A 72,089-nucleotide genomic window follows, 5' to 3' on the forward strand; every position below is an offset into this window, starting at 1 on the left:
AAAAGCAGCACGTTAGTTTAGACTCAAGTCACCCAACAGCTTACAAGAAATGACAGACCCATGACTCATCGTGTTTTCTGGTGGTCCGGTGGCTTCTGGTGGGTCTCCAGCACGAGTTAGTTACTGGGCTCAAATGTCGCTGCTCCCATGAGCTGCTGCTGCCCATGGGAACCCAGCGAAATGCAATGTTTCTGCCTACCTCGCTTAGAGTTGAGGCTGATAGAGCCTGGTTTTGCGACACAAGTATTTTAAATTGTGTATGCATATAAATTACATGCTGCTGCTACGTGAAGCTCACATTTACATCCATGTATCAGGCAAAAAGTAACATACACAATTATCCGCCGCGCGTGTGCAGATGTGGGCTATGCACAGACCTGCTAACAACCCTGTATTGGTAGTGCGATGACTTGCCCAATGTGCGTGAACAAGACTAACATCTAGATGCCGTCAGCCCCAAATTCAGGATGTCCACATTCAGAATACAGCAGTTAAATTATCTCCATCAAGGCAAAAAGGCTCCCCTTTGAGCATGGAGATGTTTGTTAGTTCAAGGCAGAAACCCATTTCTTGTAGGGCACATTTGAAGCACCTTTTTTTTTTTTGTTGGGTTTGTAATCAATTCTCAAGCTTCTGCCTAGGATGGGACTGAAATCCCAGCAGTTTCGACACCTCTGTTAACCTGCAGGGCAGCTGCGTGGGCGGTACTAGCACTGGCCATCCCAACCAGCTCCTGACACGTCCCCCGCTCTGCCTGGCGTCACATGCAACGCGACAGATGGATTTCAACTCGGCTGATGATTTTGTCTTGGGCCTCTCTCAGCAGTGTCCACGAGCAGTCAAACATCAACGACAGGTTTTGTGAGGTGACCCCTGCTCTGCACCCGTGGGCCTGTACTCCTCATCATCGCACTTACGCTACTACATAGCTACCCAAAAGTGAATGCCCAAACTCCTCCTTGAGGTGACCCTTTCCGCTTGACATCCATAGCGTTCCCCAAGCACGGAAGGATCACAATGACATTTAATCACTTCTGACTGGGGCCAAATTCAAACCAGTAATCTCATCATTGGCTGCATGTCCCAATAACAGGTTTTAAACAAATAGTCCCAGTGGGTTTTATTTAAAATACCACTGCTGAACATTGGGTGGGGCTTTTGTGGGGCTTTTTTTTTTTTGCTTTTTACATACAATCACATATCGCCTTACCATATGAAAACACATTTTTTTCTTCTTTTTTTTTTAAGGGAAATGTCATCCTTTTTTTCACAGGCGAGTCCAGGTTACAAATTCCTGAGTTTATACTGCACTTAACACAGTCTCCCTTCTTGAATGTTGAGCTGTTTACAGCATGCCGGCAATATGCACCATTTCCCTTACCATCTGTAATGCCAGATGTAGTAAAACTTCACTTCAGTACAGTGAATTAGGGCCTCTATTGCATTGGTTTGGAATAGATGCAAAGACTTAGACCTGGAGGACTTGAAGTAATAGCTTTCCTCCTGTGACTGGTCATTCATGCACCATCTTTTCTATTTGCCATGTTAATTAAGGGAAAACATCTTTACCATAATTTTTCTTTTACCAAGAGCTCACTGGGAAACATCTGAAATGAGGAAATCCTAGTCTAAACACTTAAGTTTAAACTGCAAACTTTCTTAAAGAAACACTCCTTTGAAAGACATTGTTCTTTTAATAAGTCCAATATAATGTACGGTATATACAAAAGTCCCTACTTGAGAGAGAGATATATGTATATGTGTATATATATGTGGAATGCATTCACTTTTCTGTGTTCACAAATATTTTACTGGTGAAATGTTAAAGTCTTTAATCTGTTTCTGGCACCAAAATGTCTTTGTTCCTCATCCACCTTTGTCACTCAAAATTTATCTGTGAAGAGCTAGCAGGGAAAAAAGAAGATTTTTGCTTTTTTGTTGAATGGTTCCCTATTGGGATTCTCAGCCAGCAATATAAAGTTCCTAATGCGTTGGGCACAACTTTAAATCCTCATTATAATCATGTGTTCCTTGGAGTAGGTAAGTCAATAACTATAGGTGGATTAAGTGGCTGGTAATTCACAGTGCACACAGATGCATTCACATAGGTAGTAGTTCCATCAGCCATGACACCATAACCTACAAAGAAAGAAAAACTCTGGTTACTCTCATCATTCATTATTATCTTCTTTTTTTTTGATTATTCACCTTTATCACACAATGGTAAGTGCCACATTTATTACACAGAAGGAATTTAAAAATTCTCTTCATGCAAAACATAAAGGTCTCCTGAATTAATACCATCTTTGTCCTACAGCAGAACTTTTTGTCGTCTTTTAAATTGTGTAAGAAAAGCAAAATGGACCCTCAGTAGCCAGTGGCAGTAATTTCTGGCAGCCAGCTAGCCAAACCTCCTTAGAAAGACAGATATTTTTCTCTGCAAAGCTTTTTTCTTAAAACTTTCTCAGTTTTGGAAAGGATGAGAAAATAGAGCTTAGGCAAGTACAACGTTGAAAAAAACAACCGATCATTTAGGTTTGCAGTCATCAGTGCAGCAAACTTTGGGGAATTTTCATCTTTCCACCTTTTTTTTCTGCCCTGTGTTGTACATCTTTTAAGCAACCAATGAAGAAAAAGCATTGCCTGACTAAGGGGAGCATGTATGCAAATGCACCTGGGTGGGATTTGTGTAGTAGGAACCTCTTCTTCCCATGCCTTTGAACTTGTTGACCAATTTCAACCAAATTTGATGGAAAGACACTAAAATGCCCGCCCAGGCAGAGAAAAAAAAAACGGCTTTATTAATGCATTCTCTGACAGACAATGTGAATTCGCACCCTAAGACACCATAACATTTCCACGGGAGAAAACACGCTTCTGTATGTCTCACCACTGGCGAAAAACCTTTAACTACATCTCATGTCTGACTAGACACCCAAGCCAAACAATTCCAGAGCTAAATCTGCAGAAAATCAAACTTCCAGCTCTAATACCTGTAGAAATACAGTGAAATGCTGTTTCCAAAAGTGAAGAAGCCCTTTAAATGCCCTGGTGTTATGAAAAAAGTAGACACACTCTCCGTTGTCAAAAATCTTTTCATGAATGACTAGGAAAACACATAAGCTTGATTACACTGAAACAAAAAGCTTGATGTTGGAAACTTGCATTGAAATATTAAGATAATACGAAGAAATGCATTCACAATCAGAAATACATGATTTTGGGGAAATCACTTGGTAGAAAGCATTTGTACCAAGATTCAAATCCCAGGTACCTAGGATCCTACAGTTTTTCTGAGTGCAATTTTGTGTCTTATAGAAGCATTGTTATTTGCAGAATTTACAAACAAAGAAACAGTAGCCAAATTCCTTCCTTTTTTGTTCCTTCAAATACCCTGAATAATGCAGGGCCTCCTGGACTCCCCATGGAAAAACCACACTATAATTAGGGACTAGGGAGGGAAGAAAACTCTGTCAGGTTCCTGTCACAGACATTTCTTTAAATCATTTGCTGTTTGCCACAGAACAATTGTTCTGTGTAAAACACAAACTGCACGGAGGACAGTCAGCATTGCTGCTGGGACTTTCTGTTTCCTCGGCTACACGTTTGGAGAGAACAGAATCAGCTTGCTAATATCTTCCTTTTGCTGGAAGATTCCTAATGCTACAGTTTTCACTCCTACCCTACTGCCAGCAGAGTTTCCTCGGCCACGACCTCAGCCAAGTACTGGCTATAATGGGCAAACCAGGATTTTAGCCGGAGTCCCTGCCATGCTGCTTGTCACTTCCATGGGTCCATCACCAGCAAGCCCATGTGCAGAGGTATTTCTTGGCAGAGACAGCAGTGCAGAGGGGGAAACATCTCTTCTAAGCATCTCTTCCTCCCGGATGTTCAGTAAATGACTGCTGCAGATGTAGCTATGCTCAGTCAGGGGAGGAACTCATCTGTTCAAATCATGCATTCTCTCTACAAAGAGCAGCTTCGTTTGCACAGGCTGTCTGCAATGGGAATTCTCCTCTGCAGAGGTTTAGCATCCCACTGCAAAACAGGCTATGCAGTTCCCCATTTGTTTTCTATAAATTATGATAGTTAACAAGAGGAGTACCTTGTTTCTGTGTTCTGATACCTACTGTGCCAACTGTATTAATTCATAAGATTTACCATTCTGTGGAGGTGCCATTCTTTTCCCTTGGGAGCCAAAGTTGGGCTTGGTCTTACCAGATGTGATTTTGTTTACCTGCCTGAAGCTTCGTGGCTTGCTAAGTGTTTGCTTATATCCCCTGCAGCCCTCTTGGCTTACGATTTTTGAAAAGACAATGAGTTTGAACTGTATTCACCAGCTCTCTTGTACGGAATCTCAAAGACTGCTATGATAACACAGGGTTAGGAAAAAATACTGCCTATGTGCTGCTTGTTTACTCTGTGATGTAACAGCACCTTGGACGTGAACTAGGCATTAACAGGTCAATGCAGATGAGACACATGAGGAGAATGGACTTAATCCCTGAGCTGCAAAATAATGATCTGAATGTCTTCTCCATCAATTTTACACCAGCACACCTCTCACCAACATCACTCCTAACCTAGCATGGTGAAAGCACCGCGCAGCAAGTCAGAGTGGGATTCCTTGGGAAGGGTAATAGTTCTTCACAAAAACAGAAGTATCTGAGTGCCAGCTACTGCAGTTTTTCCATTTGTTCATTTCTGCACTGGTGAGACCCACAGGTATCCTTCGAAGGCTGGAGCAGTCCCAGAAGCAGAAAACTGGCAGTTGTGGAGCACCTTCTCCTGCCAGTAAGCTAACATTGCCAAGAACTAAGCAGCTGATAATACACGCTGACGTGCCAATGGTACACTTCTGCACAGCCCAGTGGTTTCTTTTGGCAGGGGCACTGCTTGAAGTCCTGCTGCCATGATATGTGAACAGGACAGACTTCTCTATAGCAGACAGCATCTACCTTTCCCTTTGCCTGGAAATGAACTCCTACTGTCACTGACTTCAGTGGAGTGTATTTGTCACCATTTACTGACTTGTGTGAAGGGAACTAATTTTTTTCCAGTTAGTCAAGAGAACCGCTTTGTTTTGTCTGGGTACAAAATGTTTCCCCTGCCAAAGCAAATAAATACATGAATAAATATCTTGAACTTCTACACAAGTCAGTGGTGACATCCCTCTTGATTTTAACTTCATGTATGCATTGATGGGGAGAGACAACCTTTATTGTACCATCTTGAAGATTAAGCCTTAGAAGCAACCCCAAAGCATTCTTACCCACTTTACAAATACAGAAACTGAGACACAGAGAGCTTACATGAATTATCTTAAGTCACAGAGATTCAGCAGAGGAAAATACAATCCATCAATCCTAATATTTAGTCACTTTCTGTAACTACTGGGCTCGTTTTCTTATTTTAAAATTCACAGTAATCCTCTCTGTGAAGGAGGCATCACCCTGTTTTATAGATGTAGAAACTGAAAGAGAAGCTGAAGAACAAATATTGAAATGTGGGTATCAGCCAATTTCATCTCTATATATGCAGCTAAATAAGTATCTGAATTCCAGAAGTGCTTCAGTTCAGACATTCAAGTTTGAAAATGCTAGTTAAACCAGGTAACTTCTGTGTTTGTGGTTTTTAAATACATACAGAAAGAAATGTGTTCTGACCTTCATGGATATGTCCAAAAACATGAAGCCTTGGCTGTATTCGTCTCTGGACTGTGTTCAGCAGCTCAACACATCCTACCCGTTGCATTTTCTTAGGAACCCAGTCTAGGAAACCTTTGGAAAAGAAAGGAAAGCTTTAAAAGAAGACAGATTATCTGCACAGCTGTACTGCTATACAGTATTTCTGAGATTTCATGTCTCGTGGCTTTTCAAAAGCAGCCATAGGAGAACTGACATGGAAAAAATAGTGTTTGCCTTGGTAAGTAGAAGAGGAAGGAAGGAAAAATACTTGAGGAAAACCATAAAAGCTCATCCAAAGAAAAAGGACTATGATAACTCTTGCCAGTTGTTTTTCAAGGAAAAAAAAAAATCACTGCAATTAAAGCATTTACATTTGCACTGCTGTTAATGGGAAAACACAATGCTTTATCTGTTCTTCTTCCTTTAAGAGAGTGAGGTATAAAGAGCAGTATGTCCAAGTGAGTCTCTAAAGAATCTAAAGCAACATTTAGCTATTTAAATCTAGTCCTGGGATCTCGTTTTTAAAATTGAACACTTTAACTGATGCAATGGAATCCGTGTTGCTAATAATAAAACTATATTGTTACCACATTGAATCTTAGAGTAGTGGAACTCAGGTGAGGAACCCACAGCATGCCTAGAAACAACATCCTCAAGTAAAACTGGTTTAAGCGCTTCATGACACAGTGAGCCCCACTAGCCTAAATCTATGGACCTCAGATAGGAAGAGAAACTCAGCCCTTCTGCAGTAGATGTTTTTAAGCACTACGTTTACTTTCATGAAGCTTGTATAAAAATGTATTTATGAATACAGACAAAAATGTACACCAACTTGCTTATATGTCTAAAAACATACTGCAGGGGATGCTTACTGCCAACTGAAGTCTCAAGTTTCCTTCAAAGTAGTAGTATAAGAAGGATGTTGGTGTATTAGAGGGTTTGCAATAACCAATCTTGTTTTCCTTCTATTATTCTGCCATTTTTATCAGGCTCAAATTTGGAAACCTAAAAGATATAATCATTCTGTTTTTCTTTAGTTGTTCAGGTACCTTCCCTATGTGCCTGTCATAGCTTTGTATCTCTGACTTAGATTGCTGCAATAGCGTGAATATATTGTGCCTTTGAGAAAACGTTTGTCAGCCAGAGAGGTATAGAGTCTGGACCTAGTTTTCACACGTTTACTTTTGAGGTCCGCTCAAGCATGGCTAAATAGCAGCTAACCAACTGGCTTAAAAGACCAGAACTGTGGCATTCAAGCTCTTGGAAAAGCTCTCAGATTTGCTAGAGCTTCAGGGTAGGTTCACACATTGAGAAATACCTCTTTAGATGCCAGTGCTTGAAAACTGGGCTCAGTATACTGTGGGGTTTTATTAAAATGATAAAAATTTGCCCTTGTATCATGGTTACTTAGAGAACTAAGTCCAATTTTCAGAAATGAGTTGGGAATGCGGCATCCCAAGCGTCAAAAAGAGGAAGTTCTGATAATGGCCATAGACTGCTAATTCATTCAGATGCCTCTGAAGACACTGCTTGGCTCCTGTCGGGGGGATGTACAAAAAGAAAGCCCTGCTGAATTACAGACAGAGCAGAGCAATGCTCGGTTCTGGTAACTGATTTTACCAGTCACTGTTGGTATCCAACGCAGGTCAAAATTCACTGTAGGAAATAATAAGTATTTAAGATGTCAAAGTGCAGCCAGCAACTCTTCTGGAATCCAGTCATGCTTTTTTCAGAGCAAACGTGTTATAACCATAGGTTTTGTTACTTCAATGATTTGAAACAGTTAGTTGTCAAAATGTCTGTGGCGAACATAAAACCTAAAGTATTTCCACTTCAAAAACTTCACAAACAAAAATCCATAAAATTAACTTCTCCATTAAATTAAGCATTATTTATGTTGAACATGTTTTTGTTTACATGCATTATCACCCTTCTGAAGCTTTCCCATATGTTTGCAGCTTATTATATACACCTGACTACACAAACTAAGAATAATTGATTACACCTAGCTAACAATTAGAGTTCATCTTAGGGTTTTTTTAATGTTTGGTTACTTGAAACAGGTTTCTGCAGCTGTCAGGAAAGTATAAATCTTTGTCACAGACAATCAAGCAGACAGCTACAAATTAAGACTTAAAGGTGAAATTAAATTAAAAGCAAACAAAGAAAAGAACAGTGAACTTTTTGAAGAGAAATAAAAGAATCATAAAGGCAGATCTTTAGGAATCAGGGAAAAGACTTTAAAAGTTATACTATACATAAAAGTAACAAAAATATGCTGATACAGAAGTGAGCATTAGCACTGATCCCATAATCATGAATACTGTATTTCATAAGGTATGAAAAACCTGGCATATCTTTACTAATAATAAACAGGTTACTGATAAAATGGTCAATAATAGCTGTTTTAACCTTTGTTTTCTCATCTTGTATGAACCTCCTGTGTATCCCTGCCCTGGTTTCATCCCAAAGCACTACTCTAAAACAGAAAAAAAAAATTACTCAGATTTTTGTTACGTGCCTAACTGACTTAGAAACACAAAGTCCATTAACTCTTAATGGTGCTTCTGCATCTAAATCATGCAGGCAATTTTAAATCTATCTAATAATGTAGTATTAATTAGTTTAGGAGGATATGCGCTCTTTTGAAGTGAGAGAATGAGAAAGCAGCACAGAAAATGGATGATGGACAGAATTTAGGCAGCCATGCTGGAGAAAAAAGAGGAATTTGCAAGAGCACTGATTGCTATTTGTGATCATTAGGAACAGCTCTAGTGATGCTGTCCAAGATCAGAACAACAGTAATCAGCTTTCTGGTTACAATAATTGCCTGGGAGGGTCAAGGAGGATCCTGTCTCCCAAAATGTCTGTGGACAGAGCTACACAATAAGGAGGTTCTGTAAGTTAGACAGAGTGCTCATTTCTTTTGAAGCATCATATATTTGTTGCCATGGGTGTCAGGGAGACCAACAGCTGATGCCCTCAGGCAGAGGGTTCTGTGCCTGAGCCATCTATTAATTCATCAATAAGAAAAAGACAAAGAAATGGGAACTTTTACAAAAGAAAATCCTCGGAGGACAGTAGAAGCTTAAGAATTTAAAAAAAAAAAAAGAGAACAAATACTGAGACATGGAGATGAGGGGAATTCACATTACCCCATTACAGTCAGTGGAGATGGCTGGCTCTTCCTCAGAATTACTACAATTATTAAATTACTTTTCAATTATTAAATTTACTATTGAATTTATTATTAAAGCATGTCTGTTGAGTGCCAGCTCTGCAGTGCTCTCTAGGGTTCTCCTCCCTCTGCTGATCCCAGAGGCTGCCTGGAGAAGCCTGGTGGCTGAATTAGCAAGGTGGATGAAGCTGGGTGCTGCGAACTCCTCTCTCCACCTTCCAACACTGGATTTCAAGTGTTGGAAAATATAGGGATATTCTTTGGATCAGCTGAAGGTTGGATTTCTTTACAGCTGATCAACTGGTTTTAAAAATGGCTTTCAAAGTGCTGAAAAAGCTTCTGAAAAAGTTTTAAATGAGACTTATAAGTAAAACTATATCAAAGACCCAGCGTCATGCCTTGGATCCTAACAGTGATTATCCCCAGTACGAACCATTTGGAGCTGATATCTCAAGGTCTAAACAGTTAATTTCTGCCATCCACTTTTACGATACAGGTCCATATTAAAATCAGTCTATGGCATGGCATGAGACTCCACTTAGGTGAAGTATCAAAACACATACCCTTACTGTGAGAAACCGTGCTCACAAAGAAGCCATTTCCCCCAGGATTAGTGAGCAGTGGAATGCAAACACGCCTTTCTAAAGAAAACAACAAAACACAAACCCTTTAGATACTTTCTCCTCCAAGCTCTGACAGAGGAGAAGAAAGAGTGGAAGACAAGAGGGTTTTAGCTTCAGGAAATTGGGGAATCTAAAGGTTTAAAGAAACCAACTGCCTTCATTTCACACAAAGCACTCCTCTGCAGTAAGACTCAGCACAACACTTAAGTACATGCTTCACTTGCATGTCCATTTATTAAATTAGTGAGAGTTAAACACAGAGTTGCATTAAATATAGCTTCCTATGTGTTAAATATGTTGAAAAACATGTTTAAAGCCTTAAGCCTTTACTGAATCTGGACAAGTTTCTGTCATTATATTATTTCCGTAACACAGATAATTTCACTATTATCTAGGAATACAAGAAATCTCTCCTCACTTTTATATCACCTGTATCAATATTTGTAAAACACAAATGCAGAATTATTTCTTCTTGGACTGTTAGTGTTGCCAGGTTGTATTAAAGACAGGCAATTCACCCACACTGTCCAAAGAACAGGCAAACAATGGCAGCATTTGGGTTCGTGAGGCAGAAGATGCACCAAGTGAGCATGATGAGGAAAAATACGGACTCTGGGTACTTGGTGGGGGAATGCTACTGCAAGTGAGGGAGAAAGCGCTAAAAAAAATAAGATCCCAATCCCGCATTTCTTTTCAAGCAGGCTCCATGCTTTAAATCTACTAATTTCACCAGTGGCAGAGTGGACAGATGCATAGGAAAACTAGACCTTGCTTATTTACAAAGCTCATTAAGGCTTTAAGTGTTAAGGCTTTATTTTTTAAGCCATTATTTAATTCCCTACCATTGAGCATAGGTAATCATGAAACATAAACCTGAGCTGAAGTCCTGGTGGTGCTGAAATCAGTACGGATGTTACTTCTGACTTTTGTAAGTCAGAATTGCACTCTTTGTCTAAGGAGAGCCATCAGTTACTGTATAATCATCTGAAATACACAGCTAGAGCACTAGTATTTTCTTACCGAGAGGTGGTCCATGTGTTATAAGAATATCTATTCCATCTGGAATAAGGTTCCATTTCTCTAATAGTGCTTGGCCTCGTGGAAGATTAAAGCCCCAGCCATAAAACCAAGGTTGCCTGCCAAGAGAGGAGGAGAATGTCTTCAGTGCTACTTCCATGTACTGGTTATCTAATTAAAATATGAAGATTGACTCTCTACTAGCATGGAATTTGGAGACACAAATAGCATTCATTTTCTTCTTTGTGTGCACAGTAAAACCCTCTTTCCATACAACCAGTGTTATTTAACTTGTGTGGCAAATCAGTGCAGTCCTTACCACTTTCAGTAGGCAGCATACAGTAAAATATTCACAGTATTCCTGTAACTGGGTGAAAAGTAACTCTTACAAGACCTGGATACCAAGATCTCCATGTGTGGATTAGCACGCTGGACTCCCACAACATCTAGAGGAACGCCTGTCTCAGACACCTAGGTGTGGATATATGTTTCACATTGGCTCCTGTCACGTTTGGCCCTTAGACCATGACCAGCTGGGCAAGGTCAGACCCTGGCACAACAACAAATCCCACTCCGAAGCTGGAGACATCATTTATGCTGTTTTATTTCCCTAACTGGAAGCATCCCATCAGAACAAGAATACTGCTTCTTTTCTTACATATAGTTTTGTTCTGTCCTCTGGTGTGTTGACTTTCCATATTCAGGATTTCTTATCAGACAGGCATTTACATTTTTTAAAACATTTACGGAGCAGCTCATCATGGACCAGTGGGACTGTAACACTGCCAGTCAGAACACCATTTATCTGTATCTTGCTATCCCATTGATTAAAAAACTATATTTCACAGCAATTATATCACAGTGGTAAATTATGTCTTGCTGACTATGCTCTAATTCTAGGTCATAAAATTGAGGGGTTAGTTTTAGGTTGGAATTTTTTAATAAATTTTTGACTGACATGTTCTGGCCATATCCGTATTTGGAGAACAACAAATAGGCTGCTGTGATTTAATAAGGTTTATGATAATTGCAGCCTTAGTGTTTATAAATACATACACATCAACCAGAGTTCCTTTTGAGATGTTACTTTGTTGAGGAAAGCTTTACACTCCCTCACTGCATCAAAAGACAGAAAGAATTCTTTCAAACAAATTCTCTGAACTCCGCTTTACATCATGTATGGCAAAGACAAAAGAAAATGCCCATAATTCATTCATTATTATTCATCCTCTTCCATTACTGATGCTTGACTAACATTTCAAAAATTAGCATGTCTGCAATCTTCATGATGATATATTTCCCACTTTTCCTTTCGGAATGCTGTAAAGCACATGTCTATTGAAAACAGCTTAAAAAATAGAGCTTGCTAAAATATAATGGGATGTGGCTTACCCGAGGGAAGAAAAAAAAATTCTGCTACAAGGAAAGGAAGAAGGGGGCTTTGCAGAATGTTTCCTGCCTTTCTTCCACAGATAAAAAAAGCCTCAACTTTTCTAGACAGATGACTGAAGGGCTTTCTGTGTCCACAGTTAAGAGCTCATCTCCTAGCTCTTCATCACACAGCGCCCTGGATAACCAGGGTCTGGATAAACAGGTGTCCCAAGGGAAAAAAAAACAAACGTGAAACTTTGTACATCTGCCACTGGGACCAGAAATACATCCCAGCCTCCAGAAGCTGTGATGAGAAAGGTGAAGAAGGTGTGTGAAGAAGAGATGCTAATAGCAGTAGCAATGAAGCAGAAACCTTGTTCTGAGTCAGGTTGCCCAGACCAGGGCGGCTGGCTGAGAAAAAGACATATCCCTCTATCAAGTGATAAGAAATCACACTTTTCTGGTTACCTGTTCATCTCCTAGCAGCCTTTCCTCATAGGAAGAACGGCACCTGGCTCACAGGTACATGACTTCTCACTTTCCTGCTGCTGAGGTGGTAACTCATGGTCTAGTTACTGGCTTATTTTGCGGTAAGCTACCAGCGACATTCCTGCATAACGCTGTCACGCAGACCCAAACTACAATCTGTGGAGTCTGATCAGCCTGTCTTTATGTTCAGCGCACCATTGACAGAATGGGAGTATTTTTATGACACGGGAATGCCCTGAAAATAAATAAACTGAAGTCTGCGAGGTCCTCAGATATTACAGAAGTGGGAGGCTTTATAAAAATATACAGAGGTTAGGCTTTTCCTAAACTCTCCATCCGTCCCTGCCTTGGGATTGCATTCCACACCTTACATGCCAAGTATCTTTCTTCACCACGATGAAAATATTCAACTGTTCGGCAAATTGTCTTTAGGCCTAGAGCAAATTTTCCAGGAACAAAATCTCACTGAGAGAAAATATTTGCAAAGGCAAACAGGAGGCAAACAAGGTGTAGGCATAGCAAATCATGCTTTTAAAGCCACTGACAGATTCAGTGAATACAAGCCCCTGCTGCCACCCGTCGCTCGCCCCGCTGCTGTGGGGCACGGCCAGGACCGTCCCCATGTCCCCTGTGGGAAGCGAGGCGAGGCGCCATCCTGCACCCCGCAGGTGGGCCAGACACAGCAGGGTGGGCCACGGCCGCTCCGCGCCCCGAGAAAGAAACCGAGGGGAAAGATCAATATTTGCCCAAGAAGAAAAGGTCAAAAACCTATGCCGTAATTATTTTAAGGATACAATGAAGCATTTATAAAGAGAAATAACCGCGACTGTCACAGGTCTCGCCAGAAGCCAGCTTAATCCTGCTGAAAGCCAAATGACCACGAATGGCACAGGCAGCTGTGAGAGTCTCTGCCTGCCTCTACCCGGGCTAGCCTGTACATGGCCACCTTCTGAAAAGCCCGTTTCCCCTTATGAATAGGCATGATCTGCTTATTAAGACAAGAAGCACTTTCCCCCGTCCCTCCCTCTCTTTGTGGTGACTGCAGCGCGTAGCCGCCTGAGCGCAGGGCTGGTAAGTTATGCATGCTGGAGCTGTTCTTTTGTGAAGGGGAGATGTTACAACTTGTGTGATTTGCCATTATGCTGTCTTTTGTGACAATCCCAAGATTGAAAGAAATGTCTGGAATATTTCTGGCAAAAAAAAAAAATCTGAAGTCCAAGAAAGGATTCAGTGGAGAATGTTGGTGTGCTTTACATTTGAGAGAAGAAAGGCAAATCATACACTTCAGTGCCCCCACCCTCAAAGCAAAACCATCTTTATACACACACAGGGATTTTATAAATCCCTAAGTCCCTTCTTCCAAAAATTTATTGCAAAACAGCCATCAAAGTTTCTGAGTAGGGAAAAAAAATCTTCTCTAATACCCACTAACAAGTCTGTGACCTGGATATCATGCAAAGACAACTTTGTCTAAAATTTCCATTTATGATGGAACCTGAGAGCAAAGCTAAAGTCTTCATATCAAGCACTGAATTCCTGGATCCCCAGTTACTGCTTGCTCAGGAAAAGTGTAAATTTTTAATAAAGTACTTTTCAAGAATATTTTACATTTTACAGCGAAAATACTATCATGTATGTTCTATAGGAGAAAAATCTACTGTTCTCAAAAAAAACCCAAGAAAAATGTATTTGGCAATTAAAGACATACATCATGAATGTATTTCACCTCTAAAATGAAGTGCTCACCTGTCGAAATGTACTTTGATTTAGGTGGTCTTAAAGCGAACAGTTTGAGCCTCTCCACATACTACTGAAATTCAGCGGTATTATTATTATGATACAAATAATGATTGTCTACATGTAAGACTCTAGGGGGAAAATATATTGGAAGTGAATTTGTTTACAGCATGATTAACCTTATGTTAAAAACATATGAACAAGTTTTGCAGGTCAAATAATCTACCATAGAAAAAGGGCTGAATTATCAGAATTTGTGCTAGCAATCGGATGTTGCTTTATGTACTGAATTTCTATCTTTCTGCTCTAAAGTAACCATTGGAATAATTTTCTTACAGAATGATAGTTGCTATGACAACCATAGCAAATTTTCCTTTTCTGAAACAGATGTCTCATTTAGTTGAAAATTAGAATGTGAAAAACCCATGGGAAAAATTAATTCAAACTTTAACAGAACACTGACTACAATGTAATCTCTTATAGGTTAACCCCTTAACATCTTTCTGCACTCTTATAGTAACCTTCTCATAAATTCTAATTAAACCAGTTTAACCTCCCAGGAATGACCTTCTTAGCTATCATTAGCGCTTTAGTTGTCTTTGAAAGGAGCATTTCTGTTACAATAATAACAGAAAAAAGTCATACTAAAAAAAAGTGGTCAAACCTATTACCACCTTAATTATTTATTAGTTTTTCTTCTTTTATTCAGCTACTACTGGAAAGAGCTACCATGTAGTCCAAGAATTCTTTTGTCATTTAAATGGGGCATAACTTAGTTTTACATGTGATTTACTGTAAAGGGCGGTGATGCACTACACAGATTTGACCTGTAATTTGGTTTGAAGGTTTTCAATTTTCAAACCACTGGTACCCATCTCAATCTGCTCAGCAGATGTACAAAAAGGGGACACAAAAAAGGATACTTGACTGGGGAAAACTATCAGTGTGCATGGATTTTTCTATTACAAGCCATGAGAGAGTGAAACTTGATTCTCCATCACCTTGATTCAATTTAAACATTTTAACTTAAGAGAACGGATTCCTTCCTCTCTGTGCACATTACCAGCTCAAGGGGACCCTCCACAGTACTTGGTCATCGGCTACAGTTGAACATGGCAGGCAGCCAGCAGGCAGGCAAAGAAACATTCCCACCACAGCACTGCCCGTAGTGCTTGCGGGGTGTCAGCTACCACAAGAACTTCAGGACTGCAAGATTTACTGCATCAGCTGCATCTGTGTTGTCCAGTTGAATAAGACAAATCCTGCCACCAGCAGGCACGCAATTACTCTCTTTGACTTCAAGGGAAAACTCCTTTACATAGTCCAATACCCAGGGAGAGCTATGGGTGGTAACTGACTGAATACACATTAGCGTATCAAAAGGACTGGTGGGCAGCATCTTGCAAACACCTTAGTAGCAGAAACCACAGAACTAAACCACAATGTGCAGATCACTGCACCTCCTCATTTCTATAAAGTTTCCTACAGAAATCTTTTTTGCAGCTGAAAGGCAAGTCCTCTAGCTAGAATTCCTTTGCTTACAAAATAAATTTCAAAGGTTCGCAAACATATGTAACTTGCTCCAGTCTTTCCTCCACAACAGTTGTCATTTTTCTCCTATTGGAAAACAAACAGATATTGGTTGGTGACTGTAAAGAAGCTCAGTGGGAAAAGAATGGACCAAATCAGTCTTCTCATTCCTGCAGAGCTGCACATATTCAATATTTGGAAGACTGGACTACGCATGCTGAAAGTCATACTGGTAAAAGCGACCGGTCAAGGGCCATGGAGCACCAAAAAGCAGTTAGATTCAGCAGTGGCAATCGCAGGCAAAACTCCAACACATCCTGACTCCCAGCCCAAGAAATCTCACTGTTGGACATATAAGTGTAATTTTTCCTGGTCTTGATTTAATCTTACTATTATAACTAGCTACAGACCTGCAAACATGGGTATACAGTACCATATACACTGTATATCTTCCTTGTCTGCCTGGTGTACCCATCCTTCAGGCGTTCATATTTTTACATTCTCCATCACTGCGTTGTTAGTTGAATTTACCCAATCTCTGTAATTGCCTTTTTAGCCTTTCCTCAGTAAGTAACTACGCCAGTTCACTGAGTATTTCTACTGCTTTTTACTCAATGTTCTCTCCAAGTAAGGTTTCATAAAAGGTCACCTTTTTATTTCGTGGGGTATTGGCTGTTTCTACATCTAAAGTAGCTGTGAAATAACACTCATCTTTCTGTCTTTTCTTCCTCTCATTCAAGAGGACCATATTAGGCCATTAGTGCCAAGAAGGACTGGCAGGGCACTGTTTGTTTATTGGCTTTGAAATACAGTTCAACATCTTGGCATCTGAGCATTTTAAAGGCATAGCTGAGATTTAAAGAAGAACAAACAGGTTTCAGAAGTTTTGAGGAGTATGAGGAGACTAACTTCCATGTGAGAGAAACAAGGGTGGTATTATTTTAGAGAAGAGGAACAAAAGCAGTGTACAAAAAGAACTAAAATTATGCAAAAAAGAAACTTCGATTCACTCATTCATAATATTGGAACCAGGGCTTTTTTAATGACCGCTAAAGCGTTATACTTAAAACTAATAAATGCAAATGATGGCCACGAAGTACAGCTCAGCAGGTGGAAAGGAGAAAGCAGAAGGGAGGGGAATGTAGGTGCTAAGACACTAAATGGCTTGCACAGCGTTACTTCGTGAGGCTGTAGCGAGCAGCAAATTGAACTCAGATCCTCTATCAGTCTGCTGGCCACAACAGACAATGTTTCTTCCATGGGGAAGTTTGCTGTGTTCTAGGTTTTTTGCCTTACTTGCTTTGCATCCAAGGTTGTCATTCTTGAAACTCTGAATCAAATTAAATTACTGTTTTCACAAAAGGAAAGGAGGGTAAAAATCAGAATATGGCCTTTTGTCAGTAATTATTTCTTTTGCAATTTGAGTTACACATGAAATCATTCATCTTTTGTTTAGTAAAGATTTCATACATCTCTTACTGGAAAGAAGAAAGAATGAGCTGTGACTAATAGGAACTGATCATTTCTAAACATTAATCTGTTATAAAACAATGAAAAATAAAATGAAATCTACTTTATCTTCATAGTAAGAAAACAGAAGATAACAGGTAAGGAGAAAAATTAATGAAAGACTGAATTTAAAACACGCCAACACCAAATGCAAATAGTTTATTTCATTCTGCTGGGAGCCAAATGATAATATCCCATCTGATATTTTTTAAAAATAATAAAATAAACCCAACAAACAAACTGAAAAGCTAATTTGGAATAATTAGCCAAGAGATTCAGTGCTGAGGGTACAGATGTAGGACTGTACAGACTTTCAGTAGGTCTTACAGGTTTAATGCAGGGCTAAGGTGTCGAGCTCCTGACGTCTGAAGAGTCTATTCCCTCTGATTCTCAATATGTAAAAATGTACGTACAGCCAGGTTATACTGACAGCTGATAGTCACAGAGAGAAGAAGGGTTAAGAGAGAGGAGGAGTTAACAGCCCCTCTGTCCACAATACAGTCACCACCTCATTTTAAATGTAAAACTTGCCATGAATGGGCCAATCAGTACGGAAAAATAATTTGAGGCCCATCTATGCATGGCATCTTTACAGTTTTTCACTATCAATCAGATGACCAGACAGCTAAAGAAAGAGAATGTTCTTCCACACATCCAGCTAGTTAGTGTTTACTGTAGTCCTCTAAGACTTTGCAGAAGTTTGCTAACGAGGAGATGGAATATCCCTTCAAATGGAGATACTACAGTTGTGGGTTTTTTTATGATGCAGCTCCTGGAGTGACTGTCCTAAATGAGACATGACTAGAATACGCAGGATGTGTAATAGGTGCATCGAGAATCGATGAAAAAGGCCCTCACCAAAGCCACTTCTCAGTTTAGTAACTCACCAGGTTTACACTCTTTTCTCAAAATACCAGGAGTAATTAGGCCATATGGACTAACTGTCTGCCAGTTCTTTTCTTTTTTTCCTTCCTTTTTGTTTTGTTACCTTCTTTTTCTTAGAAAATTCAAAGCCATTTTGAGTTAAACAAGCATGAAAATGCTTCCAAAACTAATAAATTAATACAGCATGTGCATATATGCATAAAGTGTATTATTTTTAACATTTTCAATTTAGCAACAGATGAACTTACTTCTTGTTTAAAAAAGCACATACTGATACTTCATATGCCATGTTTCTACCTGAAGTGAATAACATCCAAGCAACCCTAAATTCCAAATTCATGTTTTCCTGCAGTCCTAAATTCACCCCACAGTACAGTGGTGGAAACCAACTGCTGCAATGTAACTTCCTATATCAAAAAGGTACAGCTTTAACACCTGGATGCTCATTCAGCTAGCTAGGAATTCTGAGATAACCTTAAAAAAAATCATATACTCATCTGATGTAAATTACGTAATTAGAAATTTTTTACACACACAGGTGCAGCCCTCTGTTTTAATATTGGTTCCAATTTATTCTAATTTCGTACTGGGGAAGAAAATCCTTATATTAACTGATATTAAACAATCCTAATTTATTAAATGAAATTAATTTATGAACAACAAATTCAAAGGAAGTGTTCTGATGTTAAACAGCTTCACAACAAGTGGTAAATTACTTTTCTCCTTAAAATCTGGTCGGGGAAAAGACAAAGAACTCGGATAACCGTGTTACAATTAGTTCCTGTGATGGTGGCTCTATTTACAGTTCTTCATGTAGGGTACAATGTATAGTCACCATCTACTTCTTGATGTAGCAATGCATCCACTGTGTAAAAACCTAGGGAAAATGCATACATACAAGCTACTGTGAAGTAGGGAGGCTGATTCTCACCAGGTGTAAATGGCTCAAAAGCCGGTGGAGCTCTGCCAATTTACTCCAGCTGAGAATCAGCTCCATGTAGATCTGCTCCAAACTAGTTAGCTATTTGTGTTTCTCTTGGAATATCGCCAAAGGGCTCATCACAGTACCCAACTGTGTTTACATCTTTGAAACATCCTGAAATTGCCACTGTCTGAAACTACAGCCCAGACTACAGATAGAGCTGGTAGTCCTTTTGTTCAAGAAAAAATGGGGAAAGAAGCACCAAAACAACAAAAAAGGCACTTTAAACTTTAAAATCAGCTCTGTCTCATAAAATTAAAGTTTCAAGCAAATGTGAAAAATAAAGAGAAAACTGCTGTGGGGGATTGCAATTTTACTCTTGTGGTTTATGAACTGCAGGAAAGTGAAGCCAATTCCCTGTAGTGAGATTACAGGTCTCCTCTTCTATAGGTCTTAAATTAAAAACCAGCTGAATCCAAAGTGAGCTAGTTTACTGGATCAGAAGATTCAATTATTTCTGCTGAGTAACTGAATGTGAACTACTTCCTTTTAATAATGTACAACTAATAATTACTGCCCAAGAAAGGACTTTTTTCTACTGAGCTAATTAAACTAAAGCAATATATTTTTCGACTGCTCTCAAATTTAACTAAAGATAGAAACATTTGCAACAAAACAAGCAAATGCAAATCCCCACTCACATACAGAAATAAAAAGCCACGCAATGTGTTCAGACATTACAAGAAACAGGACTTGCCCAAAAATGAGATGTGAAATCAATATAACTTCTGGTCTATATTCAGCATACGTGCACACATAGGCAGTGCAATGTCCTGCAGACTTGTACAGACACAGTGGAGGAACACGACCGCAAAGTGGATGCAAAGAATCTTTGGCTTCAGTAACTGATGAAGCTCACTCTGCAAGAGGTCACTGTGAAAAGTGTGAGAGAATTGATCCATATCCCTAATATGCAAACACGGACAGGTAAGCAGCATACAAAGGTGTTTGACTTACTGGTTTTCCTCTACTGTGACTATTCTAGGATTGAACTGTTCCAGACTCCTCAGCCCTGGGCAATGTTGGGAAGAAATTTTATTTGAGAGAAAACATTTTCTGGAATGTTTGTTAACAAGAAAAGAAAAAAGGGATATTCTAAACTGCTGTGACTTTAAAAAAAACTCATGGGGAAATGGAAAAATAAAATTTCTCAGGAGCGCATAATAACTAGAATTTATCACATTGGTCTGACTTTGATGATATTTAGGGGCTACAATAGGTGTAGTTCAGTTTACATTTTCATTCGCTCACATACCAATTGCAGAGTTTAATTAGTTAATAACAACTACATTCCTTTAACATGCTATAGAAAATTCACTTGGAATCTGGGAAATTTTTATTTTGTGTTCCATACACCTTTTTTTCAGCAATATTAATGATTCTTGCTAATTCATTTCAGTCACTTAATTTGTACTGCAGTGTTCATTAAAAAGATTTCTCCCGAATTCTGTATGATTGCTCACATGAGCAATATAGCACCTGTATACCTAGGGTCTACTGAATGAGACTCGCATTTCCTGTATTTCCAAGTCATGTAAAAAAAACGCTTTCCAAGATGTGTTTATCACATGAAATGCACCAATTTTAGCAAAGTGCAATTAGTAAAAAAAGAGAAAAAATGAGGAGAAAAACAATCCAGTGATCTGCTTCTGATGTTAGAACAGCCAGAATGCACTCTTAAGTCTCACTTTCTGCCGCTGGAAAACCTTTCACACTTCAGGAGTTCAATATCTTACGTTTCTCCCCACCACCTTCCCTGAACAGCTGAATTTAATAGATCAAAATCATTTTGCAGGAAAAGCCATTCTTATGATCTTCCATATGCTGCAAACTAAACTACAGTGTATTGTGGTTTTAAGTGTTTTTAGAAGCAGCACTTTCCAAAATGGAAAATGGTTTCTGATAAGTATGGAAGAGGAAATAAAAATATCACTCCAGCACTCTATTAAAATACAATTAAACCTGTATCTGTGTGCCTCAGACTGTTAATTAATATATTTTAACAGGATGATGAATTTTGCTTTCTCTCTTCTAAACACGTTATTTCTTACACACCTGTCACATCTTACCTACCTTTTACTGAATGCCTGAAATAAAACGCTTTCAGCATTCTAACCATAGTAATGCAGCCACATCAGGCAGGCTTAGATGCCAGCTTTCTCCCCAAAATTTCTGAAACTTGAGATGCCTCAATTCTAAATAATGAGTGGAGTCCATTATTCCCACTCACTATTTTAATTTTCTTCAAGAACCATGTCAGTCCACCTAAATTACTCACTTATATTGCCTGCCTCAAAGCCACTAATTAAAAAAGCTCCCAATAGTTCCCAACTATAAAAATCAGGGAACATCTACCATTTTTAAAACATATTTCTGAGCAACCAAAACCCAGCACTCTGTAGGATGTCCACATCCTGCATTTCCACATCCATCCATACAAAACGGTAGCACTGACAGAGCTAGACATAAAAACAAGCCACCTGCTCAAAAATCTACTTAATCTGAGGTTTGCAAGAAATTTAGAGTGGTATTTTATTGCTTTAGAAAACAATACAGAAGCAATTGCACTTTAGTTATTCATATTTTTATCTTTTGACCAAGTGAGGGTGCAGAAAGAAGAGAACATAGGAGGATCAGCTATTTTACTTAGAAAAACTTCTAGTATGGTTTTGTCCAATAACACAAATTTTTGAGTCTCTACATGTTTTAGTCATGTGCAAGGTGCTGAATAGTTTTTTTGCAGATTTGAAAGGGGGCATAAGAACTAAGAATCAGAGTGGTCACTTTGAGGCAGAAGTTGTTATTTTCTGTGAATTTTACAGGGAATGAAAGCTGCAATATTACATCTTGCACTGCTGCTGCTGCTGCTCTATCTGGAAGCCACACTCCCCACTTGGGAGGTATATTATGTTAAATGAAGTCAATATTTTATTTTAATACAGTTTCATTTTAATTGATGTTCACCTCAATGACTGTAAAGATTTGTACAAGGTCTGGGAAAGTAAACATTAGATGATTCATCACTGGCAAAATGAAAGCGTGTCCCTCTCATGAAATGAATCTATAAATCTTTGCTGCAGTATTTTACTGATGGAAACTGGCTTCAGTGAGGAATGAAAGAGACTATTATAGCCGTTCTTGAAAAGATGGAGGAGGAAGGCACTGAAACAGAGACCTAGGCTATGGGTGGCCTGGAGTCTGTGTGGACGAAAAATAAGTCTGCCTCATTTTGCCCTTTGCATGCTCTTTGAAACTACCCCAATTACACATGGAAGTTATCAGTCTTTCTATCCAAAGTGTACATGTGCATGCATGCGCACACATACACACACACACACAAAGAAGAGAGAGAACATTTGAGAAGGAGTGTAACAAAGTCACCTACTTTGTGATGAAAAAACACATCAGACAAGAAAATAACAAATCAGATGAGAGTTATATACCTATAGCTAAGCACTACTGGTCACACTGGACTATACAGCTTAAGTAAAGGCACTTGGCTGCATACTGGAACAGTACAGATAGCTGCAGTGCACCAAGAAAAGGGCCAACATGTTGGAACAAATTTCCAGCCCTCACACCAAAGTGGGATGATGATTTGGAGAATAAGCCCCCTGTAAAGGTTGCTTTGGGCTGAGCTGGTGGCTGACACTCACTAATGCAACTTACAGATTGATGTCTTTTACACCAGAAGGAATTCAGCCATCTTCTCTGACATAACCAGAGCTCACTGAATGGCCCTGACCCAGAATGCTAACCTCAGGAAAAACAATACTTGATCAGAAAAAAAACACTCTCCATATACACACCCCTAACTTTCCTCACTCCGTCCCCATTATCTGAACAACGATGTTGTACGAGAGCTGCTGGCCCGTGTGTAAACATGTGGGGGCCACATCTCATCAACGTTCCATTGGAGAGCAGCTACAAAAACCCAGGAGTCCAGCCCGGGCGTCTGTCTCTTCAGGACAAATGGTCACAAATGTCTTTCTAGGCTGATATTAATCTTTGCTCTCCCATTTTCCCTGACTGGGAAATGAAAGTTTCTGAAGTTCCAGATGGCCTATAACAAAAGAATGAAGGAGGAAATGAGAATACATAGACACTAGAAAAAAATGTAATTCTGCAAAAAGAAAAATGAGGTTCCGTTTCACAGGAATAGATCCCTCCAGATAATCAAAACCAAGCAAAAATCCACTCTCTGGATAATGAGTCTGGAGGCAATCTCATCCTAAAGGGCTTCTTTAAGCTATCCAGGCCAATATGTCATTTCAAATAATGAAATTGTCATATGTTTGGCAAGAGGGCTTTCATTGTCCCTTCCTTTCCCACATTGTGGAAAATGAAAAAAAGTGCTGAAAGAGATAAAATGCTCTCCTGCCACCTTGTATGCCTGTTTGAAAGCAGGAGGACCAAAGTTTCTCCTGCAGTTGTGTACAGCTGCTCAGAAGCATTATGGAAATTCAGTGGCTAGGAAGAAGATGTTTTCCTTCTGCCACTTGCATTTCTCTTGCTATGTCAAGTAAAATGTGTACTCTTACACTGCCATTAATGTACAATAATCCACCTTGCAACAGAAAATGCCACTGGAATTCCTGCCATTTTCAACAAGATCAGAGCATATGCACAGAATACCTGTTCTTCTGCAGATGCACATCTTTTCTATAAATCTGAGGCAGGGGGGCAATATTAGGCATTGGGGGAATGGCCAGTATAACCTTTGCACAAACAGCTGCTGCTGATTGATCAGGGGTCAATTCATTAGTCTTCAGGTCTTATCATTAGTTATTGCATGCAACAGGAGAACAGAGCGCCAAGTTACTTACTCATTGAGTTGTAAAAAACTTAATGGAAGAAACACGTAGTAGGGCAGAGTCAATTACTGGAACCTTGTGCAGCAGACAAGCAGATGTAGCAACACTCAGGATCACACATGCAAGTATGAAACTCAGAGAGGTGTTCTCACATTGGTACAACAATGTACGTGCACCTTTATAGACATTTATTTCTACATGGCAATTGTGAATAATGACTATAAAAGTAATAACATATAGTTGACTCATTCAGCAAGCACAACAGATCTTGTGCACTGAATGCATTAGGGCTTTTTGTGCAAACACAGTGTGTAATTGTGCAATTAAAATCTTCAGCAGTGCAGAGGCACAAGTGGACTGTATAGCCTATCTTCATTCCAGCTGTAGCTAACACTAAAACTCTTACCCACAAAATAATAACACATTGTGGGGGTAATGACCTATAATAGAAGGCTGAAAACCCATAACTGAAATACTCACTAATCATTTCTTAATATGGTTCCATGAATGATGTCGTCATAGAGATAATACCCAGTCTGATGACACAGAAAAGACTTCAAATACAAATTCAAATTTCCACTGTTACCTCAGCTTCCTGACTTCAAAATCACCTGTCAGGACCATCAACTCGTTGTAGGGAGTTTGATATCAACAATAAAGCTCTGTATTGTAAGGACTTTGTTAATACCTGTTCATTTCAGGGATCAAGACTGACACCTAGCTCTAGCTGCACAGTGGGACTGACAGAATCACAGAAACATTGCTCAAAAGGGACCTCTGGAGATCTTTAGTCCAACCTACCACTCCCTACCACTCACCACCGCTAGATCTGGTCAGCCATGACTGTCTAGCCAAGTCTTGAAAACACCTAAAGATGGATTCTCTGCCACCTCTCTGGTGTTCCTGCTTGCCGTATTTTTACTTCAATGTTACAATTTTGTATGTTACTGAAAAGCAAATGAAACCCCTCTGGAAAATGGCCTCCTCTTTGGGAAGGCTTAGCAGTCAAAAGTACATTATATAGAATTATTATATAGAATTATTTGGGTTATTCTATCTGCCACTTTGACTTTTCTCATAGCACTCCAGAATAAATTAGGGTGTTTAAAAGTACTCTCCAACCAGAAGATTTCCAATTTACAACAAATGCTACTGAGGAACCAAAGTCTTTGTTTTACATTCATAGCAACTATGGCTATTCTCTACACAAGATTGCTTCCAGGTCTGCGAGTATGTTCTGGCCATGTCCTGGGTTTTGCTGGGATGAAACCAGAGTGCATCTTCCTGTTCCTAGCTTTTTATGAAACAAATCATGGTGCCCAGGCTTTATATGGGGAAAAAACCCAACAGTTCCCAGCATCTGGGCTACACTAGAAGAAAGCACATTGCATTCTTACTGATGCCCTGCTTATCCAGATCTGGCAACCAACACTGCATGCTGCACTGTCAAAAGCATCATCCCCCCAGGCCAAACATAGCCACCCTTAAAATTCAAGATTTCTCTGGACATATTTAACATCTTGATATTCCTAAGTTTCTTATGAAGCATCTAATGTTTTTATATTCCTGTCCCTCATCATCTATACTGATAATCCATGGTCCAAGATACCAATGTTGCAAATACTAATTCCTAAATAGTAGCTTTTGTGCTTTGCAGCTTGCATTTCAAAATGGCTGCTCCCTCCTTACTACTAGCGTAATTAACATTTAAGTAAGTTAAATTTTCGTTAGGGAGTAGAGGCTCAATCTGGCACTTGAAATCTTGCCCTTGGAGCCCAGGAGAGTTAATGCATTGGTTTCTGAGACAAAACAGTGTCCCATTTCTTCTATGCAATTAAAAATAACCACTGAGTTTTAGATAATAATAGAGGTCAAAATACCCAAGTGCTATTGAAAATATTTAACCACACACAAATGGTACATATTTAACAGGCCTTAGAGACTGGCATGTTACACAAACCAATCAAGCTCTCATAGTTTACTTTGCAACTAAAACATCTTAAGCAGAAGTACAATCTAATTGTGTACAGGTCATATATAAAAACGTAGGTGGCTACAGGTAGACACACTAAGTTAATGCTGGTTGGCATTCCTCAGACCTTATTCCAGCGTTCTCAAAGTACTTTGCAACTATTGATTAATGTGTTTTATAAAGGAGGGATATCTCTAGCTTGTACTTATTTTTACAAAGGGTGAAGTAAGACAGAAGGTCACAGCTGTAACCAGAAATGGAAAGGCAGGATCTGGGGTCCCAGTCTTTTAATTTCTCGTTAAACTCACCTTCTCATTAAACAGAGTCATGTATGGACAACAAACATAAACTGTAATTGGGAGTTCTCCAATTAAACAAACCCATTCAAAAAGCTAGATGCATATTTTCAAGGCTGGAAAAGAAAATTATTTTAGGATACTAAAATACTAAAACAAGCAACTGCATCAAATTTAGATTTCTTATTGAGTTCTGAGATCTTAAAGAACTCTAAATTTTGAAGTCTTGACTAGATTCATAAGCATTTTCTAAAGGATTGGCTTCATGATGCAAGGGCAAAAAAAGATTCACCACAGAAAGTTTATCAAAGTCCTGTAGTTTTTTTTGAGATTACAATACTATGACGCAGAAAGAAACTGGGATTGATTTCCCGCAGAGGCTATGACAAACCTCTCTTTTCAGGGTGAATGAAGTATAGAAACAAAAAGAAATGCTAAAGAGCAGTAGTGATCAGTAAGCACAGACTTGTACTACAGCCTTCAATCTAGCAGGCAGCTAGTTTAACCCACACAAAATAGCTGTTTCAGTTTTCTGACTGGTGGGCTGGCTGATGTGACTTCTGTTACTTCTGCATCTGCTGTTCTGATAGACTAATGAAGAGCGACTTATTATTGCTATTGTTGCTGTTTCCACTGGACATGACATCAGTTAGCATGGAAACTTCATTCAGCATTGCATAACAAGCAAAAAAACCAGTTTGGCTGGAAGACTTTCATCAAGACTTTCTCCCATATGGAGTAAGCAAAGATCTTCAAAGGACCTTACAACACTCATCTTCCAGGACCATAAGGGGGTGGGAGATGAGTTAGCAACACTGTGAAACACGTAGTGTGGAAGTTTAGATATAACCTGAAGATGCATAAAAGATGGAAAGCAATCTTTTTTCGTGAAGAATAGGTCATGCCAGACAGCTTAGACAAGTTGTGCAAAATGACAGGATTAGCGCACAAAGGGAATGCAGCAGATCTGATTTTACAGAAACATTATTAATGGGTTAGTGGGTGGACAAAAGTTTTCTCAACAGATTTTTACAGATCTAATCATACACAGAAAGTTCAAATGGTTTCCTTTAGCCTCTACTTAGTGCTACTTTATAGATAGTGTTTTGCTTTAATTTAATTTATGTAGACTTTAATGAGACTTTTGGTACTTTACTGCCTGGAAAATTATTACTGACACTGGAAATATGGTGCCTGGTTACGAATATTGCAATGAAGATATGAAGTTGCCAGACATATTGTAAACAGAGCATAATTACAGTATTTACAGTTGAACATCAAAATGGGAAGAGATGCCAAGTGGCATTTCTCAGAAGTTAATATTGGGACTGATACCATCTAATATCTTCCCTAATAATTTGGAAAATGAATTAAATCGTACATTGATTGAATACACAGTAGACACAAGAGGCAGATGAACTACAACACAGCAGGTGGGTAGGTTGAAAAAACCCAGAAAGATCTGGAGATCTAAGAGGGAGAGAGAGAAGGGTGCATTTAGGAGGGAAGCTATTTAATGTAGACAAATGTAGAATAATAAGCTCAGAGAAAATTAACACCCATCTCAAGTAACCAAATGGGAAAATGCCAATTTTCATTAAAAAAAAAATCCAAGAGACTTCACAGTTTATTCACACTGAAAATTCACATTGGGGTATATGCATCAGGTTTGACAACTTGTTTGCTACATTCCAGCCTGATGTGATTTTAAAAGGAAGAATAACAGATTCCCTTAAAAACCTGCCTTTTAAAATATTTTTTTACTTATTTTAAATGTGTACTGAATGCTCATGAAAGACCCAATTTACAGTCCTGTTAGCAGAAATAACATAGTAGTAATGTAATCTAAGTATGAAACACAGAAGCAGCATATGAGCTCCAAGGTAGAGGTCAGGAAGCCAGAGCCCATCTGTCTCCAATACTGTCAAGGAGTTCTAAGTGTTCACTCTATGCAGCAGAGCAAAATGCATGAAATACTAGGTTGCTACTGATTTGTTGACTTTAGTTTAGGAGCTCAACTATACCTTGAGGAAAGCTATTACTGTATAAAAGAATAAGATTCTGAGGGATATTAAAAAAAATAGCCTAAACGAATACTGAAACAAGCTTGCTGCATTAAATGACTACTGTATACAGTAATGAACCTTAACTATTATCTGTAGGATGGAAATTGTCAACAGAATGCACCCTTGCAATAAAATTAACCTGTAATTATATAAACTCACTAAGTATAGAAAACATATTTTATGACACAAAAAAACCCTACATGGACTGTTAGAGAACTGCTCCTGGCTGAGAGTTTAAAGAGCGTACTATCTTTTTCCCATCATTATTTGGTTAACAATACCCATAGTACAAGTACATTATTTTGTCACAGGAATGATTCATTACAAGAAAATATAAAAACTTTTATCAAACTGAGTATTACTTTTCTTCCTAACACAGCAATCCAAATATAGCTGATGCATACAAAATGGCTGATGTGATAGCAATCAACAATATTTTTTTATGTATGCTTAAAAACCTGCTTACCAAGGGGAGCCATATATTCTGAATCCCCTCACCGTCACTTCAGAGTCTTGAAGATAGATGCAGTTTGTTAGAAGAGACTGTACATTTTCATAGCTCTCTGGCTTCAGCTTAGAAACAGAGGGGAAATAGTAAAAGTCCTGCTTGATTAAGTCAGCCATGAATTCCTGGTCAAAGGTCAATTCATGATTTCCTGCTATCACAATCTTGTATTCATAGGGCAGGCTACCTAAAACAGTGAAAAACAAACAAATTACTTGTTTTATGGAAAATCTGATAAAATAAAACAAGACAGACTCACAAACTGTTTTCGATTCCTATAATATGTTCACATATTTGAAACAATTGAGCATATCCCTACTACGTGTTACTGTAATTCCTGGCGATTTTGGGTAAATGACATTACCGTCTTTTTCAGGGCACCCTATGATTTAGCACGCTTAGCATTAATGTGTTGAAACTACTTTCAACTCATCAACCTTGAAAAACAGTCTGCAGACTTCTGCTCTACTATTTACTTCTAGTTAATTGCCATTTGTGCTGCAAGTATCACTTACTGTGACAGTGATGATAACTCTCTGACAGAAATTAGGGTTCAAAGAAGATCGGCCGTAACGCTTCATAAAATAATGTCAGTTCTCTTCTCCCAGAGCTGTGGTCTTTATCAGCTTGTACTGAGGAGGTCTTAAGAGAGTCAGAACTTGGGTCAGCCAGAGGGGTCTGCTGCCCTCTTTGCCCTGACATTAAGATCAAGCTTTCAAGCAAGACAGAGATTGGGTTTAGCTGTCAAAACTCCACATCCCACAGAGAAGTCTCGCAGTTTGCCTCTATCCCATGTTTTTTCCTGCTCCATTTTCTCAGTGACTTCCTTAGATTCATGGACTATAATTTAAAGTGACTCACGCTCGAGAATATTTTACAACTCATACTTAGTGAAAAACCTTACAACAACCTCCTGCTGAAGGCAAGAATATATACGCCCACACAAATGGGTTCTTCCTGAGAAGAACTGCAACCGAAACTTTCCACCTCACTCCACATTTGGTTATCAACTGGACTCTGCCCTTGAGAGCAGGCATCACCTGTCTCAAAAAGCTCAAGAGAAACCTTCTAAGTGTATCTGAGAGGAAACAAAGACAGAAACTGTGTAAAGCTGCATTCATTAGCACTATTAATTTGCATCAGGATGAAGACAGTCAGAAGAGGAGACTGGGAGCAGAAAGAAATATTTTATTGAAAATGAGACCCACCTTGCATAGCAGCAATCTTGTCATTTTTTATTTTAAAAATGTATTGTTGATAACATAGAAACCTTTAGTCATGACCCCAAGCCTAACCTAGAGATAGGATATTTAGAGAATGTAAAACACCAGTGCAAAATGCAGTGGCAAAAGTTGGCATGAGTAGGACTTAAGAATAAAATGCAACAGTGCGATTCAGAGTTACGGAAAGAGAAGACAGAGAACAGTGCTAGCCCAGAGGAGATGCCACATGGCTGAACTTATTATTTGCCAAATGAAAAGATCTGGGCAACTCCAAAGTATAAGTTTCAGACACATGTAACACCTGTATTAGGAAAATTCATTGTATAGGTTCCAGTCTCTCCTGTGGACCCAATACACATGTGCCTTTAGAATATTTATTAACAGAAACTCTTTTCAGATATTTACAATTACATGTTGAATGTTGGAGATTCAATTATTTACCTGAAAGACAACTTGAGATGTAAATTTTGTCATTTTTGCTTCTGAAATGCTTAGCATTTTGCAGATGTGTACTCCACCTCTAAAAGTTTTCCGGGTGCGCGCACACGTAGACACACAAGTTGAAAATGTTACTTACATGCTACAATATGTATGGGCATCTACAGGCCTTAAAACATTCTTGGGAAATAGGAAAATAAAGAAATCCTGTATGCCGCAATATTGTTAACAATTCCATTTCTATTCTGTTTTGTAAATCTTTTCCAGCTCATCTGATCCATCCATCTAGCAGCCAAGAACCTGTACGAGCTGGTTATAGTTGTTGCTTCCACTAATGTATTTATGTCATGTTGCTGTCTGTGGGTGTTACTTAGGCAAATTAGCAAATTACTCTAAATGTACAGTTACATTTATTATAGTGGCGGCCAGAAGCGCTGCTGTAGTTAGAGGTCTGTCAGCTTTTCAATTAACAACTGTGTTTTTGATGAGTTTGCAGCTCAGGTTTTTTTCCTTTCATTCCATACCAGGCGGCAACTTGCTAAACCTATTTCCCTCTCTTTGTCTCCACAAGCTCTCTTTACCCTTTAAATCTTAATTTTTTGTCTACCTTTAAATCTTAATTTTTTTGTCTACCTTTAAATCTTAATTTTTTGTCCAACATGGGTATTTTTTTGCTGCTTGCACATAAATTCAACAATATTTTGTTTAAACTTTGTTCCTTAGAAGATTTATGAATGTGCTTCCCTTTTTACTCCAAGTGCTTTCAAAGTGCAAAGTCAACGTTAGGTATAAATCTTTGAAACCTTGTTCTTGGCTGGACACCGCTGTCATGAACTGTGTGTGTAAAAGACGCCAGTTGAGCAGCTGCAGATGAAGACTCTCAGCTATTAGACCACAATATTGATTACCCATTTCCCACCTTGCCTGCTTCCATATTTACCAGTGCTCACTCTAGTCCACATGCAGAAGTCAACACTGAATGCTCAACATCTCTTTGCACTAAAGGCACGGTCCTCCTACCACTGACCTCAGAGGGACCAACACCACCTTACTGCAGCAGAACTACTGTCCAACATGGTGTGTCAGCACAATCCTGAGAAATGTTGAATGTTTCAAGTGCCTTTTATAGCATTAAGATCCACCAAACATTAGCAATATTTGATCAATATTTACCTAAAAACTACCTCAAAGCAGCAACTCTTTCCTACTTCTGACCTACAACTTCTTACTTTTCCTTTTTATATGTTATTATTTGAATTATTCTGTATTTTCTTATTCTGTTATGTCCTCCCAACACAAATACATGGTTTTCCATCCCTAGCACAGACTGCTGCACAACTTGTAGCCTTGGCTTGGTCCCTGGCTAGGACTAAGACCTCCCCAACAGCACATAGCCAAATAGCTGTTGTATGGCTGTGTTTCTACCTGTGTCTATAGCTTCAGAACAACCACTTTTCCATCTATTATTTTTTGTTCCACCAGCTCTTGACCACAGATAATTCAAACACTTCCAGGTTGATGAGTTTATTCCCACACCTGCTAGCGAGTGCTAATGACAAGTGGGACAGAAAAGACATTGGGCACATTTCCTGTCCCTTGGTAAACAAAATGAGCTGAGAATGTTGAATTCCCACTCACGCAGGTTTTCATGGCTTCTTATAATAACTGCATTTTGCTAAGAAAGATTCCTACCAAAGACAGCAGTGGCCACAACGTACCCATTGCACTGGGTTCCTTTTGTCTTCCATTTACGAACTCCATGAAAACAAGCCTTAGTAAAGGCACTGGCTAACATTTTCATTTGCTAAGCTGTTTTCCTTTTTTTTCTTCTTCTTTTTTTCCAAAATAGCCATATGCTCATTAAGTTCCCAGACTGCTTACCCATGTGGGCACCAATGGTACCGTCAGAGCGACCTTGAGCGTATCAAGGGTGACTGACAGCCCTGAGATAACAGTGAGGGGGATGCAGCCCTGGTGGTACCTTCTCAGTCCTCCCAGTGAGGGGGCTCACTGCACAGGTGGGAGTGGATGCATCCCACAGTCAACATGATGCTGCGTGGCTGGTGCTGCAAGCAGGGCTCCAGCTTCTATGACCACAGGACCCTTTTTGAAGAACAAGGACTGCTGTGCAGGCATGGCATTTCCCTGGCAAACTGGGGCAAGAGCGTCTTTGCCAACAGGTTCACTAATACAGTGGGAAGAGTTTTAAATTAGGTGTGTTGGGGAAGGGTTGTCATGCTGTGAAGAGAAGTGAAGGCATGGAGGCAGTGAGGAAGCAGCTGGGGGACAACAGGATGGCGAAGGCTCTTGCATTACCCTTGTAAAAGCAGCCTCACTGGGATTCCTTTCAGGTACCCGTATGCACACCCACACAGCCTGGGGTGCAACCACAAGGAAGAAGTCCATGCACAGTGGAGAGCTGTGACATCTCTGAGATTATGGAGATGTGGTGGGACAGCTCACCTGACTGGAGTGCTGAAATGGATGGACACAGGCCTATCACCTGTCTATCACAAGTCTATCACCTTTGAAAAGTCAAGGGGATTGGAGAAGTTCCCAATGGCTGGAAAAAGGCAAATGTCCCACCCATCCTCAAGAAAGGCAAGAAGGGGAATCTGGGGAACTACAGGCCATCAAGCCTTACATCAGGCCTGGGAAAATTATGGAACAAATACCCCACAAAATAATTTTCCAAGCACATGAAGGTCAGGAAAGTGATTGGGAACAGCCATCATCAATTTAACATGGGTAAATCATACCTGACTAACGCAATTGCCTTCTATGAGGAGATGACTGGCTCCGTGGATAAGGGAGAGCACTGGATGTTGTTTGCCTTGATTTTAGCCTTTGACACAATCATCTCCCATAGCATCCATATAGCCAAATTGGTGAGATAAGCATGGATGATAAGGTGGGTCGAGTACCACCTGGAATACTGGTCCCAAAGGGCTAGAATCAGTGGTACAAAGTCCACCTGGCAGTCAGTCACTAGAGGTATCCCTCAGCTAGTGATGTTGGGGCCAATACTGCTTCCCTTCTTTACTAATAGCCTGGATGATCTAATGGAGTGCACTTTCAGCAAGTTTGCAGACAACACCAAATTAGGGGTGGGGATCTGCCAACCCACTCTGGAAGGCATGTCTGCTATTCAGAAGAACCTCCAAAGGCTGGAAAAATAGGCTGTCAGGAACCTCATAAACTTCATGAAAAGCAAATGCAAAGCCTGCACCTAGGATTGAGTAACTTCATTCAACAATGACTCAGCAGTGTGTCTTTGTGGCAAAGACAGCCAACCACATCCTGGCCTGTATTAGTAACAGTGAAACCAGCTGAACAAAGGGAGTGATCTTTCTTTCTATCTAGCAATTTAGAGACCACATCTGGAGTGTGGTGTCCAGTTCTGGCTTCCTCAGTAAAACTACTGACAAACTGAAGCAAGTCCAGCGGAGGGCTGCCAAGATGGCTGGGGAACGTGGCATACAGGGAGAGGCTGAGATCTGAGTCTGTTCAGCCTAGAGAAGATCAAGGGAAGACCTTACTGCTGTCTGCAACTACCTGATCTCAGGATAAAGGCAAGGCAGAGCTAGGTTCTTTTCAGACATGCACACAGATACAACAAGAGGCAACAGATACAAGTGGGAACATGGTATAAGGAAAGAATTTTACCATGAGGATGGTCAAAAAGTAGAATACGTGCCCAGAGCAGCTGTGAAATCTCTGCCCTTGGAGATACTCAAAATTCAGCTGGACAAGGTTCTGAGCAGCCTGCTGTAACTAGGCCTGCTTTGAACAGGAGGTTGGACTCAATGACCTCCAGAGGTCCCCTCCATCCTGTGTGATTCTAGGTTTCTGTATGTCTACACTGGAAAACAAACAAGAAATTTAAAGAGCCTGTAATGCTGAAAGAAATTAAAAACTCATTTCATGTTCTGATTCTAATGGAACAAATCTATGGTAGCGAAGCAATTCAACAGGACTAAAGAGTATGTTCCATTAACTTTGGTATAAGTTTCTCGTACTATCCATTTAGCAGATGAGTAGGACTAAATACCCAACTGATAGCCAATTAACATTTGATGCTAGCATATGGCTTTGCTGGTGGGCAGGTAGCAAACTTGGTATTAATACAGAAGCTCTATGTATACAAAGATATTAAAGAAAATTTATGGCTGTCACAGGAATTCTGCACACATATCCAGGACAAAAATCATTCCCCAGTAAAATTAAGGCAGCAAGCATGTAAGAAATAGATCTGCCCTTCAGGAGTGCCAAGAAACACATGCAAGAACATATGCTATAGGAGTCAAAGACGTATTTTCAAAACAAAAAAAAAAGGAAAAGTTATGAATTTGGGGGAAAGCTACATTTTTTTTCTGATCTCTTATTTTGACTAGCCAAAACAAGACAAGTGATTTTGCCCAATGACCAGGGATCCCACTGTTCTTGGCACCTGAGAAGCTTCTGCTAAAATATCCCTATAACCTGGAGATGAACTACAATTACAATTGCTTGGAAAAAATTTACCTGAACAGTTTTCTGTATTAAAATTATTAGAATACCACTTGGATGGAATGGGATATATTTGGAAATTCGTGTAGTGATTCTGACATTGCCAAGGAAACAAAATGAAGCAAAATGTCGGTTTAAAATATTTTGGGGTGAATAAAGATTTCATTTCTAAGCAAAATTTCACATTTTTTTCTAAAATAAGGGGTTTTTTCCTCCCTTGTCTAACTTGCAAGAAATTATTTTCCTCCATAATCAACCTCTAGCCACTTCATCCTATTTGAATTTGTAATCAACAGAAATGTTTACCCATCAAAATTCTGTCAGAACCACACTGGCTCCAATTCAGTCCTGGGCTTCAGGGCTTTATTTCAGGCCATATCCAACTTTTGCCTTCTGCCAATTTGGAATGGGGCTCCAAGCCACCATCTCCTCTTTCAGCCTCTATCTTAACATGGGATGAGAGATTTTTCTCTCCCTTCTCCTTCTTCTCTGCTACATGGTTCTTCCGTCTTTCCTGCCTCATTTTTCCCTCTCCTTTCCTTTTTGTAATCTCCCCCTGTATGCAGAAAAATGCTCGAGACACATAATCTTGCATTTAATTTAGCAGTTTTAGCTTTTTCTTACAGAAACAAAACTTGTAGAAGTACAATGCTTTAGACTTCTGTGTGCTTGTCTCTCAATACCCCTCTGAAAATGCCCAACAAATTCAAAAGTCATTTACTATATTCAGCAGTGGAGTAAAGGCCTCAAAGATAATTATATTCCCTTGAGTCTCCTGAAAGTAAGTGTCTAAGAAGACTTATGCCCAGTCTGAAGGAGAGGGTTCAAAGGAATGAGACACCTAAGAACCCACAGAAGGTCTACAAGACAAAATCCAAGAAGTCGGGCAGCAGAGGTTCTGCTCCCAGAACAACTCATCACACAAAAAAATCTGCCCTAAATTTCCTAAATTTATTATTCTTTGCGATTATTTTACTGTCAAAAAGCCTGGGATATCATGTTTACCTTACAGAATCATAGAATAGAATCATAGAATCATTTAGGTTGGAAAAGACCTTTAAGATCATCAAGTCCAACCATTAACCTAGCACTGCCAAGTCCACCACTAAACCATGTCCCTAAGCACCACATCTACACGTCTTTTAAATACCTCCAGGGATGGGGACTCAACCACTGCCCTGGGCAGCCTGTTCCAATGCCTGACTACCCTTTCGGTGAAGAAGTTTTTCCTAATATCCAACCTAAACCTCCCCTGGTGCAACCTGAGGCCATTTCCTCTTGTCCTATCGCTTGCTACTTGGAAGAGACCAACCCCCTCCTCGCTACAACCTCCTTTCAGGTAGTTGTAGAGAGCGGTAAGGTCGCCCCTCAGCCTCCTTTTCTCCAGGCTAAACAACCCCATCTCCCTCAGCCGCTCCTCATAAGACTGGTGCTCTAGACCCTTCACCAGCTTCATTGCCCTTCTCTGGACACACTCCAGCACCTCAATGTCCTTCTTGTAGTGAGGGGCCCAAAACTGAACACAGTATTTGGGGTGCAGCCTCGCCAGTGCTGAGTACGGGGGCACTATCACCTCCCTGGTCCTGCTGGCCACACCATTTCTGATACAAGCCAGGATACCATTGGCCTTCTTGGCCACCTGGGCACACTGCTGGCTCATGTTCAGCCATCTGTCAACCAACACCCCCAGGTCCTTTTCTGCCAGGCAGCTCTCCAGCCTCTCTTCCCCAAGCCTGTAGCATTGCATGGGGTTGTTGTGACCCAAGTGCAGGACCCAGCACTGAGCCTTGTTGAACCTCATACAGTTGGCCTTGGCCTATTGATCCAGACTGTCCAGATCCCTCTGTAGGGCCTTCCTACCCTCCAGCGGATCAACACTCCTGGCCAACTCGGTGTCGTCTGCAAACTTACTGAGGGTGAACTCGATTCTCTTGCCCAGATCATTGATAAAGATATTAAACAGAACTGGCCCCAGCACTGAGCCCTGGGGAACACCACTTGTAACCGGCCGCCAGCTGGATTGAACTCCATTCACCACCACTCTTTGGGCCCAGCCATCCAGCCAGTTTTTTACCCAGCGGAGAGTGCATTTATCCAAGCCATGAGCAGCCAGTTTCTCCAGGAGAATGCTGTGGGAAATGGTGTCAAAGGCTTTACTAAACTCCAGATAGACAACATCCACAGCCCTTCCCTCATCCACTAAGCGGGTCACCTTGTCATAGAAGGCGACCAGGTTAGTGAAGCAGGACCTGCCTTTCATAAATTCATGCTGACTGGGCCTGATCCCCTGGTTGTCCTGTATGTGCTGCATGATGGCACTCAAGATGATCTGCTTCATAACCTTCCCCGGCACCGAGGTCAGGCTGACAGGCCTGTAGTTCCCCAGATCCTCCTTCCGACCCTTCTTGTAGATGGGCATCACATTCGCTAACATCCAGCCAACTGAGACCTCCCCGGTTAGCCAGGACTGCTGATAGAGGATGGAAAGTGGCTTAGTGAGTACCTCCGCCAGCTCCCTCAGTACCCTTGGGGGGATCCCATCTGGCCCCATAGACTTGTGTGTGTCTAAGTGGTGTAGCAGGTCAGTGACCATTTCCCCTTGGATTATGGGGGCTTCATTCTGCTCCCTGTCCCTGTCTTCCAGCTCAGGGGGCTCAGTACCTGGAGAACAACTGGTCTCACTATTAGAGACTGAGGCAAAGAAGGCATTAAGTACCTCAGCCTTTTCCTCGTCCTCTGTCACTATGTTTCCCCCTGCATCCAATAAAGGGTGGAGATTCTCCATAGCCCTCTTTTTATTGTTAATGTATTTGTAGAAACATTTTTTATTGTCTTATACAGCAGTAGCCAGATTAAGTTCTACTTGGGCTTTGGCCCTTCTAATTTTCTCCCTGCATAACCTCACGACATCCTTGTAGTCCTCCTGAGTTGCCTGCCCCTTCTTCCAAAGGTCATAAACTCTTCTTTTCTTCCCCCCCGAGTTCCAGCCAAAGCTCTCTGTTCAGCCATGCCAGACTTCTTCCCTGCCAGCACATGGGGACGGCCTGCTCCCGCACCTCTACGATTTCCTTCTTGAAGAATGTCCAGCCTTCCTGGACTCCTTTGCCCTTCAGGACTGCCTTCCAAGGGACTCTGTCAACCAGGCTCCTGAACAGGCCAAAGTCTGCCCTCCGGAAGTCCAAGGTAGCAGATCTGCTGACTCTCCTCCTTACTTCTCCAAGAATCGAAACTATCGTTTCATGATCGCTATGCCCAAGACAGCCTCCAACCGTCACATCACCCACCAGTCCTCTGTTCACAAACAAGAGGTCCAGTGGGTGCCTTCCCTGGTTGGCTCCCTCACCAGCTGTGTCAGGAAGTCCTCTTCCACATGCTCCAGGAGCCTCCTAGACTGTTTCCTCTCCGCCGTATCATATTTCCAGCAGACATCTGGTAAACTGAAGTCCCCCACAAGAACAAGGGCTAGCGATTGTGAGACTCCTCCCAGCTGCTTACAGAATATTTCGTCTGCCTCTTCACCCTGGTTGAGTGGTCTATTACAGACTCCCACCACGATACCTGCCTTGTTGGCCTTCCCCCTGATTCTTACCCATAAACACTCAACCCTATCGTCACCACCATTAAGCTCTAGACAATCAAAACACTCCCTAATGTACAGGGCTACCTCACTGCCTCTCCTTCCTTACCTATTCCTTCTGAAGAGTTTATAGCCATCCATTGCAGCACTGCAGTTATGCGAGTCATTCCACCATGTTTCTGTGATAGCCAGATGGTATTATCATCTTTCTTACTAACTTCTTAACTACATATATGGAGTTCTTGTCAGTTATGGCAAGCCCTTCTCAGAAAGTCTCTTAGCCTTTGTTTACTTAGAATAAGAATCTAATAGTAGTTCTGGTAATATAACGTGTATAAGAATATATATATTGTTTAGCTAGTAACATCTTTGTTTATTCCTTTCATTACTGTAGATTACTAGTTAAGAAAATCAACTGAACATCTAATTTTTTGCATGTTTATGCACCAATTACAAAATTATTACAGCAATTCTTAACTTCTAAACTACAGCAGGTCCTTTTTATGGTGAACATAATTTTTACAAAATAACTTGAAATGCTGGGGAACCATTACTTGAACTACAAACTGCATAATGCAAAGCACTGAACAATGTGCCTTTGTTGGCTATTTCGTTGCATCTGAGTTTGTTCAAAGTAGAATTCTGTGTCCTTAAAGGTTCATCCCGTTCTATCAGCAAGTCGTCTTCTCCGTAAATTAGATCAACACTGCAAATAATTCGAAAGCCAATGCATGATGTTTATACTGAAGGCTCCTCTTGTACTAAGGGGTTAGGCGTCTATATCAACCAGTGACCTCCTCTGCAGCTTACAATTGTTACCAACTTGCAACTTCACCAAGATAAATGCAAACTTGTACAAGCAGATGTGCTTTGCTTCGCTCCTGGTATTGTACTGAGCAGAATTTTAGTATTCATTAAAAGCAGTGACAATCATATAAGTGCCCACTTAATGCTTTTCCCCTCTCATTTCAACCTTTTAGAATACAGCAGTGAGTGATATAGTAAAAAAGACTGCATAACTGTCTCAGATTGCTTTTTAGCATCTCTTTGACAGTTCTGTGTTTAAACACTGAGGCTGATGTCTGGGAAATTCACATTAACATACTTTTTGTATGGTGTGTAATCTGGAATAACGTTGTAAATGAACACTCCCTCCTAAGTCATCTGTAACCTGCTAGCTCTAGACATTCTTGCATTGTAAAAGCCAGTAATTATATCAAACACTAAAACAGCAAACACATACAATACTGCTCACATTTGCAGAACAGGATTTCTTAAAATAGACAAAGGGAAATCAAACTAAAAAATACCTGATAATAGTCCAACTTAGGCTCTTTGATATACTGTGTTTTATACACACGCACACACATATATAATAATTGGCCAAAATTACTTCTAAAGGAAAAGTGGCTTCCTTTTACCCTCTTTTATTTAATTACCCTGTAATTATGCAGAACCAACCCAATGCATGCTGCAAACTAGGCCATTAGAGTAGCTGTAGTGAGTCATGCCAAAACATTGTGTAGCTCTGAACCTTCTGTCCACTAGTGGTCAGTAACAGACGCCTAGAAAATTGTACGACTGCAAGGTTTGTCTAGATTGAACCTGCCTTTGATATGTCCCCTGAGATCATGGCAACTGATGGTTTGAGAATCCCCAACCACATAAGCCACAGGGTCCATTTTAATAAATATTTTTTTCTTTTTTACTTCCTGGAATAGTTATAGTCTTAAATAATATACCTTTCTGAGGAGATAAATTTCTACAGCAGCTTTTCTGCCCTTTGGAGTATTCTAGTTTTGGTTTACAACATGTATCTGGGGACAACGAAAGCAAAGGAGATAGAGGAGAACTGTGTTAGAAAGTAACAATTAAAAAATACTTTAGACTTCCTACATAGGTCTCTCTGCACACTGATACAGATTCCTGTTCAGATCTTCAGATCCCACAAAGGTGCTTTCAGTATCTCCCAGTTGTCACCTTCTGGAAGGGAAGACTACAAAGAGCTGTGTGTCATGTCACCGTACGAGGTGCACAGCACTAATAACAATGTTTAATGTTTGCGTACAGTGCTTTGCAATAGGCATTCAAAGTGCCGTACTGAGAATCATTAATCCTCCAATACATTTATGTGGTAGGTGGATCAAGCATCATTTTCACAATTTTACAAGGGGAAACAATAAAGAGGCTATCAAATCTGAAGAGGACTAACTAGAATTCGGTTGCCTATCATCTTCCTCAGGCTCTTTCAAATATTTCCGCCAGAGGCAATGACAGTTCACGGAATCGTATTCCAGACCTTTCCGTTCCCTGGTTGCTCTCCACACTTCTGGGCCGCACTGCCTTCCTAAAGCTACACTTGTCTGCTAGTCTGGAATAAGACTGGGTATTTTTAGTCACTTGCTTATTTTGGGGGTCAGGGATCTCAATATCTAAGAAATTCACAGGACATTTTTAGGTGAGTCATCCCAGAGACTGGGAATCTTGAAGTTTGGCTACTTTCCACTCCATCAGTGGAAAGAAGCAACCTCAGTATTAGTACAAAGTGCAAGAAATCCCCCAAAAGCATACGTGTGTTTGGAAGGAGGGAATGAAGGAAAAATCCTTTAGCACCTACCACTGCTAGAGCTTCTAGCATGGGAGGTAGGTATACCTGGAAAACAGTTGTTCTGGGTCATCTTCCCAGTATAGGGGGGTAGCTTAAATACTCCCCGAGACTCCCGGCAGCCGGTTTAATGTCCAGAAGTCTTCAAGACATACTGACTCCCCAGAACTGGAGAAATACTGGAAGAGTGTGCACTTTTCTGTGCTGCACTGTCTGAGCCTTAGATGTACAAACATATCTGAGCCATCACACATTTAAGAAATGCAATAAAAACCAGTACTTTTTTTAGTATGCCCAGTCTTTTAAAAATGACATCTGTTCTAAATCCCTACACAGCTCAATGTTTTTCACTGCATTTCCAGAGCCATTCTTTTGTAAATAGATAATTAGTGCTTAAATACTTCTTTCAAGGGGTTTCTACATTAACATAAAAATAGTGTAATTACCGATGGTCAAAATGGCATGACTACAATTTATAAATTCTAATTTCTTTTGCTGCTCTGAATCTGATTTTCTTTCTTCTTCAACACAATTTTAATCTGTTTTAAATGTGAGTATTATTGAACTTAAAAATATAAAATACCTGTTAAGAGAGGAAGAAAAATAACTACCATCATTTTGCAAGATTGAACAGTAAAGCAAAAGTAAAGCTAAGCCTAGTGTTTCAGGCTTTTCTGAAGATCTTTTATTTTTTATCAAGAACTTAAAAGTAGGGATGATGTTTATTGACTAAAATTAGCTGATTTTGTTCTACAATCTAATACTAGAAGCAGGTAATTCTGGAAGTGCTCGTTACTATAGCTGGGAAGGCACTTTCACTCTAAAATACATTTTAGACTGAAATAAAAATATTATCCTTTGAGCCGAATCTGCCCAGGTCAGTTCCTGAAGTGCATGTCATTTTTTTTGTGCGTGTATGATATGCAAGTAAGATCAACATTTTCAGGAAAATACTCTGAAGAGCTAATTATTGTTTTTCACTACAATGCAAAGCCACCTTCTATTTTTTTATTTCAAATTTAGCTTGAACTTGAATTTCAAATAGGAAGGCTGTCTTTGACATTCGAAAATCTCAAGCAAACACACTGAAACAATGGATATTATAAAATGTGTTATTTTAAGTAATCTTTCCAATCCATCCACAGAAGAGAATTCTCCTGAAAGAATAAGGAAGTATGTGTTGCAGCTTATACCACAGATCGGCTATTTAGTTAAATTTCCAGGAAAGTAACCCACAAGCTCAAAGTGACAGTGGGTCCTGGAGCATACACAATTTGGAAATGATATTACAGACCTGAGCAAGGGGAATTACAAGAGCAACTGAGCCAAGCAGGCAATTTCCAGTGCCAACAGTATGGGAGATAAAAAATAGACATGGTTTTGGAGTCATTATTTGATGAGCTCACTAAAGCAGGACATGTGTCTTTGTATTTGTCCTACAAGACATTTGATTTATATGCAGGTAGGGAATAAATAACAAAAACAAAAATAATGAAAAAGCTGAGGACAAGGATAGCTACAGTGCATAGTGAGCTTGATATATCTTATGGTATAATCTACCTTATCTAGCCTTGATTACACAGAATCATAGAATGGTTTGGGTTGGAAGGGACCTTTAAAGATGATCTAGTCCAACTTCCCTGCCATAGGCAGAGACATTTTTCACTAGATCAGGTTGCTCAAAGCCCCATCCAACCTGACTTTGAACATTTTCAATGATGGGACATCCACAACATCGCTAGGTAACCTGTTCCGTGTCTCACCACCCTCATTGTAAAAAATTATTTCCATATATCCAATCTAAATCTACCCTCTTTCAATTTAAAACCGCTGCCCCTTGTCCTGTTGCTACAGGCCCTGGTAAAAAGTCTTCCTTCATCTTTCTTACAAGCCCCTTTTATATACTGAAAGGCTGCAATAAGGTCTCCCCAGAGCCTTCTCTTCTCCAGGTTGAACAACCCCAACTCTTCTCAGCCTTTCTTCACAGGAGAGGTGTTCCATCCTGCTGATCATTTTTGTGGCTCTCCTCTGGACCTGCTCTAACAGGTCCATGCATTCAGAAACAATTCCCTCCAATTATTTTTTAGCTGTTTAAAGTGATGTCATTAAAATCTCCTGGACCTAGTGGAAAATTAGCATATGTCCAAAGCTGTCATACCATGCATCCTTATATTGTCATTAGAAACTTTCGCTGGCCTCATGGCCTTCTGTGTGCCCCTACTGTAATACGTATTTTGTACTTCATTTTTCCTGATTCTCCAAAATTGGATTTTCAAATTTGGAAGAAAAATACAGTCAGAGAAGAAACTAGGTAAAAAAAGGAAAAGATTAAATATAAAAACAGGAGAAAGGTCAATTTGGGAAAAGAAGGGAGGGAAATGACCAGGTTGGCACCACTGGCAAGTTTTGTAAACTGACTATTCATCCCTTTTTCCCTTCTTTTTCTAAGCTACCCTGAATAAGGGTAGCAAAATAGAAATCTGACTTGCAAAAGTACATCATGATACTGCATGACTGGGCAATAAGAGGACAGATGAAACTGAATATAAATTTATGCAGAACAATTCAAGCGCTGGAAAAAATATACCAACTATAGATACACACTGATGGATTCTGAACTAGATATTACCATTCAGGAAAGAGTTCATAGAGTCATAATAGGCAATTTTATGAAAATGCCATCTCATTGTTCAGTCACAGTCAAAAATAAAAACAGAATAATCCACAACACTGGAAAGGAAAAGAGAACAAACTAGGAGATTTCATTATGCCAGGGGATAAATCTGTGGTGTTCTCAGATCATGTGCAGTTCTGCTCTCACCATTTTTAAAAGGATATAGAACAAAGAGGTACATAGAGTGATATAGATGATCAAAGACATTTAAGGACTTCTAAACAGCCTTCAGCCTCAAAAATATCTTAAGGGCAGATATAGGAAGATCCTATAAATTCTTAAGCAGAATGAAGAATGAAATTGTTCACTTGCCTCTTCCAGTATTAGGAAATATCAAATGAAACTAGTAGGTGACAGGTTCAAAATATGCAAAGTTCTTCATGCAATCCATATCCCATTGTGGAACTCTGATGCAAGATAGTGCGGCACTCAAAATTTGCATAGATCCAAAAGGCAATTTAAAAACTCAGAGAAGAAAAATCTATATATTAAATGCAAAGTAACACTGTGGCTCAAGAAGTCCCTGGACTGCCTACCAGAGAAAGCTGAGAAAATGTACACATCCAGTTATCACCAGCATTTAATCTCCGCCATAGAGTTACACATCAACCTAGCCCTAGTAAAACCTCAAATCCCTCACTGGGAAGGGGGGAGGGGGCTTTGAGAAACAGAAAAGTGAAAGAAAACAACTAATTACCAAAAAGAATGAAGTGAAATGAAACGAAGTGGAGGGCTTTAGGGGTCAGAGGATAATAAGTATAAAACTAGGTGACTAAGGGGCAGACAAAGCAGAGCACCTTGGCTGCTAGCCACGGTCAAAGACAATACTGGGCTAGAGAGACATATTATCTGAGCTGGTACAGGCCTTCCTGTGTACCCACATACAGTTAGCCTAAAAAAGAGAGAACATATTTTAGGGTATGACTCAGCAAGCCAACGTGCCTCTATTAGCACAACACTTGAGCATGTGCTCGATATAACCATAAGGTCCATGGAAGTTAATGATGTTAATGTAAAATATACTTTGCATCAGACGGGCACAGAAATTTTATGTAGAACAGAAAGATAAAATCTGAACTTGCTGAAGGGCCTCTTGAAAAGATGAAATAGGCCGACAGACCAGAGTGGTGAAGACCCAAGAGGGAACGACGGAACAGAAAGCTAAAAGGTAGGAATCAATGCTACACATAAAGACATGGTGCAAAGGCAGGAGTAGGATATGTATTTAGTGCCCAAGAGGAAGCTGAGATCAAAGGAAGGAGTAACAAACAAATATTCTAGGGTTTATTCCAAGGCATAAACAAAGTTATAGCCTAATGATGGCAGAAGACATAGATTTGACACAGAACAAAGTAACTAAGTGGGAAGGTGAGCCCTGTGCTATGGGATGAAGGAACGGACAGGGAAATTTGGTGGCAGCAGATCAGAATGACTGTGGAGGTAAAAGTCTGTGCCAGAGTCTGTCAATTACTTTCTCAAGAAACTAGTAAAATGTTAAGACAAGGAAGGAGAAGGTTGGGTAGGCTGTGGGAGTTGCAAAATCATGGTGCGTACTGGAAGCAGCTATCTAGAAAAATCAAAACTGTTGAAGACTAGTGCCTTTCACAATAAAATGGACAACCAGCAAAAACTTTTGAAATTTCTTCTTCTCAAAGTGAACACTTTTAACCATTCTACCACTTACTATAGATTTTGCAAACACTCAAGGTATTCAAGAGTTGATAAATTGTTCATTTAAAAAAAAAAAAACGAACTTTCAAAAAAAGCTAAAGTTTCTATTGTGAAATCTCATTGACTGTAATTTAAAAAAAAAAAGTTTACAATTTTGAACTGGAAAAAAATTTTAAATGTTAGCTGAATGAAACCTATGTAGTGACCCCAAATTATTTTTTTATTGGATTTTCCAGAATGAATTAAAAAATTAAGTTAAATTTTGCATTTTTTCAAAATGCCAAGACACTAAAAAAAAAATCTTTAACCTGCTAAATTTGCATGTCTCAAAGACGTTCTTGCAAAAATACAACTCAAACCACAAAGATCACCTTTTCCCAAACCACACACTACCATGAAATTGGAAGCATGCCTGAAAAGTCAGAAAATTAAGCCTTCGTTTGGAATAAAAATGATGAAAAGACCATCACAGAAATGCCTTGGGAAATCTCCCTACCATACTGAGAGGATTTCAGCTTAAGGACTTCTTCAGAACACTGTACAGCTGTGACCAGCAGGGAGGCAGATGGAGAACTAGGGAGACAGAAACCATGCAGCAAGTAATGTGGGTAGCCCCCATCCTTGCTCGCTAGCAATATCCCAAAGCACTTTTCTTCCCACACTGGCAGATAAATAAAATGGGTATTATTTAGAAGGGATAACCATATGGTTTGTATAATCTTTATATGCTATTTTCAGTACATGATTATAATACATGGTAGAGACCTACAAAATAGGATTAAAATTTGCTTTCTGTTTTACAACCAACCTGTTCCATTTGGGTACAGAGACAGAGGTGAGGGCACTGGAACAGAGTATGTGACTTCCACATGCTGTCCCTACCTTAACACTCATAGAACAATGCAGTTGTTCCATGTGGAGCATATTATCGGCTTCCCGAGCTCAAATATTTATCAGCCTTGCTGATAATTATTTGCTAGTAAATATTTGTTTAAATTGTGAAGTCCTGACTTTTTTTTTATATTCCATTTCAGCCTACATGCATCTGTCTGCTTTGTGCCTTCCCAGTGTGGAATGCTGTAATATGTAGCAAAAAAAAACCAGGAAAAATGCAAAAATACCAACTACGGGAAAGAAAATCAACCTAAAAACTGAAATCCATTACCCTTGAACTGTGTCCTTTCTCTCTCCAACTCCTTCATTTCCTCTCACCCTTTTTTGATAATGAAGTATCAGAATCCAGAATCCATTTTTATTCTAAATTAAGGTATCCACACTGCTGCAGGAACAATACCGATCCGGGTTTTTGTCTGGATACAGTGTATGCTTTCCAATTTTCACTGTCATTTTTTTTAGCATATACAAAACATTGCAGAAGCACATGTAAATCACCACTCTCTTGCCCAGTGGAACAGAATTTCAGTTACCAATGCCAACAGTTGCCTACAGAAGGCATCTACATCTGGTCTGCTACATCCAAGACAGCAACCACAGGCACACGTTTTGCTTTGTTTGGAATTCATCACTGTGGTGCAGCTGAGCCTCAGATAAAAAAACTATGAGCCTCCGGGGTTAAACAGACAAATGTTTTCAGTCACAACAACTTTTTTTGCAGGGAAGCAAAGCCATAACAATGTATGTAAGAGGTTTTATGTAAATCATTAAAGACCTACCGACTTAAATTGTTACTAACACCAAGAAGTTGCTTAATGTACACTTGAGAGTGTGAAGGCAGAACAGATGAATAGTCTCACAAATCTTATTTGCTCAGTTGAAAAAATGCAAAAATATTTGTAAAAAAAAAAAAGATAAAAAAAATCTGATTCCTGCTCATTGCCATTCAAATTTAAAAGTCAAATTAATATTCATAATTTCTGAGTGCATGATGGTTTTTACTGGGAGGCAGAAGGGGCAGACACAATCAGTAAACAAATTTACTTTCAAATCCACACAGAATTCAATACCTACCTAACCACTCGTTGAATTTTTTTACTTCACTAGGAAGTCCCAGCTCAGTGAAATCACCAGCATGTATTAACACGTCTCCATATGGCATTTGGATGGGATCAGTTCTTGAGTGAGTATCAGAAATACAGACAAATCGTGTATATCCTGGAGGCTTGGGAGCATCATGGGGCACCGGATCAACCCTGCAGGAAATGCATCATAACAAGGTTATAAAGTACTTATGTACTTCTTAGTGTCTACTTTGCAATTCTAATACTACTTTTTACCTTTACAAAACATTACGCAGACTTCTAGATCTGTCTGATGGAAGGGATTTATTAAAACAAACCTAACACTAATGGGAGGTGTAAAAATTCTTGATGTTCACATCACAACATTTTCAGTATTTGTTGGGTAGATGGATTAATTTAAAGAGATTAAGGAAAAGAGATTGAACTATGGCAGTAACTCTGAAACAAATACTTACAAATAAATCAAAGGCACTGTCAGTTTCAAAGGAACAGTACTATCCCATTTCATTGTTTAAATATGATTACACGGTACACAGGGAAAAGATTTATTTTAGATACATAAATACATTTAAATGCATTTTTTCTAATTATAACTTTTTTCTGCAAGTTATATAATTCCAGCAAATTTAATTAACACATTTTGGAGATACGTTTCAGTGTGTTAATGCAAAGCAAGATAAGAACTCTCCTGACAACTGCTGTAAATGTATGTTCAAGCCTGACTATTGTGAGGACAAATGTGGCAACTTTCTGGGCTTAATTATACTAAATGAAATCAGATGCTGTGAGGGGTGAGGCTGCATTGTTCAGAGCCCAATCTCGATATTCAAAACTGACGAAACGAAAAGATCTGACCCAGTTTGATGAGACTTACTTATGATTTAGAAGAGAACACCTCTCTGCTATATGAGGAATACTTATTTTCAACTCAATCTTTTTACCCTCAATCAATATTTTCTTAGAATATATAGAAGTAAATGTATCTATATGAAGCTATACCATATCTGCTATTCCAGTTAGGGAATTCTGGTGGAATAAAATCGAAAAGCTAGAGATGCAAGAGTTATATTTATGTCACTAGAAACTAGAGAGATACACAGGATTGTTACAAATTATTTTACTTTTACAACATTTATTTTGAAAGGACAAATAAAATTAGTTTTGTTCACTGTTGCAGTATGTAATACATATTCCTATCCCTTGCTGGTTGTGTTTCAGTTCAGGAGCTTACTTTCATATAAATAAAAACTCAGAAAAAAAGTTAGAGATCTTTGCTATTAATAATACTACCCCTGTTTACTGGGTAAATTTTCAGAAGTAATTTTATTGCTTGAAAGACATCATACAATAATCATCTTTAATCATGCCATCTTTTCTCTAAGTCAAAGAAGAATTCTATGAAATTTATAGGCGGGTAAACTGAGGTGTTTTTGACAACTTCACAAGATTAGTGAGAGCATGAGGAATAAATCTAAAACATTCAAATCCTGTTAAATATAGAAAAAGTTCTTAGCATTTTCTACAATATAACTACAAAACTAGAGTATGAACAAATTAGTTTGTACCAGTCTTTCCTATACCTTTTTAGGAAGAAGAAATGTTGGGATTTTTACAGCAGTACTGGAAAAACAGCCTTTTAGTACAAGTACCTTGTAGTCATCTTTCTGAAGTTCCAGTTTTTGAGCAGAAAGTAACCAAACATGAGGTAAGGAGTAAAACCAGCTGGGATCAAATCATACCTAATGAATACCCAGCAGTATGTACATGCTAGTGGGATATGAAAGCAAGCACGTACTGGAAATTGTAAAACTTGGCTGACAAAGAGTGCAACGTTTGGACCCCGAGAGAGAGCAGCTGCAAACACTGCGTGCAGGGCAGAGGGAGTGTGCATGTTGCGAGAGGACCGCAGGCACATGTAGAAGGGCAGATGAAAAAAGAGAGTTAGATGCAGGGGGAGTTAGGCATAGGAGGTCACAACCTCAAACAGTGCAGCTAAATGACTGCCATCGCATGTTAAAAATGCCTCTGTTTTGGAGGGAAGAGAGCTGCCATAGAGTGAGCTCCATGGGTGGTGAGTGGAGGTAGCATGGGTGATAAAGGAATGTGGATGGGGAATGGTGGGATTTGACTAGTGAGTGAGGCTTCTCATAAGGCGTGAGCTGTGTTAAGGGTAATGCATTCAGTTCATGGAGTTCCTCCTCAAAATGAACTGGGATGGCTGGATAAAAATGAGGCAGAGCTGTCCCTGGCTGCCATTGCAGCCATTTAAGCTAAAAAGATTAAACATCAGTTCAGTAAACAAATTTCTGATTACTGCTCTCCCTGCCCAGCACTTCCCAAAGTGAGTTACAGGTCGTACTAGTAAGCCAGGTTTAAATTATGCATACTACCCTAGCACAACATAAGGATATGGCCTCGTCTAAACACCACTTTTTGACTTCATGGTACAGTAGCCTTTAGAGCAGGTGCTTCTTCTCCTTCAGAAATCTTTTAAAGCTCAGCACAGCAGTAAGTTGGGTGTTGGGGAGTAGCATGCATTTCACATGTTGCTCCTCTGAAGCTGAACAGAAAAAACAACAGACTTACTGACCATTGCAACCCATGCAGCACATAATACACATGCTTTTTCTTATAGTTTGGATGGGGGTGGGAAAGATGTGGACAGCATTTTCCTGGTTGCTGAGGTATGTATAACTTTTAAATCCTGTGCAATGGGCTAGAGAATTTTCATGTGAAAAAGGCATCAGTACAAAAAAAACAAATAAATGAGATGCAGATTTTCATGTTGAAGTGATATGCACACACTGAGGCCGGATATAGGTAAAAACATATGTCAAGTTTCACAAACGCATCTAAGTTGTGTTACTGGAAATAATTTCTGAAGGCTCGATCCCCATATTCTTGTGTAACGCATTCCCACAGCAGCTGTCACACCAACACCCAATGCACTGCTTGCAGCGTGAGCAGAGGAATAAAGATCTGCTGATTATTTTTGTGTGAATGCTTTTGTTTTTCTTTAGACCAGTATGAAAACTTGCAGAGAAACTGAAAAGCAAAGTTTAAAATCTCAGCACAATACCCTGCCAGAGGCTAGTTTATACACTAGATTTGAGTGGTTTCACAAAGGAGTAAGACAGGAACTTCCCAGAAACTACCGATGGACTTGAAAACACTGTCAGAATTTACCACCCTTCTTGTCAGTGGCAACCCAGTCATCTCACAAGCATGGGGACACCATGACTAAGATGGGGCTAGGAAAGGGCTGTCAGCACGTTATGGGTGCTGAAAAGTGAAACAAGAAATACAAAACTGCACAGAGGACCAAGGAAGAGCTGCAAGATTGAATTCAGAAGAAAAGGAGCACAAAAAAACCCCTGTGGTTAAAGTAGTTTACTACAAGTTCAAATGTTAACAGGTCTATGTGAAATCTGTTTATGATTGCCTGCAACATCACTAATTTAGGTATTTTGACAAAGACAAGGCAAAGCCCTCACCTCCCTGAAGTTAACGACAAAACTTGCATGGACTGCAGCAGGGCTAAGATTTCACCCGTAACAATCATGTGAATAAAAGGTGCTTTTGTTACCCTTTTTATGTCTACTTTTCCCTTCTTTGTTACTATTCTATTCATTGGTAGGAGGTAAAAGCAATCCTGCTGGTATTCAGAAACATTATTTACAATTTCTGTACCAAGAGAAAGAGTAGGTCAGATTGTGGTAAATGTTGCAATTGATTTAGCCTGTTTTTCTATTTGCACAAGCTTCTTCAATAGCATTAATCATTCATGAGAGACTGCTAAACTCTTCTGAGGAACCGTTTTCTAAGGACAGCTTATTTTCAACTACTTGCTTAGGTGCTGAACTTCTATCATGCAGTTGATTGTCTAAGCCCTCCAGTAATATGATTTGTTACTGGTTAGAAGTTTAAACAGCATACTGTTGAGTACAAAGTGAATTCTAATAAATAACATTTTCAGCCCAGTAAAAAACATTCAGCTTTTAAGACCACTGAACAAATTCATGAGTGCCCAGGAACTGTCTGAATATTCACAAAGTATGGCTAAGCCTGGACAAATAAAGCAACCTGCATTTGGCATTTTCATTTGTAAAAGTATTTCTGAACCCACATTTGTTTGTTTGTACTTTTGTTACCATTTGCCAGCTCTATAAACAAAAGATGTTTCCCAGTGCTAACACTCAACTCATTTTACTGTTTGCATTTCAGTAGTACCTAAAAACCCCCAACACAGACCATAAGCTAATACACTGCCCCCAAAAACTGAGTGTTTGCTCACCAGCCTGGTATATCTGTTAGTCTTCAGATTTTTTTAATATAATATCTAATTTATGCCAAAGAATGTACATAAGCATTCACTAAATATATGCATAGCATTCAACCAGTCATAATTGCTGAGTTTTTTAACTGCAGAAATCATGGCCTATGTTTGTAAATTACCAAATCATATTAAACACCAAAAATGTGTGAATGAGGTGATATTTATTCAGTCTTCCTAAAGGAACAAAAGTTTCCTTTAAAAAAATTAAAACCAGCCTTCTGATGTAAAGATAAGGCTGCTTCTGTCTTTAATAAACACAATAAAATGGTGCAGACATTTTTATTCCCTATAAAAATATTTTACAGTAGAATTTTATACTTAATTTATTTGTAATAGCTTTACTGTTTTGCTCTTCCTTCTGGCTTTAAACTTTATGGCAGGTTTCATTTTGTAATTATAATTCTCCACTTTACATTACAAGTAAATCATTTAGAGCAGTTAATTTTACTGATGTTGTCATTATATAAGAAGTCAGAAACAAACACATTATTTTAATTACTCTTTAAGCACTTGGCATCTTCAGCACATCGGTATGAAAGTAAGTTGTCGGATGGGTGCCCACACTATTTTACTTATTGATGTGATTTTTCCCTTTTATGTAGCTGTAATATAACTAACCAAATAGTATGTGTTGTACAGATATGGGCTTGGTATTTTCAACAACTATTTACATCAATAAGCAAGTGCACAATGCAAACAAACATTATTAAGATTGCAGAAAGTATCATCCCTGTAGCATCTCTTATTTTATTACCACTGCTTGTTGTTTATTTCTCTTTTTAATACGCAAGTATTATGTATTAAAGTTATGCTAGTGGAGTGCTCTTTCTCCCATCCTTTAACAAAGTACTTGTACTTTCCAAATCGACTGATTTTGTATCATTATAGTAATTATTATTAGAAAGGCAGCAAACAGTGTTCTTTGAATTCTTTTTGACTGGTCCATCAAATACCACATCGACAAGGCAATAACAATTTAGAAGGCTGTGCTAGAGCAATAACAAAACTATAATACTTACATTTGCACATGTGGGGGCTGAAAACGTCCCTGGTTAATGTTGTAGAACGTGAAAGCCTGTGTGGGGTTGGAGCTGTACTCATCCACTTCAATTATGAGTCTACTGTGCTGATGCCTTCTAGCTGCCATAATGTGCGACTGGGCGAAAGCCATGCTTGCACTGTGTAGTTCGGCTTTTTCAGGCGATCATATCTGCTATCTTCCTACATCGACGGAAGAAGACCATGACATCTCCTTACCTAATCAGCACACTCCCCTTCGAAAAACCTAAAAGCAGAGTGAAGAGATGGAGCGTAACTGTTTGACAGTTAATCTGTTTGGAATTTGCTTTATTTAATATGAGATGAAGATGAAGGGGCGATATGCAGGGATGAAGACACACGGCTCAAAGAACTCGTCACAAACCTTTCCAACTCAGCAGTTTGATGAACGTACTTTAGTTGGGGGTGGGAAGCAGGGAGTGGAAGTAAACTTGCTAAACAACACAGGGGCAACTTGCTTAAGTATTTCAGACATTCAATACAAATCTAAAAGACAAGGCAGTCATTCTTCAAAATGGCGCGTCAAATAATAATGGTTTGTCAGCACAATCACTTTCTTTTTTTATTGCATTGCTGAATGTTTATTCCCCATCCTCCTTCAAAAAAACCACACCAAACCTGAAACTGAATACATGGCTGTGCACAACTAAAATGCGCGTAAATTAAACAAGAATCAGTTTAAACAATTCTTCAGAAAGTCTGCACCTTTTTATTACAGGGAAGCATTGCAAGTGGCTGTTCTTTACATCCAAAGGAACGGAGCAAACGGCCTTCCGTGCACTTGGTCCTGGTTTTATAGTATCACTGAAGGAACTCCTGACATAGATATGAAGGGCTCCCCCCTTCAAACACATTCTCTTCTCAGTCAGCACTAGCCCAACATTCTGGATTGACTGGAAAAGAAAGTGATTCAAAGGCTAACACACAGTTAAATGTTATTAAATATTAAAAAAAAAGTAAAATCCATACAGGTTTTATGTTTGGGAATAAATTTTTCCCTGAAGGTTATGCAAGTCTAGAACAGCAGCACTGAAAATGGGTAGAGGAACAGCAAAGTGAAACCAACTGGAATGCAAAGAGTATTCCCTAGAAACAGCAGAAAGTAATTTAAATGTGAATTTTACTTTTATTTCCCAGTTTTAATAAAAAATGGATTATAAGCTATAAAGGTGGATATTTTTACAGTATAATTCTGCATCCTTTTCAAGAGTTGTCTGTCTTAAATATTTACTTTCATGCAAGTGAGGGCTCTTTTCTTCTAGGGAATATAAGTAAGCTGCTTCAAAAGATGTATTTCATGAAAAGCCATGCTAGAATGCAGAAATTCACTTACTATGTGCAGTTTCTGGAAAGCAGGACTACAAATATTTTATGTGACCTTGCTCATGTCCCTTACTTCCATTCTGAAGAGACCACTGCCAAGAGTGATGGATGAGGAATGTCTTCATAGTCACTCAAATTTTTAAAGCTATTTACAGGTACTTTGGTCCAATTCAGTTCTAGTGGCAGTCAAGCACCTAAGCATCTTTAAAGATCTGGGCTTCAGTCCTTTGCTTAACTACTACAGATGTTAAGTGCTTCAAGAAGTGGCGGTGTATTTTTGTTTTGGGAAATCTTGTCCTTAAGAAACTGAAATGAGAGATTCAGCTCAGTTTTGTTACTTGCTGAATGGCTGTAAAACGATGACAACTTGCTGTCACTAACAATCCGCTGGAAAACAGTCTGAGAACAAAAAAGCAGATTCCTTCATGCCCTCCCCTAGAATTGAGTGGTAAGGAAATGGCAGAATAACAACAAAGAAAATTTTGGATTTTAAACACTCTCAGATGCCGTGTTCAGGCTATGGAACAAGCAGCAGCACAAAGGAATGTGCCAGAGCAGGGGGAGGGAAGGGAGGCACGATCCTTGTAAGAATAATCAAGTACAAATTGCTGCATTTAGGAAATAAGAAATTATGATGGCAGATGTGAAGAACCCTCCCTGAGGAGCTTCCTGTATTAAATGATGCATTTGTAAAGAAGTTTGAATAGGCAAGGTCAGAGATTTTATAGGGGGCAAACTGTTCTAAGTGAACCTACTTCTGTTTGAAAGAATCTATTAAAACTGATGACCTCTAGAAATATTCTCCAGTAAGATTAATAATTTATGATTCCACAGCTCTACATAAGGGTTTCAAACTACCTGAAAAACACAGCCTTTGTTTTATAATTCAGGGATTATGTCCACTTTACACACAACTGAACTGCAGTTACAAAGGAGCTGAGGCACTGCCTTAGGGACCTAGAATCTCCCTTTGGCCTTAGTAAGTTCTCAGGAGCTCACAGCAGCTGAGAAAATGCCTTCTGTCAGCCTCCTCTTTGGGCCCTGTCTTTTACGACTTCTCTCAAGTTATACATCAAATCTGCTGCAGAAGTAGCAGATGTGTGCAGGTACCCCAATATCCACTCTTACGCTCTGCTTCCTCTTTCTGGTAAGTGGAAAATATCACTTACCAACACAAACTAACCACAGCCAGCACACCATTGATAACACCCTTTAGTGCTGAAGAGTTTTTTTAAGCCGGGGATCAATCCTTGCACATGGGAGTGTGTGTGAATCACACCATTAGGCCCACTTGAGAGGATGCTAGCCACAGACGTTCAGCAAGAAGTTCGCCATATAAACATGTAGAAAACGGCAAAACAGCATATTTCACTTGCAGTAAGGAAAAAAAAAAGGGAAAAAAAAAGAAAAAGATATGCCACAGCACTGCTAAGCCTTCTGCCAAATGACAGTCACCCAACGTCAACCCTGGACACATAAAAAGCATCCAAGACTGGAGAAGAGAAGAAAAAGCCAGATCCTGTAACAAAAATAAAATAACTAGCAATCACATGAATAGCCTGTGCTCAACAAAAATCAGATATGTAAGACACATAATCAGTAAGCATAATTCAATAGCAAGCTTCATTCAAGCTCATTTCAGAAACATACACAGATGTCTTTGAACCTTACCTTTCAGTCTAGGGTTTTCTTCCTGCATAAGTGGTTGGCTGACTACTAACATTCTTGGTGTTCGACAGAACAAGCTGTCTCTTTCCAGCTTGACTGATAACCAGACTGACACCCATTACTCCCCTCTTTCTGTTTCCATTTCCAATCGTCCCCCAAATCGTAACTTTTTCTTTCTTTTAATATGCTGAAATTTTTTCCTTTCCCAAGCCAGAGTATAAAATGCAGCAGGGAAATAATTATCCACTTCTATAGCATGCAAGTTTTAAAATTATATGCCCAGCATTACCAACACAGAGCATTAAGACTCAAATCCCCACAGCAACAACATGCTAACCATCCTCTTCCCCCAGACTTATGGAGCTGCGGGATGTCTGCCAGGGAAAAACAGAGAAATGTAAAAAGGACTGCAAGAACATGAATACTAAAATAAATATCACAAACCTGGCTGTTAGAATCACAGACTGAGAAAAAGCTATTAAATCAGCTAAGCCATCTTCTTACTGATGGCAGGAATGTTCTCCATACATTATTTTTCTGCTGCTTTCTCCAGCATGTGTTCAAATGTTCACAGAGCTCTGACCCAAAGCCCAGTGTGTAGAATGGACACTGCTCCACTGTCTTCAGAAGGCTTTGCATAGGCCATAAATTATGTGGACTGCAACATCTCTCCTGAGGAATGACTGGACTAGGCAGGTGCTTGAACCCAGACATATATTTAAGTCCTTTAATGAGGTCCTCAAATAAATCCTTGTATTAAGATTTTTTACTTTTTCAGCCTGAAATTTCCAGTATTTTCATCTCACAGCCTTCCTGTATAGCTGGCATAATTATTTCCCTCTTTTACATGAATTTTCCAGCCTATTTATGTATCCTGTTTCTCTTTTTTTTCTTCCATTTCAAGCCAACATTTTCTTTTAATCTCACTTCTTCACTCACAGATTCTGCTTTATTCTACGTTCATCCTTCAGTTCACTCTCATGTCCACTGTCTCTCGCCATATCTCATTCCACCATCCCCCTCCACCATCTACCCTTTGTCTCAAGCCTAAAAACAACACTGAGACTTCTTGAAAATTATTCCAGCACACAAAATATGAATCTAGACTTGAAAACAACATGGCTCAAGCAGATGTCACTGAAATAATAATTAGAAACCAAGATAAAATATTGATGATGATTATGATAATAAAAAAGAAGTTAAAAATTGAGAGAGAAAACTGTGAAGGAGTTATCTGTTGAGCAATGAACTTCGCTAGGTTACAAAAAATCTGGAGGTCAAGAAGCACAACATGGCTATAGCGTACCCCAGCAACAGTTGAAGAGAGGCAGTTGCCAGATTTTGCACTAATAACAGCGAGATAACATAAAGAAGAGGATGCTGGGACTCTCGGCAGTACCAAGATCAATGGCAAAGAGGTAGCTACAGAAAACATGTTAGTTTGTTCAGAGAATCTGACAAGCTGGGATTTGGGGAGGCAATGAAGAAACAAAATGTAGTATCAAAAAAAAAAAGGCGTTTTCATGCAACTATAAAACATCAAAGCCGTATTTTTTCAGGGAAAGCCAGTAAGACAACAGCAGTAAAATACCTTTAAGAAACGCATGAGAGTTTGTGACAGACCACATAGTGACACGCTTGCTTCTTGTGCAAATCTTGGATACTGTTAACCAGAAACCCTTCCAAGAGCTTCATCAAGGGTTCAGGTCTTCCCCTATACTGCACTACAGTGCTCTTCATAAACTGTCAGGTCATCCTTTACACAGCGAAGTAGACCCTTTATTTAAACCTAAAAAAAGCGCTACAGAATATTCTGCAGCAATGGTACCAATTGTCATAGTAACATTCCTATAACCACTAGCGATTGGCTTCATTATCACAAATTACTATTTTTGTTTTAAGCCCCCCTCAAAAAGCTTGTTGTAGACTGACCAGCAATAAGCGAACATACTGAAATCAGTCAGGCAATGACTTACTATGAGAAATAGGCTGAAAATGCTGAAGGGTTTTTTCTGTCTAAAATACCCATTTCAGATACTCCAGATAAAGCCAATCAATGGAATTAGTCTATCTTCAGTTCTGCCATCAGGAAATGAATACTGAAATAATCCTAAAAAGGCATTATTCCGTGGGAAAGGATGAGCCAGGCAAATCACTCTGCAGATGAAAGCTTTTCCAAAGGGATACACTCTCCTCTTCCTCCTCTTCATTTTCTGAAACAGAATGGAAGCCCTGGCAAACCAAAACCACCGAGTCTCCCCTTAGCAGACCAGTTTGGACTCACTTGATGAATGAGGACTTTAAAGTGAAGGTAGCATAATCAAATGTCATTGAGACACTTGTAGATTTTAAGGTCGATCATGCACATTTCTACTGATGGAATCATTAGGCTTTCTAAAGGAATACGATTTGTCATAGACAGAAACATTTCCCTTTGCATTTAAAAAATACACAAATAAAACTGCAATGTATTGAAGTGAAATACGCACTTATAAGCCCCCTTTTCCCAAAGCTAACACTTTCTGTACCTGCAATTTGTGTCAATGAGAACTAAACAACAGAGTTAAAAAAACAACAGACTCCTCAAGGATAACTAAATTGCAACCTGTGGTGCCGTGTAAGGTGTTTACCACCCTCACAAAGCTCTCAGAGTTCTTCATGACGAATGTAGTGACCTAGAAATCCTGCCGGGAAACCTAACCCTATTTCAGCTACAGAAGCAGTACGGCATTTGAGAGCATTAGTTTTTCTAAATGCCAGTTTAGCGGTGGTGAAACGTGCCAGGGTGACAGCCGTCAAGCCTGCAGCCCTCCATTCCCGGCACAGACAGAGCGCGCGCCGAGGGGCTGGCACCCGCGCCAGCCTGGCATGCTTCCCTGGCCCGCCGGCGTGCCTCAGGCCTCCGCTGCGGAGACCACCGCTGAAGGGCAGCTCTAACTTCATAGCCACGCAGGCGAAGAAATCCCCCGTTTTAAGCAGCAAATAAATGGACATATGAGGGTGAGTTTTCTGATGCAGATTTATCTCTGCAAAAAAAATGGAATGCACTCACCGATCCGTTCTGTGAGTACCATGAGACGGCAACATATACTGCTCCCTCTGCTCCTCGGGGCATAACGTGTAGGTATATTGCTGTGCAAGTCTGTAAAGTTGTCTTAAGGTCAAAGATCGGAATAAAACCTTTACAAGTGCCTCTTTACCGTGGCTCTTAGCATGGATTTCACAATCCTCATCTGGTAACTAGAGCACATATGCTCCACTAAGGTATTTTCAAAAACCTTTGCCTATGGTGTGTCTTTAATTGGACAAGATCTTAAGCATCCCGTTTTTCAGTCTCTGCTCTCTTCAGTGGCTTCTGCTGAAAAAAGTTATACCATCCCTGTGATTTATTAAGGGGACTCTTTGGGCGGTCTTTTTAAAACATGTCTGAGATGGTTTTCTGTGCCAGCAAATCTAGATTTCCTAACTGTTATCAGTCAAATACTACTCAATTCTGTGATCAAATCTTTTCCCTGGAAGGCAGAGCTATTCCCACTCACATACCAAAACCAGAAGGCATAATTCTGAGTTACTTGTATGCCTCAAAATCCTACTGACTTCAATGAGAAGAAATGGAAGATCTGCCCCTTTTTGTTTAGAATCTCCTATTTCACCTATCAATGAACACTTCAGTGCCTCATCATATATATCACATTTTTGTTAACTGCAGATCTACAGGACACTGAGCAATCTGTTTTTTAACGTGGAAAACAATCAGTGACTTAAATAAGACCTCTTATTTCTCTGTAATTACAATTAACTTGATCTGCATTAGAAAAAAAAACAACAAAATCTCCCAAGATATTTCTCACCATGCTAAAACACACATCATCGTTCTCCTTTGCTGATTATAATGACCTGTCAAACACTGTATGACACAATTCTTCACTGAAATTAATTTTTTTCTTCAAATTAGCTTTCTTCCATTGCTCTCAAACACAAATATTATACGTTTCTCTCGTCACTTTATTTATAAAGAACACTAACGTACTTGTTAGCTTTAACTGTCATAAAAAGATTATATAGACACAGCAAGTAGGAAATGAGATAAATTATTTGTCTTTTGGAACTATGCCCTAACATCCACTTCTGTGGAGTTCCCTCCAAAAATATACTGTACCTACTATATGCCAAAGTTCTGACCTGACATCCAGAAAAAGAGATAGACGAATGAGTTCAGAAAATACAAAAGTTGAACATTTGCGTATGAAATCTAATTTTGTATTTATTTAAAGCAGTTACCACTTAGAAACCTTCTTAGCTAGTCTTATTATGAATGATGATTGTATGATTTTAAATTATTTTTTCTCATTTCCCTACCTAGGTTCCCAAAACTGCAGTAACTGAATATTCTATTTATGAAGATTTAATTTTATTTTGGCTCATCAGTATCATTTTCTGAACCAAATTCTCATCCATACAAATAACTGTTGATTTATTCAACTTAAAAAATAAACACAATCAAATAATATGGCTTTGTTTTCACCTTAAACTTCTACTTTACAATATATCCAATATATTTTAGATTTAAACACTGCAATACTCTAAGATTTACAAATAGACTGAACATTTGTCAAGGGGCTAAATGCATTCTTGTAATCCTACATACGATCTTGCCTGAATGTATAAAACATTATCATATTTGGATAAAATATTGAAACGGATACATTTTTCTTAAGTAAAACCAAATCTTCTCCCTGAAAAATATACTGGTTTGGCTCAATATTACCTGTATTTATCCCAAAATACCTGCAGAGGTAGCTAATCTATTTAAGTAATCACCTCTAGGGAAGGAAATATTAAATAAACATCTAAAAGCCACAAAACTGATTCCTCACTCTAAAAAATCTGCCTTCATCTCTTGCAGTATTTCAAAATCTACATTACTGAAAATCATGAGTATACACTCATAAAAGACGAATTACAAGTCCCAAAATGCTAGTAGTTATTCTAAGGGAAAATAGTTAAAAATACAGGTTATGTGGGAAAATAATCAAAAATGGACATTCCAACAGGAGTACATTAGGGTTGTGAGGATTTGATTCTACATTTCAGTCTGCAATTTGGGCATGTCATCTGATTAAGCTCTTGAATCTCTTAAAATATTATTTACTGAGAAGACGACTATGTAAGTATTGTAACATTATATATTTAGGAAGCAGTTTGGTTCAATTTTCAAATGAAGAATGTTCTTTTTCTTCACCCTTTTCTGACAAGTGGCCTCACATTCATTTCCTAGCCTTCATCTGTACAAGCCCCTCTGGGTCAAGTCCCACTTGCCTGCGACACATACTTTATTCAAAGCGATTTCAATGGAAATTGTGTATAAACGCACAGAATTTGACCAGTTTCATCATTCATGCATATCTGAGGGCAGAATACATCCCATCTAGTTTAGCGTGTTCACTCCCGATACCAAAATTACATCAGAATACGTCAAAGCCTAATACGGGGCAGAAGATTGTTTTAGTAGGCAGTTCAAGTAGTTTTCACGTAAGCATTCAAAATGAGTGTTGGTCACCAGCAGCATTAGTCTGTGGGTCAGCAAAGTACAGCAGAGGTGCCGGGGTGGCTCAGGGCAGAGGTGAGTGGCACACAGCACCCCTGGAACAGCAAGCAGCAGAGGCAGCAACTCCCCTGCTCTGAGCTTCGCAGGAGCCGGGAGCTGCTGCTTCACACACAGGCAAGTTAATACTGGTAAGACAGTTCACAGGGTCTTCCCCTTTTGTGCAGCAGCACCTCTCGGCTGCGGATGAATTTCTGTTGCCAATATTCTCATCCGATTTCAGAAAGAAATGTAACACTAACAACTCTTGAAAGATTGCTGATCTCTATGTCAATACACAAGAATGGAAAATAAAAGCAGCCAATCTATTCCTGCAATTCAAGATAAATGAAATGCCAAAGTACCAGCACACAAATATATATAAGGTGGAATGCAGAACACAGCTTACATGTAAATATATTTATAGTGATACTACTTCTGAGATCAGTATATCTTTTTCTATTAAGGCCTCAAGTTAAAAGTATAAAATTAATCAAGCAAATCCTTAACAGCTACACTTTCTTCTCTTAGACACAAAACTTGGAAAATGAAGTATACTGTCCTATTAATTTTGTTGTTTCCACTTTTCACTCATTTAGCTGCATCCATTCCCATTGAAATCCTTCATGTCATCTGAATAATGTTCAGGGAGGGAGTCACTGGGTTTGTTTTTTATTTTTCCAGGTATCCTCCCCAGGACTGATACAAGGAAAAAATACTCCACAGTTGCTTGGGCCACTCACCCCTCCTACCCATAACGTCATGTCCACAAAGAGCTCCCTGGGCACAGTCCACAGCAAACGGAGACAAAGGCAACTAAACCCTTTCCATCAAAGAAAACGAGAGAGGAAACACAGTATGGGGGAAGTCCTAGACACACAGTCTTGAAGGGGAGCATTTCAGGTCAAACACCGCTGGATATTCTTCAGACCTAAAATGGATCCTACTGATGAGCAAAGGACCCAGTCCTACAGTGCCTTTCTCACACGGGGATGCTTCAAACCACTGCTCTCCCTGAAGCTGAAGAGGCTACTCATCAGCAGCAAGATTCAGGAGAAGAGCTACACTGAGAGTGCACTCGCGGTACTCCCTGGCAGCTAGGCTAGCTCAGGTGGAAGCCACCAGACTGCAAAACACGGCGCAGGCTGTGCCAAGTGACAGGAATAGCTGGTCAGTGACTGGGCTGGCTGCCTCCAAACTGTGACTCCGAGCTGCACGCGCTGCACATCAGCTGATTCGCTGGCTGCTTAAAAAACTTTTGAAAATTTGATGTGGACCGACTACAAATTTTCATGTGATGCAAAAGATGCTAAAACAAAGCCAAACAGTTCTGGGGTGAAAAGTAAAGGGAAATCAAAATTAAAAAATACTTAGGAGGGAAGTATCAAAGTAGTGAAATGAACCCACTATATACTTTTAGGTTTTCTTTTCCCTTCTGTCTCAGTTAATCAATCTGGTGAAAACAGAACATTTTTTTGGTGTTGCCAAATCTGAAGTTTCCACTGAAATGTGTTGAAGCTGACATATTTTTTTTGTTTTCGTTCTTTTTCAAGGTACTACATTGTTAACTACTGGCAGTAGCTGAGTTTTAATCCATCCCACTCCCGCTGCAATAGGCAAGGTATCTTGAACTTCACCAAAAACTACTCACGCTAGGGACAAAGTGTTGGGGGACAAAACTGAGATATACCTCAGAACAGCAATACAGTGAAGATAAGCTCTGAGCAAGAAATTTTTTTTGTTTACTACCAAAGAACCAGAAGAAAGGCTGTCCCACAAAGTTGAAATAATCCTAGTATTACTATTTATTGTTACATGACTGTCCGCAGACAAAGTGAAATCCAACAGCAAACTATGCTAGGCACTGCACAATCATGTAGTAACAGGGAGCCTCTGCCCCAAACAGCTTGCAGGCTCCAGAAGCTCAACAAAGGATACAGGAGAAAAATAATACAGCAAGGCAGAAAAATGATCAGTGCAATGGCAGAGCACTGTGTTCCTTCTATTTTCTTTCTCGAAGAAGGAAAAAAAAAAAAGTGGGATTAGCATCACAAAAGACAAAAGCAGAGAGAAGATGGGATATGGTAGAGTCACTGAGAGGAGGAAAAAGGTGATAAGAAATAAAGTGGCATACAGGATGTTTGAGCTATACAGCACGTTAAGCTAAGTGATGTGACTGTGAGAGCTGGCAAAGAGGGAGCTTGAGCAAAACAGCCAATTAGGAAAAGGCAGAGAAAAAACAGTAAAAAATATCAGTAACCATCGGTCTCCTTCATATGCTGCTTCTACAGCTGCTCTGCTGGCTTCACTCTTTGGTTGAATGGCAAGACCCTCACCTTCCATGGGGAAGCTGGACTGGCTGTATGGCAGAGGAACTGAATTTAAAAGGTTGAGAAGGCATGCCGCATAAAAAATACCTTTCAGAAAAGTGATATATGCTAAATATAGTAATCTAGGTTTTAGCAGAAATGTATAAATTAAAAGTATGTAACAAGTAAAGGCAAATACTTGCCATTGAAATGTATTATGCACACATATTACACCTCTGAATCTGTGTAAAAAAGAAGACGAGTCCTTATTACACTAATACTAGTATGGCTCTCCATAGTCATAGAATCATAGAATCACAGAATCATTTAGGTTGCAAAAGACCTTTAAGATCATCAGGTCCACCCGTTATCATGCATTGCACAAAATTAAATTAAAAAAAAAAAAAAAAATCTCACCATGGCTGTAACACCAATTTGATTCCATCTTCAATTATTTCCAAGCAAAACTTAAAAGTACCCCAAAAAGATTCCCACAAAACCAGTTTCAAAGCTGAAATAGAACACTGAAATGGGAATGATCTTCACTGAAACAGATTAGTATCACACACAATACAGCATATTTAAATGACATTATGAACCCAGTCTTACTCCTGTGGTAAATAATGGCATTTTAGATAGTGACTGAATGGAAAACACTAAGCATTTTGTATTTAGGTTAGTGTAATGAATCCCAAATCAGTTATGACTGCAAGTTACTACACATATGCCGTGACGGTTATTTGTTAATTCTAATACAATTTCTACTGTCGTATCAAATCACAGCAAAACTGTCACACTTGTTGACAGTTTCAACAGTGAGGTCAAGCAGTGAGCAGTCACAAAGAATGAACTGCTTTACCCTCCAGAGGTGGCCACTGCAGAAGCAGGTGAATAGCCCATTACCATAACAGCTCTGCTCCTTTTTGCAATAGATCTTATACTGGACTGTCATTCTGCAACCTTGCCCAAGCATTACATTCACATGTTATTTTATTTGTAATAACATCAGCCTGAAAAGATGACTTTCTAATAGGAAGTCAAAGGACAACAGTCCAGTGGCCTTAAAGGACCCTCTTAAATTACTAACCTTGCTTCTATTTTGAAACACAATCTAGAATATCCAGAATTGAAAAAGAAGCATGTATTTAAGTTAGAAATAACAATCAGAGACCACTTTGCTCTCAGACACTCTCATACAGACCCAGTTTACCCATGGACAATGACTGCAGAATCCAAACTGGTATATGATCCAGAACATCCAAATTAAAGTTGCCAGGACTATACTTAGTCTTATCCTGAGAGCTCAAACTGCACATGGTAATATTCTAATATATCTTAATCTAACAGGAACACGTGAAAAGGCTCTTCCCTCAGATTACCTTACACATCCCCTTCTAAATTCTTCAAAACAAGGTTCAGCAAGAATCAAATGGATTGCCTTTTTACTGTGTTTATTAAACATTTGAGAGGAAAAGTGTTTTCATGGACAAAAATAATAAAATTCTCAATTATAAATGCATTTTTTTATTTACTGTTTGATATTGTTTCCATATGTCTCAAAAAAGAAACTGCCTGGATAATCAACTAAGCAGTTACCTGGTTTCAGGGAATTTGAGTCTCCTTCCTTGTAATTCAGTGGCAGAACTCTAGCTGACTTGAAAAACAGTAACCTTTTTAGACACTTTTTAGACTATACAGAAGAGCCCACTCCTGTGTAACTCTTCGGGTGAGGAGGACTGCACCTGAGGCAGCAGATCTGATCATATTTGGTTCATAAAAGGACATAATCCTGACATTTTTTTCTAATTCCGTATAATAAATTCAACTAAATAAAGACGATCACCGACAACAGTATATACGATGAACCATTAACTCAAGAAGCAGAAACATCAATGTCAGAATTGGCTATGTATGCCAAATCAGAACTCCAGTCCGCTTTACATTCCTGCTGACGGTTCCTGTAATGAGCACACAGCATTAAATAAAAACCATGACCTGTTTAAACAAAGATCAGAGCACCAGCTTTATCTTTGCATTCTCTCACGTTTGTTGTTTGACATCACAAACTAATACCAAAACAAGTATCTTCTTAACACCAGCTCAATATGTTTTCATACAGGGCATGAGGGGTTTGCTCTCATCTACCAAGAAGATTTGTATATCTTTAAAATGGGCATTTTTCTTCAGACAAACATGTACAGGTATTCTCAGTGGTTACTCTGCTTTAAATTAGACAGAAGGAGAGCAGGGAGAGAAGAGGCAGAGGGAATAATGTAGAAGCAAGAAATTTTAAGATTCTTCTCAGATAGCTTGAGACAATGAAATAAACCAGAAGAGCCAAGCTAAAACTGTTTAAACATACTGTTAAAATTTCATGGGTAATAATTAATATCAATCAATTCATGTATGTATCATACATGGGATAGCCATTACATTTAATAATTAAAAAAAAAAAATCCATATGTAAAATAGAAATTAACCCCCCCTATTGGTGTAGTACACTGCCAGAAAATTTACAGTGCCTGGCATCATGAAACTGTTTATTACGAATGGGTGCAACACAGATTACCATCGTATAACGACTCCTTAATTGGTCTTCTCAAAAGATAAAAACACCTCTTTTTTGGCAGTCAAATTTCAGACATGCACATTTAAAATGTAGTCTTGTATTTTACGTATTTACTGATATTATTTTGAAAAACTGAGAGTTCACTTCATCAGGAGCCAATCACAAAGTTTAATAATCTTGCCTAGTTATCAGTTTATCCAGAATATCCAAAGCTCCTTCATATTAGTCTAAATTACGTACTAAATTTACTAAGCCTTAACTGAAGTTGAAATGGCTATCAATACCACACATTATCAGCAGATCTCTTAATTATGATATTGTCAAGGTATAGATTGTGTAAGCAGAAACCTTCAACTATTGATCTTCCGCCAAAGAGAACGGAATGTTTAAAATCTGTACAGTTTCTGCATGTTTCCCATCTTTAGCCTCTGTTATCCACGGGGAAGTATATACATTTATAAATGTACTCCACACTACCCCTCTGAAAGTGCAAAATACACAACGCAGGTATTAAAAAAGCAATGTATTAAAAGCAATGAAACCCCTACCTAAACGTCCCCAATCTTTTTTTTCTGCTCCACTGCTTTGAGTGTGCTGGGAACCAAACAGCAGCGCAATAAATTACACGAAAATTAGCATGAATCCTGAAAAACTTATCGAACCGTTTCCTCCCGGAACAAAACTTTGGAGGTCACTAAATCCTCTCCTACGACAAAGGAAAGTTCTTGCACTTCCACCACCCCGTCCCCCGGCTACGCGGGGGAAGCGATCGGGGACGGCGCACACGGACTTTCCTCGGGGGAAGTCTCCGGTGGCGGCTGGTGACACCTGAGGACGGGAGGAGGAGAGCGGCACGCCGGGCCGCCCCGCGAACGGGCGGGCGGGCGGCGGCGCCGGGCGCCCGGGGGTGGCCACCGGCCGCCCGCCCGCGGCAGCCCGGCCTCCGCGGGAACTCTGCGAACAAAGTAACTTGCCGGCTGGGTGGCGGGAGGCGGCTGGGCAGGCGTGGGGCAGGGGGCTGCGCTCCCCCGTCGCTAGCACGCACTGGCGGGGCCGGGGAGAAAGGCGCGGGCAGGGCAGCGGCAGCCCTTCCCCGAGAGCACGGTGACAGCCCTTACCTTCGCACACCCCCTTCCGCACGCCCGGCGGCAGGCAAGCGCCGGCAGAGCAGCGCTGAGGCAGAGCACGGGGAGCTGCCAGGCTCTCGGCGGCTCTCCCTCCGCCTCTCTCCCGCTCCTCAGAGAAGCCCTTCCCTCCCCCCCACCCCCCCCGACCGCCTCACTCTCTCTAGCTTTGGGGCATATATATATATGGTTTTTTTTTAAAGGAGCAAAGAGAAGCCACGGGGAGGCTTGGTTGGGAGAAGCAAAGCCCTGACGCGCTTGGGGGGGGGGGGGGGGGCGGCTGGGGGGGTTCCAGACCCTCGCACGGCAACGCAGGCGGACCCATCCCCCCCGCCTCCTCAGCCCCCAGCCGGGGAAGGCAGCGCTGAGGCTTGAACCTCGCTGCCTTCAACCGATCCCGCACCAGGGAACGGGCCCTGCGCACAATCCCCCCGCCCCGAGCCGGCGGGGAGACCCCGCCCGGGGCGGCCGCAGGCGTCCCTCCCCCGCTCCCCATCCCCGCAGGGGCAGGGGGCGGTCGGGGAGGGGGCTCCCCCAAAATACTCACCCTGCCCGCCGGGGCTGCTTTGAAGACGCAGGATTTTGTGCGAGCGATCGTCTCCTTCTCCGGGAGCCCAGCCTCCCCTCCCCCCCGCCTCCCCTCCCCCGCCTCCCCCACCTCCTTTGGGGGGCCAGGAATCCCCCACTGCCGGCCCTCCCCTCCTCCCCGCCCGGCCGGGGAGCCCCGCCGGCCGGCCGTGCCCCGCGCCGCCGGAGCGGTGAGCTGCCGGGGCTGCGGCCGGGCCGCGGCCGGAGCGGCCCGGCGGGCTGCGGGGCCCGCGGTGCTCCATGGCCCCCGGCCGGGGCCGGGACGCGCTGCCGGCCCGCGCTGCGGCGGAGGCGCGGGTTGGCGCTCTCCCGCCTCGGGTGGGGGTCAGCGGGGGGCGGCGCGGGGCCGCCTCCGGCGGGAGGGGGGAGGCTGCGCCCCCCTGCCCTCCGCCGGCGGGGCCCGCCGGAGCCCGCCGGCGGGGCTGCCCGCCCCGGGGCAGACTTGAGGCAGCGCCCTGGGGAGCGTGTCTGTGTAGGGGGGAGGCAGGGACTCCGCGCCGGCCTTTCGGGGGGCGGAGGGGGGGTCCCGGCCTCCCGCGCCCCGTCGCCCCCCTTCTCCCCTCAGGGATCAAGGGGAAGTTTGGCTGCGGGGCGCCCGGGGGTGCCTGTCTGCAGCCAGGCCGCGCCGCGCCGGCCGTTAGGCGGGCTGGCGACCGTTAGGCGGGCGGGCGGCCCGTTGGGGTCAGGGCCAGCTGTCCCCGCGCCCGGAGCCCGCCTCCCCGCCGCCGCCGAAGGGCTCCGCTCCGGCCAGCGCCTCGGGGCCAGGGCAGCCGCTGGCCGTCGCTTCAGCAGTGCAGGCGGCGGCGGTGGTGGTGGGCGAGAAGGACGCGGGGGCTCCGGGGGGGCTGCGGAGGTCCGGTCCAACGTGAGGTACTGGTACAGCACCGGGGAGCTTCGGGGTGTCGTGAAGGCCCCTTCCCTGCCAGCGGCTGGTGTATTTCTCAGAGGGACTGAGCATGCACAGCTTCCCTTCGCTTCAAAATCAGGCCATGATAGAATCATAAATATATAATATTACACTCCTATGATATTATGAGTAGAGAGCAGGAGAGTTAAATGCATACATCGAGGAGAGGCAAATTACATATAAAGGGCTTTACTGCACAATTGTCAAGTGATTCTAAAATGAAATATTTCAAAATCTTTCCAAGAATAAATTTAATTCCTTGTTCCCGTATCGCCTACTAGGCAAGGAAGCATGCTGGATATCTAGCAACAATTAGTGGAGTTACATCTGCTTTTAGTGCACATGGTGACTTTATCACTCATCAAACAGTCTTTTTAAAAATCCTGAGCTGGAAAATATCCATTCTATAAAAGAAAATTGCGCTTTGGACATTTGTTCTATGTCAGAATGAAATAGACGGCGTTAGGAAATTTTCTGGAGGAAATAAAGGAATGCATCTCAGCCTGGCCCCATAGTCAGTGTATTACCGAAGCAGAGGCCAAACTTGAACCCAGGGCTCCACACCGGGAGGGGAACACCTCCGCTGCCCTCTGAGCTATTATCTGTTCTGTGTGCAGATGGAGATGAGGCTGGACTGTGTATCAGAAACCGAAAATTGGACCCGAGAACCCTCCTGCGCAGTTTCTGTTACTGGCAAAACATGTATTTATCTTGAAAGTTTACATTTTGACATGTCAGCGTTTTTACAACAATATAAATGTGCTTGAAAAATTTTTGATCAGCCTAATGGTTAGGACCTATTAGAAGCTGCAGAACATATTCACAATCAATTCACTTATTCAGATGCATGAATACAAGCTTAGAAAAGTAATTACAGGCACCTTTTTTTGGAAATCTTGAGGCTGTGTAGTTTCCCCATGGGAAATATGAGTAATAAATTCCTACAAAAAAAAAAAAAAAAAAAAAAAAAAAAAAAAGAAAATGTGCTAAGCATTGTTCTTATTTATTTTTGTCGTTAATATTAAAAATTGTTGATTAAATGTTCCAGGTAGGGTAAGGATGGTTGGATATAAATCCTTCATTTTAACTATTGTTTAAAAGAACAAGCAGAAAAAATTGATCTCGGTAATTTAGATCTTTTTAAATTTTAGTTGTCTTTCTTAAGAGAAATTGATTTTCCTTTTTGGTGAACATGTAAACATAAATTTGCAACTGATCAGTATTACGAAATCTGGCTATTTTGATTCTTCAGCTAAGAGACGACATTGTATCTATACACATTGAATTAATCTATTTTAGCTTTAAAATCTTTTCTTCAGAATATTAATTTCTCACCGTTTATTGTTACAAAATAGTGAATGGTACTTTACATTTTTAGTTATTTATTATTTGAGTCGAGTTCTGTTTGTATGAAAACTGACATGCAATTAAAATTTACATGAGGTCATTTTAAATTGTTCATTAAGTCTACCTTAAATATGCTTGATGCATTTCAAAAGCATGTTCGCATTTTGAAATATTTTATGAAACAACTGAAATAATGACCTGTAAAATGGGAATTAAATTGGAAGCTTCTAGTAGCTGTGCCCTTCACAATCTTAGAGAAAGTAGATCTTATCCTCTCATACTTAGGTTTAGCTGTAGATTGACAGAGGAAAATAGGCAATCTTACTTTTTCTACTCTTACGTTGATTTTTCAGCTTGGAGCTAAATAGTTCCTAACTGAACTACTTGAATGGATTGAAACAAAGAAGATATTCACCCTGCCTGCAGAAGAAACTGCAACTCTCAAAAATTGCTTTCCTGCATCAGTTACATCCTGTTCCATCTGCTTAGCCAGTGACTTCAGCCAGTTCGGTGGCATCACCTTCAAAACTTCAGCAGCAAACATCTTTTTTGATTGACTGTCTTAACTCGTGTCAGTACACGACAGCAAGTATAAAACCTACTTGCAGCTAACACTGCAATATCAAGTATAAATTGAAGAGATGCAGACAAAATATCAACAAAATGTTATTTGATTTTTTTAAGATAATGACTTCGGGGGGAAAATACTACGGAATAATGTTGTCCAGTTAGGACAGTACTTGATGGGATTTTGATCAAATTCATGGCATAATGAAGCAAGGAACCCCTAAATAGTTACCCTTGGTTGTACAAAGAGATTGTTCCTTTAAGGTGGAAGAGCTCATATATCTTATTTTTTTGAATGATTAGTTTTGATGACAGGAAGTGCTCTACGTGAACCTTCACTTACATAGCAACAGACAAAAATTTATTTGAAGTGATAGGGAGGAAATTATCCCCTTATCTAAAGTGAAAGGTAGTTGGGCAAATGAAGTTCGGGAGATCGCTGTGGAAGGCAGAAATGGATAATAAAGATAATCCTCTAGAACAGTGCATCACATTATTTCTGCTGAATTTTTGTACTTAATTTGGCTTTTCGGTGGTTGACAACTATTTATGTGTAGTTTAATTTAAATCTGTATTTCAAAACCACCCATTAAGTGAACAGATCTAGTCTACTTTAGGATTTTTTGTGATTCTCAAGCAGTTTGACTTTTACAGATAAGACTTGGTGCAGACTTCTGTCAGCACCGTGTCACTGCAGAAGAGGAACAGTAGACCACTGCTGAGTGACAGCCTATAGCTCCGAAATCTGCAATCCGTCCTCTCCTACATTACCCATTTCCCGTCCTCTGTGCTGCTTTGACATGTCAGACTTCCTGCACACGCACTGCAGAGCTAGTCTGTGCGTACGCACCAAAGGCAATACTTCCTAAACTTGGCTGACTTATGCTCCTACGATGCTTTCCTGAAGGATCAGATTTAATGCACATGTGCAAGTAACAGCTGATCCATACAGTCAGCGTGGTCTCAGCCAGGACACCTGAATATATAGCATGCAAGTCAGAGGTGGTGTACATAAGCTCTGATGCGTTGCTCTGTGTCCATAAAACCCGGACAAATACAGAAAAAAATCAGGTTGTGCCTGGGCGTAATTACCACCTGGAGAGAATGACGGTGTAGGAAGCCTTGTCTGTGAAGTAGCCCTACCTCTTCATTGTCCAGAATGGAGAGACCTGTTACTTGGGCAGTGGGACTTCATTGCTAACACAAAAAAAGGTGTTACAGGGTTTTTTTTACCCTAAATTTTACATCTTTTCCACAGAAATTTAAAACCAGCTCTGATGCATGACTAATATCCCATTGTCATTTCTTTAGTGGGGAGGAGGTCTCTAACATGCATTATATTTTTAATCTAATAAATACATAGCTAGTTCT

The 72,089-nt window shown here is 40.2% G+C and overlaps 1 protein-coding gene across 2 annotated transcripts; it reads right to left on the reverse strand.

Annotated features, from left to right (window-relative positions):
• Window positions 1-2,010: 2,010 nt before the first annotated feature.
• Window positions 2,011-52,844, reverse strand: MPPED1 (metallophosphoesterase domain containing 1; the record flags this gene model as incomplete). Of its 2 annotated transcripts, none has more annotated exons than XM_082308566.1 (6): window positions 2,011-2,139; window positions 5,667-5,780; window positions 10,509-10,624; window positions 28,623-28,844; window positions 47,323-47,508; window positions 52,693-52,844. In XM_082308566.1, 6 exons carry the CDS (start codon window positions 52,842-52,844, stop codon window positions 2,021-2,023), a joined length of 909 nt encoding a protein of 302 aa, XP_082164692.1. The 2 variants fall into 2 exon arrangements, with proteins under 2 accessions (XP_082164692.1, XP_082164691.1); XM_082308565.1 differs by having other exon boundaries at window positions 2,021-2,158; window positions 5,647-5,780.
• Between the last annotated feature and the right edge of the window lie 19,245 nt (window positions 52,845-72,089).

Source organism: Platalea leucorodia (assembly GCF_965183815.1).
Source record: "Platalea leucorodia genome assembly, chromosome: 4".
Lineage (NCBI taxonomy): Eukaryota > Metazoa > Chordata > Aves > Pelecaniformes > Threskiornithidae > Platalea > Platalea leucorodia.